The sequence below is a fragment of the Primulina tabacum genome, chromosome 1, assembly GCF_025594145.1.
Source record: "Primulina tabacum isolate GXHZ01 chromosome 1, ASM2559414v2, whole genome shotgun sequence".
Taxonomy (NCBI): domain Eukaryota; kingdom Viridiplantae; phylum Streptophyta; class Magnoliopsida; order Lamiales; family Gesneriaceae; genus Primulina; species Primulina tabacum.
The window spans coordinates 2,303,552-2,375,640 of record NC_134550.1 but is presented as its reverse complement, the minus strand read 5'-3'; the positions used below and the strand labels follow the sequence as shown (position 1 = coordinate 2,375,640).

Genomic DNA, 72,089 nt, shown 5'->3' with positions numbered 1-72,089 from the left:
AAGGGGTCAACAAAAATATATTCAGGAAAAAGTCCCAACTTCAAATTTCGGCATTCACCAACACCGGGAGTCAATTAAAAAGGGAAAAAAAGTTTGACTCCAGAATTCGAACCCCTAAATTTATCGGCAAACAGCGAACAGAAGTTCTTGAAATATAGACAGCAGGGTGAGATTGGGCTTGGGTATACCAATTTCGATTCCGTACCATTTAAAAGCCCATTTAGTTATTGAAAACAATAACCCAAAGCCCGAAATAAAAATATCCAGTTGCTTTATGTTATAGTGGCCCAATCGATGGCGAGCACAAATGTAATTGTGTTAATAATTAATGAAATCTACATTTAGAAAATTATAAAATATATTTAAATGAATGTTTTTACTTTAAATTTCGTCACTTTAATTTTTTATTTTCTTGGTAACTCGTGTGGTGATATTTTATTGGATTATTTTTCGTTACACTTCCAATTTTTTTCTCCACATGATCAATCATTCGATCGGATGAGTCCCTCTTATTTTCATGAGTAGCTCACAATGTGTTTGGCAAATTTTTTTTTTATAAGACTGAAAACATTTTTTAAAAAATTTAAAATCTCATCATGTGTCGAGTGTGTGATTTATTCATAAATTTGGAATTTATGTAATTTTTTAGAAGATATTATTCCAACTTTAGCGACGATTCTCTCTAGACGATGAGAAAGGCATTATAGCTTTTGAGGATACAATTTTCTCTTTTTCTCACTTTATTTTATTTGTATTTATTCCATACAATTTTGATTTTTTTATTACTATTATAAAATTGTTTTAAAATAAATTCCTTTGAAAATCGAATTGAGTTCAAACCCATGAAACTGCCAAAAAAATTAAGAAGGAATTCCGACAAATTCTAGAGACAGAATCTTTTGACAAGATGTGTCGAAAACTTAATTATTATAAAATTTCCAGAGCATCGATTTAAACTTAATTCTTTTGAAATTCTCTATCGATCTATTTTGTAAAATAAAATTCTTATTCCATTCATAAAAAAATAATATCAAAATAATATATTTTTCTCTACATAAAAATGACCCTGATAAAAATAATCGAAAAATAAAATATTAATTGCAATATTTCTCCTGAAATTTATTATCATTAAAAAAACACAATTAACATTAAAAATTACATAAATTTTTCTTCAAATTTGCATCAAACTTACATTTACTTTCCTTAACTTTAGAATATTTACAACCCTCCAGGTTTTTATAGACTTTGTAATTATCACCTCTAATTCATAATATTAAATAATATGAACATTAAAAATTTAATTTGATGAAGAACAACGTAAAAAAATAACATAAAAAATTAAACAAAAAATTTATTTTGATTTTAAATGTTAAAACTCAAAATTCGATGTATTTTATAACTAAAATAGATAGAACAAAAACAATACATATATATATATATGTAATTTTTAAATTTGGCATGTGTAAATATAAATTCGATGTATTTTGTAACTAACATAGATAGAACAAAAAAACTGTATGTAATTTTTAACTTTGGCATGTGTAAATATAAATTTGACACAAACATGTGAGATGTATATGTAATTTTCAAAGTTGATTGAGGTTTTTCTTTTTCATTTTTTTTTTTGTTAATTATGGTAAATCTTAAAAGAAATTTGGAGTTGATTTATAGGAATAATTTGATTTCGAAAATTATTTGAAAAGTTGATTAAAAAGACTCTTATTTTTGGACGTATTCAAAATTATCTCAATTATCATTACATTTAACTAAATCAATGAATTATGTATTAAAATCCCACCAAATACAGATTCATCCAAAGTCTAAATTAACGATCAAATATCTCTAAAAATGATCAAACACCTTTTAATTATAGAGTTATTTCACATAAATATTAACCGCAAAAAAGCACAATTTATATATAAAATTAAATTAACATACAAATTTAAAAACAATTTATTAATATATTTTTTATTTTCTTTATTAATATTTAGAATTAATAAAAAGGGAAACTTTTTAAAATAAACTGCACGTATCATGTGATGTCTCAAAACGAGGAGAATAAGGTCGCACAAATTAATAAAAAAGTAATATTTATGGAATTTTGATGACAACGGATTTGGGGCAAAACATGTGATGTTTAGAATTAAAGTAGATAGTCTCACGAATCTTTTATATGAGATGGATCAAGTCTATCGATATTCACAATAAGAAGTAATATTCTTAGCATAAAATATAATATTTTTAATGAATTACATAAATAAAAAATATGTCTCACAAAATTCACCGACATTCATCTCCTATAAATGAAAAATCTCAGATTGGGGGAAAAGGAATGTGGCCACAATTTGTCCACTGGGAGATGTTCCCAATTTTTTCTTTTTTGAAAAAAAATAAAGTAATTGCTTTTGATTTGACCAGTCAATAATTAACTGATTGACCACATTAAATTTTTTTTGCCAGGTGTCCAAGCTTTTCTCGATTAATCTTGGGAGTGTGGATCTTCTCCGTTGTTCATCCAAGATTTTCTATACATATATTCAGATACACGTTCAGTAATAATATAAATAGTACTATTTTACCATTTGTTACGTAGAATTATTATTTATCTCGATCAATCATATTATTAATTATTTATCTCACATCATCAATCATATTATTAATCATTTATCTCACATCAATTAAATTCGTAATTATTTATCTCACATCAATCAAATCAATAATATAAAAATACGATATTACCTTTAATAAATAATATTATTAATATTATATTAATAATTTCAACAAGTACAAAATGATAATATCATATTATCTCAAATTTAATCAAACAAATCAATCAAATCAAACTCTATGATACTCACGGTAAGTTTAGGATCCGATCCACGCAAGCGTCACTAATCCAGACACGGGCTTCAAAATTACCCTGGGCCTGAAATCACAAATAAGACCGTTAGGAGGGAGCCAGGAGGGTATCCTGGCGTAGTCCCTCCGACGCTCAAGTCAGAGATTGATGATATATGGGGGGAGCAGCTAAGGGCGCTGCTGAAAACAATATAGTGAATAGCTTAACTGAACAATCAAACCTGGTATTTATAGGAGGATATATGGGCCCTTGATGTGCTTGTCTTCCATTTGGGTTAGGGATGAGCCAAGAGTAGTGGGCCCATCCATGTCTTCCATCTGGGCTAGGCCCATCTATGGGGTATCACTCTATATTAACTATCATTTTCTATTTATTTTATTATCACAAAGTATTACTTATCTCTGTACTATATATCTCATACCATGAACCAAACGGTACTTTAAGGTAAAATCAACCACGACTCTTGTCTTGATGTTATTAAACTTTTTAATTTAATATATTTAATTGATATCTGTTTTTCATTATAAATTAATATTGCTCAAATTCTTTGAAGACTATACTACTTAAAAAATTCCCACGTAAATTATTTTCAGCTCGATTGACCCCTTATCACAAGTTTCTAATTCAATAACTGGAATAGTTCGGTTATAAAAAATATTTTAAAAAATTAAATTGTGGGAACTTGATCGTCAAAAAATTGGCACTTATCTTAAATATATTTTAAAATATTCACTGAATCGCGGATACTTATGAAAGTGCATGGGATAAAACAAATTAAAAACAAAAAACTATGATGTCAAATTATATAATCCAAAACACATCATAATTTAGTTTCCAATTAGCTACTTCAAGAAATATTAGATTAAATATATTATGTATATATTTGAACTTTTTATTCACTAAAAAAGGAAAAAAAAAGTCTAAATATCATCCCTGAAAAATATAAAATAGTCCAAAATGATTTTTATTGAGGGGTGACGTTCTTCTTACTTATCCAGTTATCCTTCACATCGTAACAAAGTATTCTCTTGTCGATGAATTTGATGTAAAAATTTAGCGTAAAATACAGATAGAGTTGGATGCAATTAATAGCAAAGTAGTTGAGGAAGTTGGATTGGTCCATTTTTCCTGCCAATTGTTCGTAAGAGTAATTGTTTTTGTATCTTTATGATTTATACTTTTGAAAATGTTTTTTTATATTATATTTTTTGATGAAGTAGAATAAATTTGCATTTCTATTTTAAGTAAAAAATCTTGTAAATCTTAAGTTCTACTCTTCTGATAAAGAATCTCGAGCTCTATATTAAAAACATGTTCTTTTCAAGAAAAGCATGATAAAAGGGAGCAAATAGTGTCAGCTTGGCGTGCCTCTCTGTATACCTTTGTTTTTATTTCATTCTTAATTCTGTTGATTGTAAAAAAGATTGAGATTTGAGGGGTCCCCTTTGTCTACAAGCGAAAAAGAACGCACTCACTTTTACAGTTGCAGCTGGAATACCAAAAAAAAAAAAATTTATACCGAAGTACAGCCAATTTTTGTTATAATTTTAGTAGTGTACCGAAGTACAGCCAATTTTTGTTATAATTTTAGTAGTGTACAGCACCTTTTGGTCAATGATATTATTTACATTTTCTTGGGAAATATAAAGTATTTGTGTTCTCATATACGGTATAGAGATAGAGAAGAAGCAGAGTATGGAGTGGAAAGGGGTATGGTGGTGGTGGGGACGGCGGTGCTGATTCTGAAGAGATAGATGAGGGTGTGAGAACATTCTGAGCTTGATTTTTGCGATAACAAGTGTCGCGGTAGTGACTGGCAAAGATTAGGGACAACTCATCTTTTTGGTGGCTTGGTTTTTTCTGTTTTTTGGTGGCTGATCCCTTTCTGATTTAGTGGTTGTGGGGTTTGTTTTCTTGTTTTTGTTCTTCAAAATATTGGTACTTGGTACTCCCCGTTGAGTAATTGATCTTTGATTCGGGCTTCCGTTGATTTGAAAGATTGGTTTGATTCCCACGGGAGTTAAGCTTCTTCTATCTTTGGTGAGTTTTAAATAACGAGCAAAAGTTGGTTTCTTTTTCTTCTTATTTTCCCTCCTGCTCTTTGTGATGGCAAATGCTTCTTTTTTTTCGTGTGTTGAAATGTTGATTGATTCTGGGATTTGTTTGGAAAATGCTATTTGATAGTAAACTTGTGATTTTTATGTTTTTTTTTGAGTAAATATGCTGAAATTGTGTTTTGGCCAAAGAAAGGGTGGATATGTGAGCAAGAATTGTATCTTTATTTGGTCTTTTACTGTTTGCCACTAGTTTTGTTTATTCTTTGTTATTGTACCTTTTTATCTTCTGGGGTATAGGCGTCGATGCTTTGTTTCTTTACACTCTCATTTCGGAGAACATATATTTTGATTCTAGCGTGGCTTGTTCATATGTGTACTTATGGTTTCAGTATCTTTCAAAACTAATTGATGCTTCTAGTCTGTGATTTTGATGGTGCTCTTTCACTCATTCCAAGATTATGTCGGACTTGACAGGTTTCTCCAACTTCATTGGTCGAAGAAAATTTTGTTGAGGAACGTGGATTCTTGTGTATGATTTCTGGAAAGGGAGCCTCAGATTTTATGCTATTCTTAAAATAAAGTTTGTAGTTTGGGGGATATACATACAAATAATAACAGCATTAGGGGAGTGTCTCTGTGTTTTCAAAATATATTTAGCCCCCTCTCTTTGTTTCGGTGCCGTTTAAGAGATCAAATTCTCTCATTAAGCTGTATTATACATACATCCATCACTATCTTTGTCAGTTTCACTATCGATTTCCTTCAATTCTATTTTTGTTTCTCTTGGACAGAAGAAAGGTGGTGTCGTTTAGGTTTTGTGCCCCAAGCCTTTTTCCATACTCTTATGTAATTTTCCGTTTCATCCTCTTTATATGTTTGGTGAATCATCAATTTTTGTGACTTATCGACAAGAAACCTAGTTAGGAGTTGAGATCTTGTTGAGAGAGTAATTGTCTGCCAAAATGAAGTTTATGAAGCTTGGATCCAAGCCCGACCAGTTTAAGTCTGATGGGGATAATGTCAGGTTAGCTATTTCTGCTGTCAAATCCTTTGTTCTTATTTTTCTTTCGGCCAAATATTTTGGATGAAGTATATGTTATAGCCATCAGATTACATTTCTGAGGAGTCTAGAATATGATATTGCTACAGAGCTATCACTAGAAAGCTCGTGTAACCATGTTTTGCGTTGTGAAACTTCAACTTGTAACAATGGGTTTATAAAGTTTATCATAAAGATGACAGTTAAAACTGGTGTATTCCAGATATGTAGCGACAGAGTTGGCAACTGACCTGGTCATCAGCGTCGGGGATACTAAATTCTATCTCCACAAGGTAAAAGTCCATTTATGCCATACATCAACGTATCCTAAAAATACAAAATTTCGCACCCTTGAAAACTTTAGTTATTTGTGACTGACTCCACTGTGGCCTATTTCTAGTTTCCCCTTCTCTCGAAAAGTTCACGCCTTCAGAGGCTCATTTATAGTAGAAGTGATGAATTTGACAATGAAATTTACATCCATGATATTCCTGGTGGACCTGCTGCATTTGAAATCTGTGCAAAGTTCTGTTACGGCATGATAGTGACACTCAATGCATATAATGTGGTCGCAGCAAGATGTGCTGCTGAGTATCTTGAAATGTATGAAACTATTGAGAAAGGAAATATCATTTACAAGATCGACGTGTTTCTTACTTCTACCATTTTCCGTAGCTGGAAAGACTCGATCATTGTGCTTAAGACAGCGCAATCTTTTCTTCCTTGGTCCGAGGAACTGAAGATCGTTAGCCACTGCTTAGATGCAATTGCAATCAAAGCTTCTATAGATCCTTCAAAAGTCGACTGGTCATACACTTATAACCGTAAAAAGATTTTATCTGAGAATGGAAATGACACACAGTGGAATGGTGTGAAAAAAACCACTGATTCCGAATGATTGGTGGGTAGAAGACCTCTGTGAACTTCAAATCGATTTGTATAAGCGAGTTATAACTACAATAAGAGCAAATGGAAGAATTACTGCAGACATTATTGGAGAATCGTTAAAATCATATGCTTTAAGAAGACTTCCAAGTTTTAGCAAAGGCACCACCACACAAGGAGGTGATCTCGAAAAGTACAAATATTTGACTGAAACCATTATATGGTTGCTGCCCACCGAAAAAAGTTGTGTCCCCTGTAGCTTTTTGCTCATGTTATTAGAAGCATCTATTATTTTGGAATGCGGAGAGACAGTAAGAAGGGAGCTCGTTCAAAGAATTGGACAGAAACTCGACGAGGCAACCGTCAGTGATATTCTGTGGCAATCTACAACTGGTGAAACAACATTGTACAGCATAGATTTAGTACTTGAGATGGTTGAACAGTTTGTGATGCAAGAACATAGTGCGCAGAATCACTCTGTCAAAGATCACGAATTCCAGGAGATGTGTGTAGGGTTTAATTCGGATGCTTCCAAGATTAAAGTGACCAAGTTGGTTGATGGATACCTGGCTGAAGCTGCTAAAGATTCGTCTTTGCCTCTATCCAAATTCGTCGAGCTAGCAGAAATGGTGTCTAGCTTTCCAAGATCGTCCCATGATGGAATATATCGCGCTATTGACATGTACCTCAAGGTTTATTCTGTTATCCTCTTTAATCTTTTTTCTTTTTTTGCGTCTGATTTGATTATTTGTCCTACTTGATGGGAAATTATAATTGGTTTATTATAGAAACCGATTTTCAGCAGTCAATGCTAGCTTCGGAGGTTGTTATTTTATCCTTTATCACTGTTTTATCCTCTTCATTGCTTTCAACCATCTTATAAATGCCTGCTACCAACTTTGATTTCCAGTACTAATTATCATCTTCTTTCACAGGAACGCTCGGGGTTGACCAAGAGCGAAAAAAAGAGAATTTGCTCCTTAATGGATTGCAGTAAGCTATCAGCCGATGCCTGTGCTCATGCCGTGCAAAACGACAGGCTACCTTTACGAGTTGTCATGCAGGTACTCTTCTTTGAACAAGCCAAGGCATCTGGTGCTGGTGGTGGCTCTTCTAGAGCTTTACTCCCTGGTACATCATATGGCAGCTCGAGTTCCACAACAACCAACACTTCCGACGACTGGGATGGCAACCAGACATCTGAGGAACTGAAGACCTTAAAAGGGGGGCTCGAATCTTTGAGCTTAAAAGGCAAGGGAGGTGGTGAAACTGATGACAAGGCGCACACAGAAAAAGTAGCTGATAAAAAAGCGAAAAAGATTTTCTGGAGACTCTGGTCGAACAAAGAGAGAAAAGGCGAATACAGCAGCTCGGATACATCTGAGAGCCCCGGTTCTACCAGTGTTGAAGAAACAAGATCCACCCCTTCAATAACGAAGATGCAATCCCCTTAAAACGTTTAAATTAGTCTCTAGATATTAGAACCAAAACCATTAATTGGAGGATTTAGAAGCTACTGAAAATTTTGGAGCTTCATGAGAAGCCTAAGAATGCGTCGGTAAGGGGGGCATATACGTTTTTTATGTAGCGAAGTTTGATATTGGTCGCCCCGGAATGGAACCGTAAGCTGATTTGTGTTCAGGGTAATGTTAATTTCCATTTTTAGGCCTCTTCTTACAAAGAGTTGATCTTCTTCCGCCGTTGTAGCGCAAAGTTCCCTTGGAAGAAATTATTTACAGCCATGTTTGGTGTGTGCTGCATTGAGCAGGGAGCTACCTTTAAAGCAGCAAATATTGAATATTCGTCTCGCTAGTTATATTTAATTAATGGAGTTATGAATTGGGATAACAATGGATCGTGTCGGGTCGGGTAGGACCTATACATGATCCGAACCCATACTATTTTATTGGTAAATTAAATATACATAAGCCGAGGTAATTAATATTGTTTTTTTTTTTTTTTTACCCAAACGGGTTTGGTCAGCAAGCAAATTTGTATAACCCAACCCGTTTAGCAAATATGTTAAGTTATATAATTTTTTAATAAATATATTAAATATGAGTAAATAAACTATACAAACCATTCTACTTACGACAATATATATTGAATTGTATCATTTGAAATTTTTACATAATTCTTTTGTTTAATTGTTTTAATTATTCAGATGTGATCGATTTATCAACTTATCCTATTATATTTGATGATGAAAATTGAAGAAGAATTTATGAAAAATATTTTCATTAAATGAGAGTTACTAGATAAAATAATTAGGAATCGAGTATGGCCTGTATTTTGATTTTAATAAAGTGATTTTGGGGGCATTACAATTTGCAAATGAGACTCGAGTTTCGATTACGAGATCTCGTCTCAAATTCGAAGACTGGAACATTGATGTAGATTAGTCTATAAGTCATCGGACATGTCGTTTGCTATTATATAATCATTTTGTAAATTTATTTATACAAAAACTTGTGTGAGACGGTCTCATGAGTCATATTTTGTGAGGCGGATCTCTTATTTGGGTCATCCATGAAAAATATTACTTTTTATTCTAAGAATATTACTTTTTCTTGTGAATATCGGTAGGGTTGACCCGTCTCACAGATAAAGATTCGTGAAACCGTCTCACAGGATAACTACTCATTTATTTAAGTCTATTGGACTTAATTATATCTTGTTTTTTATTTTTTATTTTTTAAAAAAATTTCTACCAGGTTGTTTAAAAGTTTAGGCCACTAATACGCTGCAAGCAAATATTTGTTGAATAACGTGGCCACTATGATACAGATATATTATCCAAGCACAGATTTATTTTCCCTTCAAAGGATATTGTCAACCACCTAGGGTTATTAAAGGAATTTTAATTTATTTCGGAGACCTAGAATATGTAAAAATTTATGTATGGTGAGTTAGAGATTAATCTCAAACTTCTGTTAACCTTTTCTTTCAAAAAAATTAAAAATAAAACCCACAAAAATAATGTAATTTAAAAATTTTTGAAACAAAAAATATATTCAAACAAATTAAATAAAAGTTAAAAACTAATTTATCAATTTCATTAGAAATAAATTGTAAATTCAATAATTCGTGTCATATATGCATGCGACATTTGATGAGATGCTAACATAAGGGTGAAATACCCTCAAACGACATCCAATAGTGAAATTGCTCTATGAGTCTATATGTATTTATGGACTTCATATGTCTAAATCAATCTCAGATTTGGATTTAACATTATGGTATTATTTTTATATTTGCATGAACTCAACCGTGTCAAACCATTAAATAAGATAAATTTCCAAATGTAGATAGAGAAATGGCAAATCACTATCCATTAATTTGGTAGGTGATAAAAAAATTAAAACTCTTTTCCAAATTCTATAAAGCTGAGGTTTAATTGGAATCCAATGTAAAGTATACTTAAAAACTGAGACTCGAACCAAAGTAAGCTCACCATATTGTAGATATAATGTTTTAAATTAAATGTAAAGTGCTCAACCACAATTCCTCCTATCCAAACCACCTATATGTCTATAAACGCTCTACGTAAGTGTGCATGCGTATATATTATTATGTGTGTACTCCATCTAATATCTATTTAAAAAGAATAAATTTTTAAAAGGATTAATTACTATAAACTCCTCGGATAAACCCCAAATGATGATTGTTACATATTAATTTCTATACGAGCTCATTGTGCAGTTACGGTGCACAGATCACCTGACCTCGAGGTGTGAAATAACTAGTGTCGTCTGGCATAAGATAAAATTTCATGAGCACAAGAATGAGTAGATGAGGGAGTAAAAAAAAAACATTTTATGGTTGATAACGTTCCCGACCATCTTGTTTTAGAATATTCTTTTCAGTCCATCCGAAATTGGGTTTTTTTTTTATATATAAAAAAATTGTATTCCAACCCATGTGTTTATAATTCCTCAAGAAACGCAAATTAGGCAAAGTTTGGCAAGAATCATTCACAATACCTAGGTCAAGAAATGCCTAATTAAAACTGAAATGGTTCCAAATTACAAGAAAACAAACGTGCTTACCGAGTTAAAACGATGCCCATTTGACGATAGTTTATGGTTCTGGTTGCCAATAATGCAGTTGATTTGCAGAATTAACGCGAAAAAGAATGACTTTTTTAGGGTTTGTGGCTTGCATAATTAATTGTAAAGGATAAAAAGTAATTAGATTAAAAGTGAAAGCACTTAGCTCTATGCACCATCATAAACTCTCTCTGACAAATTGTTGTGATTAGGCGGCGTACTTTATTTTTTCCTATAAAGTTTTTATAATTTTAAAAGAATTTCACACAAAATAACAGTGTTTAATTCTATTTTTTATTTTTACGACAGAACCCACCACGGTAGTCTTCGATGTGCACTATATAAACCTCCAGACTAACACAGTAGTCTACAAACAACGTTAATCAAATAAATAATCTACAATGTTTAATTTCGTTGATGAGACAGCCTCTCATAGTAAATTACTCTTGTCACGATCGTCCACTATATGCTTTAAGCAACTTGCATTAAAATCAATTTACAATCAAGTTTTCCTTTTTACGAAGTTCTTTCATTTCAGCTTAGGAGCTTTGCGTTGTGCCACTCTTATTGTTTATTGTCTATTGGATGCATATTATTTATATAATATTTACAACTCCAATTTATTTTTCTCTTAATTTTTTGACATGGAACCTGACATATCCCGCTCGTATATTATGATACATGTTCGATATAGCACGAGTCAATTTTTCGAATTTTCCATACAATATAGAGCATACTCATTTATATCAGCAATTCAAACATTGTTATCAAATACTATTACCAAATATCAAATACTTATTTCGATTTACATTATTAAATAATCAAGTCACATACAATATGAGGCATGCTAGGATCAAACATTTTTTGTTTTATAAAAAATTATTGCTATTTTTAACATTGTAACATCAATATTTTAAATCATATAATAACTCAAGCATTACATGTTGATCGGAGATCACTCACCTAGCAGGAACAATTATATATTACACTCCAACAATGCAAATTATTTTTAAAATATATATATTTTTAAATTAATAGCTTATTACTATGCCAAAATATATAGTTGTTAACCAAGACACAACTTTAATTTCTTATATTCGTGGCAAAGCAGATTGCACTTATTTGAGTGTTAATGAGTCGGTTTGTTAGGCCCATGAGCCCAGAGATGTGTATATTTATCTGCTAGCGTTATCTCGTATCTCATCAGTCTTATTTTTTCCTAACATCGACCCTATCACCAGCAAAGACAATATTACCACTTAAGATCTGACATAACTCTTTTATGATCCACCTAGCCAACTAGATCAAGCAGCGCAAAATCAGCAACTTGATGTACAAGAACTTCTCATGAGGTTACAAATCACGTTACTACTATCAGTCATGCACGTACGCTTAACCCATTAATTAAAATATATAAATATAATCTTTTAATAAATGAATTAAACAAACACAGCCGAGAGAGCACCGAGAGTGCAATACAAGTGATTGCCACAAACTAAAAGTACTTGCTTTGAAGAGTTGGCTTTTAAATGTCGCCACTTTCATTATTGATTATATTAAATAAAACTGGAAAACAACAATATTTACAGCAAAGGAAGTATTTAAATAAAAACTGGTGCTTTCTATTTACAAGTCTATGTGAACGATACCCAATCAACCAATAATAAGAAGCATATTTGGAGTGTGCAGTAGCTCAAAATATTAACCTGCTTTAAATTTGTCAGCTGACTCCACTGCCCAACTCAAAGCCAATGTTTGTTCCCATCAAATTATTATACATCTCTTTCTACACTATGAAATATAATATTTGGTACGATTAATTTTAATTCATCCCTTAGATTATTATATCCACTTCTCGATTCATGCATGCATGTCAAACATTTTATTTTATGACAAAGGGCCTGTGTCAATAATTTTTCTCGTATTTATTGAGTAAATCCTAGATATGTGTACGCAGTTGCAAACTACACACATCTGTAAATATGCATAATACTGCAGACAAACTTAAACAGATACGGTTTTTGTGGGATTTAAACTTGGGACTTTGATCAAAAACTTCACACTCAATCAACTCAATTTTCCAGCAGATTATGCATGTCATATATTATTCATGAGAGATCATGTTATTCTTTTTCAATTTGTATCGATTTAATTTTAGAGTAGATCTCCTGTGAGACGGTCTCACGAATCTTTATCTGTGAGACGGATTAACCCCTACCGATATTCATAATTAAAAGTACTAGTACTCTTAGCATAAAAATTAATATTTTTTCATGGATAACCCAAATAAGATATCCGTCTCACAAAATACAACCCGTAAAATCGTCTCACACAAGTTTTTGCCTTAATTTTATAGGATATTCTGAAGAAACTTAGATTATATACATATTAATTATTTCTTTTATTCGATAATCAAACCGATTAATTGAAAAAACGTGGATATAATATATATACATTTATTTATATTTATTTATCACACTTTTATGATGAGAATGTTTTAAAAATTTCTATTATAGAATGATAAGAACATTTTTTAGAATACATTTATTGTGAAATCAAATCCAGATTAGTATAAACTGCTAGTAAAATTATAGATTTCATAAATTTTAATTAATTTGTTATTTTTCATTTTAATTAAACGTAAGTTTTTTACTGACATACTTATAAATTTTATTATTACGTTATGATTACTCTTATGATCTATTGTTAAGAATATTTGATTATATTCATTACAATAAACATTTTAAAAATATTTAATAGTTTGTGTAATAAACAATTTGATGTGATAAATAAAGTGATGCAAATAAAAGGGGGACAAATCGATAATTTATTTTTTCAAGAAATACTTTTAAAACAATATAATTATTTTTTGAAGGAAAAAAAAATTATCAACCCTAATGTATTCTTAAAACATTCTTATTTTTTCAACATTTGGACCAGATTGGATATGACGCGCACATGAAGATATATATGGGATACGCTAAAAGTGACGTGACTTATAATTCACATGATTTTGTCTGTTCCAGTCAACAATCCCATCTCCCCATTAATTATTTAACACATAGCTAATCATCATCGTGAAACATATCGACAACTTTCCACCACTCACGATTGGCACAAAATTTTGATAAATTAGTGACACCTATTTTTAAAATAGTCTTATAAAAATAAAAGAAAGTTATATTTTAATTTGTTCATATATGTCTATATATTTATGATTTTGATTCTCTATATTATCATATGAAATTTTATTTTGAGAATTTAAATCCGTTTTTTATTTTGTGATTTTAACTATTTTTCTGACGTATCACTGATGTGGAGTCAACGTATATAATGTCATATCAATATTCTCGATTTCAAAATATATACATGCATTTGTAAATTGAAATTTGATAATATAAAGTATAATATTCATAAATAACACACATACATGACCAAAACAATTAATTTTCTTAAAAACATATAATAGTTAAAATTATTCAGGACTAGATTACGGTCTCTCGGATCTATATCTATAGAAGAGTCAAACCGATCCATATGTTTTATGAAAATCAATATTTTTGACATAAAAATTAATATATTTTCATAAGATAGATAAGTTCGAAGATCTCTCTCACAAATTTTACACAGACTGGCTTATAATAATTTTTATGACTAGTAAATAGTCTGTTAGGAATTTTAAAGTACTTTCGAAGGACAACCACTCATAAGGAGTTGTCCAAATAGTTGAGATTTATTCAAACCTTATGTAAAATTGAATAAGGAAAGTCGAGTGGTTAAAGTAATCCAAACCAGAATTTTTTGTTTGTTCTAACTGAAAATTAAATTGTTATTTATGTATATAATTTGAAATATAATTGAATATGAAATACGGAATAATAAATAACTAACTGATTGAATTTCTGAGAGCCACTAAATATGCTTGTACCTTCAGATATATAATCAACCATCGTCCACTCCACAAAAGAATACATGGCCAATAATGCTACATTTATTTCAAGTGGATGATTGCCTTGGCATATGCTAGATTATTATGAATTTTTTTTTAAAAAAAGTAAATCATATGCATTAATTCATAATATTTTGATTAACGATACTAATTAACCAAGCTGATATATCATCAGAACATCATACAACATAAAAAGAAATATCAAAAGCTTCACGAGCCATCTGATGAGCAATGCGGTAGGCCGGTCTTGGCATATGATTTATAGATAAGAAAGCATCTGACTTCAATATGTTGAGTATGTCAAATGTGAGCACTCAACTCGGACTCAGGTCAACTAGGGAGCTGTTAATGGTTTGTACAACATGTATCGAATCTGAGAAAATATTAACATCGTGAAAAATTAGATTCAAACAAAACTTCATACTAAACCTGATGGCACATAACTCTGCGCTTCTCACCGATACCGGATGACGAACAACGCGAGCCGGAGCACCCAAAACTCTACTTTTATTATGAATTAGTATTAGCTCATGCGAAGCAAAAAAATTTAAACTGGAAATAAGAATTTTCAAAAATAAACTCGCAGTTTAAAAATTATTACTACCCCAAATTTATCGATTAAAAAATAATACTTATTTAAAAAGATTTTTAAAATAAATATTTTATCAATAATTTATATAAATTGTGTTTCTAATTAAATTTCAGTTCAAATAAATATTGTCACTATAGTATTTTTACAATTTATTTTTTTCACGTTTTTATGAAGCTTGGATTAATTATAACATGACTAAACTTAGGGGATATATACCTTACTGCATCATACGAAAAAATGCATATCGTATGTATCGAAAATTTCGTTATGGTAAATTTATTATTATTGGATATATAACAACTAAACATTGAGACTTGGACCTAACTCAACCTCAAAAGTTAGCTCAAGAGAAAAAGATTATCCAAGTCTATATATGCAACTTCAAGAGATTTTATCTAACCGATGTGATACAACTAACACACCTCCCTCACACTTAGAAATGAATATTTGGAGCTTGAAGTTTACAAATAACCCAACTATGGACAGAATGAGTGGCTCAACTATGGAAAGTCCGACACACAACGTTGGAATCTGAGCTCTGATACCATGTTAAGATTAAAACTTAGACTTAACTCAAACTCAAAAGCTAGCTCAAAAAGAAAATATTGTCTAAGTCCATATATATAATTCTTAAGAATTTTATCTGACCGATGTTCGATAACTAACAATGCCCCACCATCAAACCTTGTTGGAAAGAAACTCGTTTTTGGCCACTCTTAAAAGTCCTTGGATGCGTTCCACATCTCTATGTGGATGAAGGATGAACGGAACAGCGAAGGCTTTGAGTTATTTGCAACGCGCACCTACGTGGTATGGAACGAGAGAGTCAAACTTGTGCAAAATCAAGATAAAAGGAGTATGAAGATTAAAGCACACTGAGCGACACATTGCTGCGTGACTTTCAGGATGCCCGAATCTCGTTCCTAAAATCATCAGGAAGTGGGAACCCCTCTTCTCCCCTGTGGATTTGGACTTTAACCATCTCAGATTGGATGTAGATAAGGCTTTTAACGAGAACAACAGCTATGCAATTGGACACAATCATGAGGATCAACCTGTGCTGACGTTTGGAAAGATCCAAAAACCCCCTTTGCTAGCTACGCTGAACTTGCTGCGATCCAGCTTACGATTCGACTAACGCGGGATTTTAGCTTTTAGATGGACTAAATTATGCCGGACTCTCTAGCCTACAGTGCAAACAATTACAAGATCGGAAGAGAATCTTATCTCTATAGCCACCATTGCCGCGGAAATCAAACGGCTCCTGGGTCATCATTGCACATCATAATAATACAAGTTTTACGGTTAAATAAAACATCTAAACAACGAAGCTGATTCATCAAATGCCTTCCATTCCTCTCCACTCCTTATCCTCACACCTCATCATAATAATATTACAATTACAATTACAAGAAACAAAGTACCTCAACTTTAATTAAAATACAATCAAAGGAAGTGAAGTTGATTTTATGATCTTTACATGGTCAAAAACGTGGTGTTTTATCACTTGACCAAACTCAACTCTAAAACTCTCTGGGGTCGACAAAAATGGACAAGGCAGGAGGTGACTTTGTCCAGTCACCCACGGCTCCGTCACTGTAGTCTTCTCCCAACCGTTTCATGCACCACAAGTCCTCCGGGCACGATAGACTTTTCCAATGTGGGATCCCGAACCTGAGCGGCTCCCGGCTAGCCACCTCCGTGGCCACCACTCCACAGTCATGTTCCTTCGCAAGATTGTGGGCCATCCCACATAAAGACTTTATAAGCTTAACAGCATCTGGGCCTTCACCTCCAAGTCCATACAAGAAATGGAACCCAAAAGGCCTAAAAACTTCGGGCACCGACGGCAAACCCAACCAGGGCAAAGCCCGGTCTACAGCACGAGTAGTCTTAGCCAATGCCTTCTTCACGCGCGACGCGCCGCGGACCTCGAGCCGGAACACGTCCTTACAGTTCCACACGCTGAGCACAGCCCACGACTCCGGTGGGCTGGCGAGAAACTCGGCGGTGCCCGACCATGACTCGGCGGAATACGACCCTCTCGGTACGGCGAGGAACGTCCCTAAGCTGAGTTTATTATTCAAGACAGAGTCGATATCCCGTGGGAAAAACTCGGTGGTTGAGAACCGGCGGCGGTAGAAGGCCTCGGCGTCGGCGCGGTCGAGCATGATGACCGTGACCCTCTTGTTGATCTTGACAAGATGGGCGAACACGGGCTGGACTAGAATGGAAGGTGTACGGAATCTTGAATAGCCACATTTTTCAGTGAAGAGTTTGACAGATGCTTCGTTGTCATTTTCAGTAGCCATATATGAATATTCAGCGCCGTTTTCTCCGAACCATCGCTCCATTTTCCGCACTAGCTTCAACCCAATTCCCATTCTCCTGCAAGCGTCCAAAAACATTAAACAAATATTAGAAAACCGATCGTCCCCACATGTAAAGAGAAGTAAACTTTTAGACAGCAAGCACTATTCTTTTCTCTTCTTTTTTTTGAGCGTGTGCGCGTAAATATATCATACGTGGTATGAACCAAGGAATATTTAAATAAGTCATCCTAACAATAATTAGTTGAGCCACCATCCATTTTTGGAATACCACTCGATGAATCGTGGTCTATTCTTGAATGAGACAATATTTATAACGTCAGACAAAATCGAGTGAGGAGCAAGAAATGGAAAAGTATGGGGGCTTTTTTATTTTATTTACCTGTTAGAGGGGGATACACGGAGGCCTAAAATATAGGCAAGTTTAGTGTACACAGGGTGGGGTTGATTAAGTTTCGTGGGGCAGTTATTGCCGTTTCGGGGGAGCTTCTTCCCGCAAGTAACTGTTTTGATGCAACCCCTGATCATTCCCACTATTTCTCTCCTCCCCTTATCTTCTTCTCCGCCGCCCACCACCACCATCTCCGCCACCTGAGATGTCCTCGAAATAAAGCCCACTGATGAGTTTCCAAAATAATGATGCTGAAAAGTTAGCAGAAAATAATGTAGGAAGTGATGTTACTGACCAGCATAAGGTAGGCGGGAGAGTGGCGGACCCTGCAAATGGGGTCTCCCAAGAGGTCGGTGAATAGGGAGAGCTTCCCACTGGGCCCGACCTCACACCTATTCTCCACTTCCTCCACTGCACCACAGTCTTTCTTCGCATCATATTCTCTCACCACCACCACAGCCGCCGCCGCCATGCCACCATCCGAAACCATTTTTTTCAAGAGGAAGGCTAAAGATAGCAGCTTTTTCTCAAGGTAAAGTGTGATTGAAGTTGGAAAAGCGACGGACGAAAATCTTATCGAAATATGGAAGATGCAAATGATTTTAAAGCAAAAGAAGCCTGGAGAAAGCACAGCCCGAGAAAAGGAACGAGAATCTGAATCTTAAAATTTCTATAAGGCTACTGTATCAGTGCGAGAGGAATCATCTAGCTTAATCATTCATTTAATTTCTCACTGAACTATAATTTTCAGAGCAATGCGACCATTTTATACTTGAATTTCGGAGTGCCCACACGGATCATGGACCCATACTATTTGTGATCATAAATTATATTTAAAAAAAACATCGTAAATTTTAAAAGTTTATTATAAAAACTCAAATTTTTTAATGCCAATCAATGGATATGCAAAACTTTAAATTATAGAAAAATCTTAATGAGGGACAAATTATAAAGATCGGGCTTTTTTGGTTGCTAGTAGATTCATTAAGTGCAGAATGATAAAAAGACAAGCATTAATCAAAAGAACAACAAAACAAAATTTGGAGTTTTGATGACTCCACTGTTATTGCATATATTCCAAAATTTGTGCGTGCACGAAATAGTAGCTTTCATCTGTATACTCTCCTTCAATACTTCTTCTACGACGGTTCATCGACGATATTATGTTTTATAGAACATAAATTTTTCGAACGTTAATGTGATACCAACAAAAAATTCTAAACACGACTCTTTAAAAGCTTCAAGTTTGGAATTTTTATCTAAATAAATGAAGAGTTGATGAAATATTAATATTTCTTATTGTGTGAATTTCAAATGTAACCTCGGGGATTTGGCATTAGGCATTGGCATTTGCTTTAGCTAAGACGTCGTTTTACTTGAAAACGGCACATTCACGTGAAGACTTTTGAGTTTAACTTATCACTTGAAAACCTTTTTGGAGAAGTCTCTGTCTATTCCTTTTCCGTGTCCCTTCGGCTCTCTGTTAAAATCCGACGACATACTAATATTAAATTAATCATTTCATTATTTTGAATTGACATATTTAAAATAATAAAAATATAAATATATTAATTGTTCGGAATTCAATAATACTATTTAAAAATATTTCAAAAGGACAACGTCGTTAAATATTTCAGATATAGTACTCATGACGCCATTTGGTCTAATGACATCGTCTTTCTCAAATTTAGAAGAGACTCGTTCTAAACCAAATAATCCAACCTTTTAATAAAGTAAAACAGGTATATATAAACTTATTTCCTGAAAATCAATTCAATTTTTTTAATTAATTGGGATGATTAATCATAACAAAGAGGGCCGGTTACGTAAAAATGGCGGCGGTGTCTGCGCGGTATTTACAACAAATGGCCGTTTTTTGTCTCACGGTGGCCCCAACAATTATTCATTTATTACAATTGCCATCGTGACCCGATCTATAATCATTACCCATCCTTTTAATTTTATTATATTCATATATTATTATATAAATAGATTCCACAAAAAATATAAAAATTTATAGTAAATTTAATTAGCGATGCATCTGAATTTAAACTATCCAATATAATAAGCATTTAGCTATATTATACATGCATGCATTATTCATTACGTACTATCCCCCTAAAAATAGGTATATTATTTGGTTTCAACTTTCACCCATAAATTATTTATTTTGCTATGTACATTCTCTTCTTCTTTTTTCTTTCTTTTTTTTTTCTGTGAACTACTCTCGTCGATATCAGATTGAGAAGATTAGTGGTGGGGGAAGTTAGAAGAGAAGAGTATGTCGACGGAAGCACACTTCTTCTTGCTATTCTTCTAGCAATTGCAGGTCTTCTGACTTATGTGAATCTCAAGCTAAGGAAGGCTATCGGATTGTTGCGATTTTCATCATTATACACTTGGGGTGTGTTTGGTTGATGTGATTAAATAAAGATAGATGAATAATCACATACTTATCTAATGTTTGGTTAAAATTTTAAGATATATTAATAATCATTTTGATCCGGTTTAAGACCTAATTTTATGATTAATTATTTGATTATTAATCTAACAAATTAAGTGGGATAAGTTATCAACACACCACAAATTACATTTTTATCCTCTTTTCAAAATTAATGTTAAATAAAGTTTAGTGATATTATAATATTGTTGTTTTTTTAAATAATTATAAATATTCTTAAAATAATTAAATAGATAATTAAATATTCAAAATATTATTAGTATTTTAATTATTAATTATATATATTTAATTATTTATCAAATTATTTTAAGAATATTTATAATTATTTTAAGAAAAAAAATAATATTGTAATTATTACTAAAATTTTATTTAACATTAACATTTAAAATATTATTGCTATTTTAATTATTAAAATAAATGCATATTTACAAATTTATTTCTAATAAATATATTTAAATTAATTTTAATAAAAGTAAATTATAATTATAAATATTTAATTATCTATCCAATTATTTTAAGAATATATATTTAATTAGCATTTGGGGCATTTTGGTCATTACAATAAAATTTACAAAATTAATCTATCATTTTAAAATCATACCAAACACCATGTTATTTATCTCACCATATTATTAATTCATATATCTCATTTTTTAATCACTCTAATTATTAATCATTTACTTGTCCTACCAAACGTAGCCTCGGAGAATATAATGTGAAAGCCACACGTTATTACGGACAAAATAAATGTATTAATCATCAAACAGTTTTGATAATGATTGGTTTTTTAGGAAGTGCGGAGGTTTGTCATAATTAAATTGTCATTCATTTTCATTTGGTAACTATATATAGCGAGTTAGTGGGGATATTAATTATATATAACGCCTAATTATTAATTAACTCAAGGGCAATATAGTTTGTATATTTGTCTCGTATGATTAAATTACTTATCTTCAAGTCTATGGGACTATCCATCGAACACCCCGACAAAAATGTAAGGAAATAGCTTAATTATTATTGAAATATACATTTCTATAACTCAGATGCCAAGGCTTCGTGTTATAAGTATTGAATAACTATATAAAAATATATTATTTGGAATATAAATGAAGTTTCGAATTAAATTAAGAAGAAATTAAAATAATCGATTTAAGAGATAAAAAAGATAGTTTTAAATGCTGTATAATTGCTACATGGACATACATTGAAAATGAAACCACTGGAAAAATGAAATGAGGTGACATTAAGATGTTGAAAGAATGAAATATTAACATTAATAATTGTACTCTTGACCAACAATCTTGTATGTTTGTGACAACATAAGAATTATGAATGTCGCTATCATTGATGTTGGTGGATTTTACTTGTCCTTCCATAAAAAAATATTCTGCATTATTATGATTTTGTCCTCAAATTTTTTAAAATATAAGGAGACATAAATTATTGGCCTTTATTTTATATATTTTTTCAAATGATTGAAGTCTTGTATCTAAAATTTTTGGAATATAAAAGTTATAAAATTAGTAAAGATCTACTCTTATTTTTTAAACATAAGGATAATAATGAGGTGGTGATGTAAATGGTATTGATGTAACTCTAATTTATTTTCATCCAAAACATGCCATCATCTCCGTCTTTTCTAATCAAAGATTTTTTATCCTTATATCAAAACTATATTTATAATTCGAGGGTTCGAGGACGGAGATCACGATCTCATCCCTACTCATACCCACTTCGGGGAATTTGAGTTTTTCCCTGAACCAGAGTCCGATAAATGTCTTTGTTGGAGACATCACTTGCGAGGTCTCAAATTCACGAGTGAGATTTTCATTCTTATTTTAAACCGTACAATACTAAAAATATGAAATGTCAATCGTTATAGTAAATAAGGCAATTATTGCACCTCTTGATAAATTTCTCTTTCACTTTATTTGTCTGGATTAAAAAAAAAAAAGACATAAATCATACATTCCCACAAATATTTTCTAATTATTATTTTTTATAATATTAATAACATACTATATGTATATGTCATATCGACATACTAATTTTTTTTTTAATTTATAAACTTTTTCACTGCGGTGCGTGGTCCAAAAATCTGAAACCCTTTAGATGCTCCTATTATCGAATTTAATTGTTCCTAAATTTAATAAAATAATGTTATTTATTAATATCATTTATTACGTGATTGGCATATTGCCCCACTTTAAAAAAAAAACCCATCTTTGGGACCATGCAACCTAAAATTATATTTATTGCACATTATTGTGCTTACTCAATGATATGAGAACATACCAACATATAAATACGTACATCTCGAACTTATATGTGTAAAAGCTCGACTCATTAGCGCTCAATTAGTTGTATTATACGTTATCAAGAGTATAAAGAAATAAAGTTATGTCTTGCCTAACAACTATAATTTTTGATTTAATGATAAATACTTAATTATAATATTATTTAAAAGCAAAATTTGTTGCAAACTTAATTTTATTTTATAATTTTTAAAATTCAGTCACTAGTAATTTTTTGCGCGTACAAAATATTCGATAAAATTTAATAATAAATAGTGAAGATATTGAATACAAAGTACATCAAACATGTGAAGGCCCAGACAGAATGAGATGAATGTGTCTAAATTATAATAATTTACTTATATGAAAATAAAATAAATTAATTCCAGATTTCTTCTAGGACAAATTAATTATTCAATTTTATTTTTAAAAAAATTATTGATCAATACAATATCTTCGATAATGCACCTATGTACACGCAAAAAACCGTGAATAGATATCTTGCGATACGGTCTCACAAATCTTTATCTGTGAGACGGGTCAATCCTACCGATATTCACAATAAAAAGTAATACTCTTATCATAAAAAATAATATTTTTTCAAGGATGATCCAAATAAAATACATGTCTCACAAAATACGATATGTGAGACCGTCTCACACAAATTTTTACCAAAACTTATTTAGCTTGTAACCATATATATATATATATATATTGAAAAAGATATATATACGATTAAAATTGAAATTTAATAAAACAAAATATCAGAATCACAAGATAAAATTGTAATTTTTTTTAATCTGATCAAAATTATGATTTCTATTGAATCTAATCAAAATTAAATTATTTAACTCGAATTGTAATTTTTCTTTGAATCTGATCAAAATTATAATTTTCCATTGAATCTAATTAAATTATTTAACTGAATCTAGTGGTGCATTAGACAAAAAAATCTATCTAATATAGTATTTTCTCTCATATTATGTCATTATATGCGTTTAGGGATCCGTGCTAATTACTCCAACTTGTTTACCCTAGTTAATTCTTAATATCCTTCAACTTACAAACATTTTATAACCCAATATTTGTTAAAAAAATGGTAAAAATTTATTACCTAAACATAAAAATAAAATATTTGACAGAAATGGGTAGACAAAATCCTAGGTTCATAATTACAGAAATCTTGTACCCTTTCTCGTTATTATATCGATTGTACTAACGTTTCATAAAATTTTACTCAAATCATATTCGAACATGAACAAAGGAAGACAAAAATTGTAGGCCTACTTCCGAACATTAATCCCTTGGAGCATGCCATGCCCACGTCTCTTCTTTTGTTTTCATGACTACTTAATTAGCACACATTTGTTACTTTGAAGAAAAAAATTGTAAATAGAGTTGGCAATTATTGTTAAATTTGCGTGCATAAATGACTAATAATAAGAGACTTAATTGTTTAGTTGACATTTTTCGTAAAAGGCAGAGCGATGGGAACGGATAAAGATCACAAAGTTCAACGAGCTTATTAGGGAAATTTTTATACGTTCGGGCAGAATAATGTGACTAGATCGACATGAATTTATTTAGAAAGAATCACAATTTGTTTGAGGAAAAGGGGATCGTGTCTTAATTAGATTCCTTGTAAATTAAGATTTGACCCAAAATCAGAAGTTCGACTGGCTCGAGGAATATGGCTTAAGTTTGGATCAAGGGACAAGAATTTGTAAACTAATGTTTCTATTTGTAATGATTCTTATTGCTTGAAGAAATTATTTTTTTAAAAAAAGTGAGAATGGTGTGTATTGTTGTGGGCAATTGTCCACCAAGTTAAGCATATGTGGTGTCACGAAGAATTTAAATTTCAACCGGCAAAAATTGATTCTTTATCTGGTCTGAGGGATTAGGAAATTGACCACACAAGGAGACCTCTGTTTCTGTCTCTTTGTTGTTTCTTTTGAAGTTTGACACTTTACCATCATGTATAAAACCTAGTTAAAATCAATCACCATACATTTCGGTTCCGGATGAGGTGTCAAGTCATTGAACATTATTTCATATTAATTTGTAAGATATGTGGTCGAAAGTCTCCAATATTTTAGGTTGTGTTTTGATTGATATATTCGAGAAGACGAGAGATTTCAAATCCATTCATTTCAAAGTCGAAATGAATTCTTCAAATTCACTTGATATACAATTTAAAAGCAACTGTAATATATTTCAGGTACACAAAGATGAGGTGTTTTGGATCGACTCCTCTAATGTTTCTCATAATTAACTTGATAAAATTCTCATTCATGCTCCAGACGCGAAAAAAAGACATGTAATTTATTTCACTAACAATATATAAAACTAAGCCGGCCTTGCCCGTAATATAACATTTTGGATGAATGGTTCATTGAATGTAAAACCCATTAACCATTATTTAGCAAACATTTACCAGGTGATTTTAAAATTAACCCAACGCATCACTAACAATCAAGCAACTGCATGTGTTAAGAAAGTACTAACTACTGAATAAAACATACATACACACACATGTGAGTGTGTGTGGGTACACGCGCGCGCGCGCGCACATATATATATATATATATATATATATATATGGCAATTAATATGTATTTTATTACTAAATTCACGTGTCTAGAATAAATGTTGGAAATATGCAGAAGATGGATGAAATTTAACCTCGGAAGAAAAGTAATTCTATATATATATATATGTATAGACGTAGAGCAGGGGAGACAAGATATATGTACATGGATCTAGTGTAGATTTGGTTTTGTGCTTGAGAAATGTGTTGGGGGGGACGTATTTGGGAAGGGCTGAGGAGCTGTCAATTCTGCGTTTTGTTTTTTATGTACATAGTTTTTGACATTTTCTACGCCAAGTGTCCGACTCCCCTGCATGAGTCAAATCCCTGTTTATATTCATAGTACGTATATAGATGTGATTGTGTGTGTATTTTTTTATTCCCAAAGTTCAGGTTCGTTTTTTGAAGTGAATTTTTTTGGTTGTTGTTTTTTACAATTTTGATTTTTTGTATTACGTTGTTAAATTTCAATTTTAGTATATTATATATATATATATATATTTGTAATTTTAGTCATTTATTTTTCGATTTGAACGTATAATGTGACGTTATGAAAACTGATTGAAGTTGTCAAACGTAAGAAAATACAAGATTTATCCAATTTTTTCGTTTCCCCATGTACATGATTTTAGGCCGTTGGTGTCAAAATCGGGCTTTGGCTCACGTATAACACTTGTGGAAAAGAGTGTTCATGATATATCAAGAAATTTTTGACATTTCACTCATGTTGAGCATTCAACGGTGCAACGTGAATTGCGATGTAAATTCAGAGGACTACCCAACTGGGAAATACATGTAAAATCCATGCAAACATTGCACAAATCAATGTCCATATATAACATGTCAACACATGTTCACAAGAAAAATCAAATTCTCGTATTGTCACAAAATAATAAAATTAAATGATATTTGATCAGTAGAGTTGAGATGTCTTTATATGAATGATCAAGAATATTTCGTATCCACCCGTGATTAAATAATTTACTTCTATAATTTTACCTCGAGTCACTCTCAAACACACACACACACACACACATGTGATGAATTAGAAAGTTAACATGTTATATTACTAGGAATTATATTTTTGCATAATTTTTAGTTTCGTATCATCACCAAATATATACCACATGTGTTCATACTTGGGGAAAATTTGTAAAAATGATTTTGGTTCTGTAAATTGACAAGTTTTAGATTTTAGTCATTTACTTATCAAAGTGTGATTTTCATCTAATAACTTGATTTTTGTGTGTGTGTGTGTTTGTCTTTTTTCTCTGGATTCACTAAATCCAACGAATATTATTTATTTGACATCAATACTTACCTACGTGGCTCATGTTACTATAATAACAAAATGAAAAATATGTTTCCTCATATTTTGAAACATTGAGTATCGTTATTTATTCTTTTCCTTAGCTTAGATGGATTTTAATTAATTTGTGTAATATGTACTTGTATCATATGAGTTACGTAAGAAAGAATCAATGTCAAATAAACAATATTAGTTGGATATAGTGCTTTTGAGCAAAAAAAAACAATCTAATTTACTGGATGATATCCAAACTTTGACAAGTTACATGACTAAAATCCAAAACATACCAACTTTCATTATCAAAATCATATTTTTAACTAAAAATAATTATGCAATTTGCTTTATTTTTATTCTTCTTCATGTAAATTGTCAAAGTTTGACATTTACATAATAACTTTGTTTTTATTTCACTTTTTGTATGTTTTCTTCGGAATTCAATGTAACGTTGAACGTTAATTGCTAGTGTGACACCAGGATATTGCTAGTATGATGTTGGATATTATTACTAATAAATCCGACGCCACATTATCAATCCAAAAAAAAGAACTAGACGTGAAAAACAACGTATATAATGGATCAAAATTAAAATTCGACAATTTATGAGTCTGAAAGGGAAAAAAATCTCATAGGATTATCTCATGCAGTTTTCTCGTTAGTACTCTACAACATGAATAGATAATGCATAGAATGCTCTTGCAGGGTTTCATGAATCAGAAAGGACATCTAATAAAATCAAAATTTTCAAGCCCTTTTGAGAATTCAACAATCAACTAGATCCGATATCACGTTAGCAAAAAAAAAAAAAAAAAAATAAAGTTAGTGGACTCATGTAAATTGATCGATAATATGATTAAAAATATGAAACATGTAAATTACTAGCTCAAAATTTCGCACACTTCACCGGGAACTTCGTAACACGTCCTTTGAGAATTCAGCAAACCCCAAGTATTAATTATTCTAAATGCAGGATCCGTTTTAATTAGTTTTTTGCGCATAATTACGTGCATGTGTCCATTTTGTTTTCATTAATCGAGTTCTCTTTTGTGGGGGTGGCGTTTATTTTTTCTTGATCATTTTATAATTATTCTGTAAACTAAACATTGATGATGTAAGTATGTTTCATGTCGGATTCGATTCATGACAATATATAAGTTATTACAACTGTTTTTGCGCATACGGTTGATTCACAGCTCGCCATGGTCATGCATGCAAAATATGTCGCCAACCTCCATCATCATCATCATATAATCATGTGTTTGTATGCATTTTACAATTTTAATTATGTAAGTAGATTTTTTTTAGTTATGTAATATGTCAAATTTTGATTTTTATCATTAATTTGATTTATTTGATTTTTAGTCTTTTTCCCTAACCAACTAAATTCACCGAATAATATTTATTTGACGACGATGTTCCTTATATGGGACGACTCAAGTGGAGAAAATAAAACATATATTACACACATCAAAACTTATTTAAACAAAAAATGAAAGGAAATGACAAGTCGTTTTTCTCTTGTTTCGAAATATCGATTGTTTTTTTTTCCTTTATTTTTTGTTTGGATTGAATTTAATATTCGTAACATTGACTTTATTTTTGGCATATGAATCATATTTGAGATTGTCGATGTAAATAAGCAATATTCAATTGGTTTTCTGACTTCCCGTGAAACAAAACCAGAAGAAAAAATGCAAGTTACTAGATCAAAATCAAACTTTAACAAATTATAAAATCAAAATACAAAACCTATCAAACTACGTAACTAAAATTACAATTTTACCATTTATTATATATATATATATATATATATATATATATATATATATATACACACACGCACACAAAAATTAAACATAAAAACTATTGTGAAATAATCTCATTAGTTAATTTTGTGAGACTGATATTTTATTTGGATCACATATGAAAAAATATTATTTTTTTTATTATAAATATGAACATAGTTGACCAATCTCACAAATAAAAATTCAATGAGACTGTTTAGCAAGAGACCTACTCAAAAATTAAATCACTAGCTAAAATTAATACCACACATGCACGAAGATCAATTTGCTGATAAGTGGAGTTCTCGAATGCTGAATTCTCATAGTAACAATTGATATGCTAAATCATTTTAAATTCACATATAAACCTTTTCCACTTTCTCTCCAAGTGCAAGCTGACTTTTGATCAACACCGATCCCAAAATATAAATTCGTTCAAAAAAATAAGAACCAAATATTGCACATCAGATCATAACATGATGCATCTCTTTCAAATTAATGCGAAGAAAATTTGTGACCTAAAATATACACGATCGATCGTGTATATTGATTTTTACACAGGAAATCTTTTCATTTTTGTGGGTAAAAAAACGATGCTTTACTATTGATTTTTGTAATAATTTTTTTCAATCAGATAATGGATAGATAGATACAGTAGTTGTACTTGCGGGAGCCTGATTCGCACTCAACAAAAAAATTATATTTGTATATAATCGAACACAATCCAACAAATGCTTCAGTTTTAGATTACGGCAGCAGTACCAGAGATCACATGCATGGCAAGATCAGGCCTTAAATTCTGCCTTTTTCAACCAAAAATCACAATGAACACGATTCAGTCTGTTGTAGCCACCTACTGTCATTTGTCTTTCACCCATTCATTTTATATATGTTTTTAGATTAAATATGTATTGATTTTTTAATTTTTTTGAAGTTTTTTAGGAGACTGTCTTCACCTCCGCTCAGCCACATGATGCGCCAAAGTTAAACTGGGCCGTCGTTCGTGTTTCTTCGGGCTGTTGGGCCCTTTGAGTTAAAGGGCGTACAAGTGAGGCTCGTGAAAGGGTAAATGGGCCGATCTAATCCTCGCTCTAAAGAATCTAAACATTAAACTTTTTTAATTTGGTTCTACACGGTTTTGGGTTTGGTTTTCTATTTAAAGAAATCGAACCGTAAGTATTTGGTTCACTTCTAATAAGTTTGAAAAATACAAAGACTAAACAAGAGCACTGTATAAAGATTTATACAAAGCCTGCATGATTTGATTGGTTGTGTTTCTTGTAAAAGAAGATAGATGGTTTTGGTCATGTTATTCATATGAGTGATGTCTTTATCTACTCACTACATGACATTTGTGCTGAGTGGATAAATCACGGTCACTCATTCAACTATGATGTATGAATGATTGTTAATGATTCATCACTCAACACACGTATCATGTGCTGAATGAATGAGAACATTATTCATATGGATAACATTTACCAATCCAATATGTAGATACTAAATCTTAATGGAGATGGGACAAGCACCAAAGAAAGATACATCTAGCTAATCTTTAGGTAATATTATAAAACACAAACAGTAAGATATGATCGTCTTTTGGAACTATCGACATTCAAAATAAGTACGACCCTTTGTGTCTACCGATTATCTAATATGGGGTGATGCATTGGTGCAGGAAAATAAAGTTATACTTCAGTACTTTAATTTCTATTTAGTGATAAACACTTTATCTAACAAATATTCTATAATTTTTTCCTGTTAAAATTTAGAAAAATAAATTTCAGTTCAAATCAATTTAAGATGTAAGTCATGACCATATTGGAATCAAAATTAAAAAAAAGAGTACCTTTACTTGGAATTGGAATATGAAAATTGGAATGAGAACTATCAATTATAGAATAATAATCAAGAATCGTGACCCGCGTACCTCTAAAGTTCATATTTAAGAAAAAGAAACCAAATCAAAGTAATCAAATGTTTTTGTAAACCTATTTCATGTCTTTGTCAATAATTTTTTACGATTATATATTAATTAAATAAATAAAAGTTCCCTGAAAAATTAAATAAATAAGTAATTTAATATTATGTCGGCGGAGTCAGTGGTCAACATCTTGGAAAAGCAAAGGCAGATGCATACAAAAACGAGAAACATCGAAGCAAATACGGCCTCGCAGCCAAATTCATGTTTTTTCCTTTAATGATAATACGACCATCAAATTCTAGGGTTGAATTTCACGCACACAACTACAATCTAATCCTCGAGGGTTCGAACATGGATGGGGTTAGGGCTACCTCTGCATGGGTCTCTTCTCAGTCTTCCCATGTCACCATCGACCCGGCAGGTGAGCTCTTTTCCTTTGTTTTCGTTCCAAGAATTATGGATTATGTCAAATGGGCTCCCGCTTAGTCGTGTAAAAGAGCTTTATTTGCTTTTTAGATTTTGTGTTTGTGGGCTAGTCGAAAGTGTGCTGTGTTTGATTGGAAGTTGGACGTTGTTTTAATAATAATGGAATTTGCAGGCATTGAGAAAGTGGCGGAAACGATTAAGGATTCTATACCGAAGGTGGAATGGGATTTTGAGGGGATTCATTATTTTGATAACGGTCCGCTCACTGTTCAGTATCTTTTTGTGTTGGACGCCTTGAATTTCTGTTTCTGGCCAGGTATTTTGAACTCAACTTATCATTATAGCTGCTCTTAAACAACTGTCTGTTTTGTTCTTGTCATGTGTTTGCTCGTCCAATGATGAATTTAGTGGTCTCCTTACACAGCCATTTCTGTTGTGTGTTGTTGTTCATCAACTAACAAGAAGAAAATAAAGAAAAACAATACTTTGATCATGCAACATCCAAATGGCTGTGACAGAAAACTTGTAAACACGAGGAGTGGTATTTAAATCGATATTTTCATCGCTCTTTGTATCCAAGACTGAATTGTTCAATTCAACTGTTGTTGTTTTGTCCATCTATATTTTTTCGATAACTGTACGTTTTTAACATATTTTATGTTATATGGCGTGATAGGTATATTTAAATCTGAAAAATTAGTTTCATTTTTCAATCCTTTCTTCGGCAGACAAGGAATTAACCTATGATCATTTGGCTGCCGGATTGAAGGAAGCTCTTCGGAATAACAAGTCCGTGTTCGATGCAGATCGGCTGCAAAAGTACACTGGTCTAATTCTGCCTACACCTTTCATTCTCAACCTAGTATTTACTAGATTGTCTCATGGTTGCGTCAGGAGTTCTCTTTCTCTAGAACGGATGTAGACAAGTAAAATCTACCTGATTATCTTCAAATTTGTAAGGCTTAATAGGTTGCTATAAGTCTCTGTGTTTTTTAAGTTATAATTTACCCGAGTAACCATTTATTTTGCCACACTTTCCAGGAATATTTACCCTTACATCATCTATCCTTCCACTGTTTCAATGTTTCCTCTTCATATAATTTTAGAGAAAACCATTTTCCTTAGGCCCTGAACTACGTAAAATGTTGAAATGGCCAAGGCCTTTACCTTTGGAGGATGAACGGGTGCGCTTACTGCATGAGGTGCAAATTTTTAAGTCACTCAACTTTAAATCTTTTAGTTCTGTTCCCTTTCGTTCTTCATGTTGCTTTAATTTTAAGGTTTTTTACCCTTAAAACACTATTTTGGTTAAGTTGCTTATTTTATCAAGCGGTTGCTTAGGTGGGATTTGAGCTTGAGAGATCTTTTGAGGGGAAAGCATCCAAACTTGTGGAATCTTGTCAGAAATCAGCCGCCAAGCTTGTGGCTCTCATCAGCCAACATTTTCCCGGTAATGATGGAATGTTGACTTGAATAAGGAGAACGCATACAGCTCTTAACTTACAGTCAAGTCTTTTTATTCTTGGGTGACAATAATTGCTAAAATGAAGTATATGATAAAGTTTTGGCAATGTTGCAGGATTTCGTGACCACACGGTGTACAAAGGTCACCAGGTTTTTCTGTATAAAAGGGCTCAGATATTTGCCGCAGATTTATGGGGATCTTTCAAGGGTCAACAATATGGTGAATTTAATGACATTGAATCTGTGACAATGTTTGCAGACTATATTGTCCCAGCAGTACTTCAACAGCTCGGAGTTTTAAAATTTAGCAACGCATTATCACATGCTATAATGGCTAATGTTGAGATCCATTCTGGAAGCGAGGAGGAGGTAGAGCTGCGAGCATGTTCAGTTCATGCTGTGGAGGAAATAAGGGAGTCGATCCACAGAAAATCAGGAAAGCATGTCAGTTTTTTCGATCATAGTACATTTTTCACTTCTTCCTTCTATTCTAATTACTATTTGGAGGTATATGTTCTCGTATCCATAGTTTCCATACCTTCAACATAATTTTTTTGGGGACAAATTTAACATACCTTTTGAGCAAGAAGAATTGCATAAAAAGCAGGGATTACTCTCTGTTAGCTCGAGAAGAAATTTATGCTTGACCCTTTTTCTTTGAAGCACAAATCTGAGTTAACTTTCTTCTCATGCAGGTCTTGAGTGTCGAGTTGGATCTCTGGTTATGGGCATTTGGGATCCAGTGTTCTTCTCTTCAACATCATCGAACACTCTCTATATATTATTGAGTGGACCATATGATTAGTCGAGATTATTGGCAGGATTTTCTTTAGGATTTTAGTTAATGTCGCCGGAATAATGGTGACGTTTTGGGTGATAATTTTAAGCATCTTATCAGAAGGATCATTTTCTCGCTATTTGCATGCAGATTAAATAGTTAAAAACTACTATTCATAGCATGCTCAAGTTGCTATATTACATGTTCTAGCATTTCTGGAGTATTAATGATCAACTCACCCGTATCTTGATTTATTATTGGACTCTATTTGTGCATGATAGTCTTTAATCAACACAAAAAACATTGGATTTGTTGGGTTATTTTTTTTCAGTCTCCTAATTAGCCAGCAAACATAACGTTTCAGCATGAACCATTCCAGCATATTTACCTACTGTTATCATCTTATTTCATACCCCAGCAGTTTCCTTGACGGTGGTCAAGCTGTAGCTCAGGGATTTTTGGTGGCGCGCAAGTTTCCATCATAAGGGCACTGTGGGAGGCCTGGATTCCTCACAAGTCTCGGTCCAGTAGGCACATTGCCTGTTTTTGGACGAATATCCTGCTCGGAAATAGTTTTACTTTCAGTATAAAGAAAAAGATGAAACTTTAAGTACCAAAGCTTTTCTTCTTTAGTTTGTGCTATATTATCTGATACTCTAGATGGTCGTCACATTAGTGTGGCGGATGATGGACGATTGTATGATGTTGTATTAGGACGGATTGGGGCAGGAGGCAGACCTTTTCTTTAGAGTATCCAAATCTGGAGATGTAGTCAATGGCGTTGAGCACAGCACGCTTGTAAGAAACACTGGCGTCCAGATAGTGTTGTCGCCCACTCTCATGGACACTAATGCCCTAAAAAACAAACCATTCTGAGAATCTTGGTTCAACTGGTCCTATCTCGAAGATTGGGTTGACATGCAAAGGAGTTGGCCCCATTGGACTGAGGTACTTTTTCATGCCGTCTCTGATGATTTCACATCTGATAGGAATTGAAGGAATGTCATGAAAATCTAATGAGATACAGGTGTATAAGCAAAGTTATGCGTGCTGCGCTGAAGAGATCAGTATCTTGAAATATACAAAATAATTTGTTCTATTTCTTTTAATGACTGGAAAAAGATCAGGCAATCGATTCGAAAAAATGATGAGAGGTATGCAGTAAACATACTTGAGCTCTGGGAAACCTCTCATCTCGATCGCTCCACAAAAAGCCACTTCACCGTCACCCTGTGAAAAGTGCATATCCCCGGTGCTAAGATTTGCTCCTTCAACAAATACTGGAAGGTATATTTTTGAACCTACCTCTGCTTAAATTTTTTGTCACAATTTTCTCCATTTTCTCTTCCAGGAATCGTCGTTGCAGCCTCTCTTGCAATTCTTTCCCGTTGAGGAGTTCCTTCCTCAATCTACAAACACCACAAGATATTCCAAAATGCCACAATTTCTCGAAAAAGCTTAAGCAATTGATAACACCACTTTTCTGAAATTAGAATCGTTCTATCAATATCAGTTTTCTTGTTTACTGCGAAATGTCGATATACTACCTTTCCAAGAAGACATCCCTCTGTCGACGGTAGGCTTGAACAGTTTTAGAGACTGAAGACCAGTTTCTTCAAGTTCTCCTTCCCGTTCGTTCCATACATTGAGCAGTTCATTACCTATTCCAGGGTGTGTTAATCCTGGAAATCTGACCCCTGTCAAGTTTTTTGTTTGCTTTATATTCTGAAAGTGGACGCAAAATCAGCTACAGGTCATCATTTATAATACAATTAAGTGTTTACCAGGGGAAAGGTCTGTGAGAAATCCACCACCATTTTCCCTGTTAAAAATCGCCGTAAAACCCCATTCGTCACCAGGTAGAGGGCCCAAATTGCATATCTCTACAGCTAGAAGATCACCTAGCTTGGCCGGATTCCCATTTGTGTCAACCACTCTTATAGGTCGACTCAGATAATGCGCCTGAGACAATACATACCTCTAATGCTACATATTTTGTGTAGTCATATTTTGTGTAGTTAAATCTTATTTTGGTGTGATTTTTCCAAATTTACCTGAATCCGCATGTGGTAGGACTTAAGATATCACAGCTTATAAGCTTTTAAAACAACTTATAAGATGTTAGAGCTTGTAAGTTGTTTTAAATAAGCTTAGTTAAATACTTTTAAAATTTTCACACTCAATTGATAAAAAAAAGTTTTTCTCTTTGTGGATTACCAGATCACTGCCTATAAATACTAGTCCAGTCTCTGCCTGGAGTGGTAGCCACTTGTACTTGCGCGATTTTGGGGTCACAAAAGCTATAATAATGGCGAATTGAGATGGACATTCTGTAACTTAGATAAAAGAAAATGCAAAAGAAATTCACAATTGACGTATCAGCAAACATAATGTCTAGAGCAGTTTCTTCTTTAGTTATGCCACCACCACTGAAATCCACCATCTTGACCCTGAAAAGTTCTCCGGTTCAAACCTTAGCGACCGGAGGTATTTCGGGTCCCACCGATTGTGAAGGGGAAGCTTTTGCTGCCACGGCTTCTTCTTCACGTCTATGCACCACCATGCCAGAACCACGAGTACCGTCGACTGGATTATGTTTATTTTTATTCTTCCCTATGTGTAACCTTTGGTTGATCTGTGTTCTAAAAGGCAAAAAGTGCACTCAAATTTACTTTTATTGACATCTTTTTGAGATGAAAATGACTCCCGTGATTCTTTCACAAGCCTAAGTATTTTTCTAAGGGTATTTAGATCCTCATACCCTAACTTAAAATTGCTTTATTATGTGTGTGTATTATCCTATCCATAACAAAATGTGACGTGCATTCCGCTCATGTCTTTCTTTGGTAAAAATCGGTACAAAACATAAAAAATATGATATTAATATATTATATTTGAGTACAAAATATTTCAGAACTGGAATTAATATACGATTTTGGTGTACCCAAACATGTATAAAAAATATTGATATTAATAACACATTTGTTTTTTTCGGATGAAAATTGATATCAAACATTGAAAATATGATATCTATCTATGATATTTGAGCACTAATTGTTTTAAATCTGGTACAAATATTATGATTTTTTTAGCACCAAAATTTGTTATACATGTTTAAGTACTCAAAAATCATATAATTGTATAAGACATTTTTAATGTATTTTCAACGATTTTCCTCCAAAAAATATATGTAGCTCAAAGAGTTCAAACAAGTTTTTCTGATACCGAGGAAATCAAATTTTTGCTTACTTTTGAAGGTTTTTTTTAGCGTTTTCCCCTATTTGTAAAGCAGAAATTGATTGATAAATGGATCATTTAGTGCTATCTTTTCACCATTGACGTAGTTTCGGTTCTTTCGATGCTACCTATGATGACAGTGCCCCCACAAGATCTGGGCCTTTGATTTTAAAAAATTTGATGGACCCCGCATATGAATTGGTGGACCCCGCATATATGTGGTTAAATTTGGGCCTTTGATCTTCTCATGGGGACAGTACCCCATGAGGTAGGGTGAAATATTCCCGTAGTTTCCATATCTTTCTTGGACAAGATATTCGATAATGATCTTTAATATTTAGATTTTTTTTTTTACACTTAAAACTGTTAGCATGGTAAAAAAAATTACCCTCTCAAATAAAAAGACCATAACTCCTAAAGATAAGAATTTTATCCTTCTAAACACTTCGAATCATTCCTTGAAACGATTCACAAGTTTCACATTGAAACTTTGAGAATTCAAAGAAAATGGCAATTTTAGTCATATATATTGATATATTTTGGATTTTAATTAATTTTATAATATGTCAAAATTGAGTTTTCATCAATTAACTAAGAAATTTTTTTTTTTTGGTTTTTTCGTTGGAAGTCAATAAATTCATTGAATATTGTTTATTTGACGCTAATTTTGATACTCATATGATAAGCATAAAGTTTGTGTTACACACATTAAAATCAATTTTAAAATGACAAAAAACTTGTATGAGACGGTCTCACGGGTCGTATTTTGTGAGACAGATCTTTTATTTGGGTCATCCATGAAAAATATTACTTTTACGCTAAGAGTATTACTTTTTATTGTGAATATCGGTAGGTTTGATCCGTCTCACAGATAAAGATTTGTGACCGTCTCACAAGAGACATATTCTTTTAAAATAAAGAAAAAATATAAAGCAAAACACCACTTAATATTTCAAACGAGGAAAAATTGTCTTTTTTTTTCGCAGGTAGATTTTAATATATGTGATATATGTTTTATTCTCACCACACGAAACAATATTTGGAAAAAATCAAAATTAGTATATGAGAACCAAATATTGACAATATACAAAACTATAATTTAAAAAAAACCAATTTAGTAAATCACAATTTAATCCGGATTAAAGTTTAAATGTCACGTCCCAATTGGAAAAATAAATAGGTAAAGTGTAATGGTGCCGGGTAAAGCTATATCCACAATGGACCCAATCCAATAAACAAGATTAATAACCACTAGTTCAGGAATAATGAACGAACTTTTAATAAATTATCAAATGAATTTTATCCCACAATCCCGGTTGATTTGATCATTCGATAGCTACTCGTACGATTAACTTAGTGCTCACCTGTAATTGTCAAGTGACTTTTTTCACCCCTTTTGTCTAAATCTTGGGTAGAATAAAATTTTTTTATCGATTTTATACATATCTTATAGAGTATAAAATAAAAGTAACAATTCAATTACTTTAAATTATAACTCCCTAGATCGAGCGGGTTTTTCTGATAAAAAAGGTTTTGAGTTAATTTTTATGTTTAATATTTTTTTTTCTAAAGCTCGTAAGTTAATGATCATATTAAAAATTGAGAAAATTGCAATGTCGATTTTTGTATATTTGTCTTTTTTTTTTTTTATTTCTTCACAACATTTGTTTGTTCCCTCTTGCCGTTGATAATTTTGGCCTTTCATCATATGAGTGTTGATTTGATGTTGATGTGACAATAATATATGTATTGGAATATAAAATTTCTAATAAAAATAATTAAAATAAAAAAAATGAAATATGTAAGATTAAAATTCAATTTTGATAATAGAGAGATATCTATGAAAATATTCACAGGTGGGGGCCAGCGGGTGTTCTGTCTTAAAACGAAATCTACGATAATATATGCGTAAATGAAATTATCAAGGGATTCAAAAAATAAAAATAATTAGGCCGTTGGATTAGGATGCCACGTCCTCAACATTTGAGAGAAAAAGTAAGTTTTTGTGGACTGATTTTACGGGAATATATTTGTGAGGTGTATTGATCTAAATCTAATTCATATTTATATAAAAAATAATATTTTTAACATAAAAAATAATAATTTTTTATGAGTTAAAACAGATCGAAAATTCATCTATTAATAAAACCGTCTGATTGAAGTTGTGTTCACAAAAAACGACATTGGAAATAAAACTGCATGCTTCAAAATAGGCAAGCGTGTGTTTTAAATATTTATTATATAAGAAGGTTTTATTCAAAGAATTAATATTGCTAATGCAAAATTTTTTTGTTTTTGTTTAATAATGCAATATTGCAATATTACACTTGGCTTAGGCTCAAGGTTCGTGTCATCTAATTCTCATTTTTTGTTTTCTATATTTCTTATACTTGAATCGAAAATTTTAGGTAACTAACATACATATCGTAAGTCTGAAGAACGAAACTAATGACCCCAACTGGAAATTGTTAGTTTGGACACCGCTGTCACTTTGTATGTTGCCTCCAGATATAAATATGTCCCTGATAATTATCATGTGATATAGGAATTACAATTTATTTCGAATTCGACTCAAATAAAGTAGAGCACGGAGGAGATTTTTTTCCCGATTGAATTTATATATAATTTTTCGACTATGATGTTAATTATAATATGATTTTGTTGAATGATATTAGTTTGATTAAATGAAAAGTTATTATTATAGAGTTGATGTTATTTTTGTATGATAATGATGTTAGGATAAATTGTTTCTATTTTTTTATTTATTTTATAATTTTTAATTTGATAATTTTTATATTTATTTTTTTCATTATTGTTCTCAACACGTAAATTTACATAGATTATTTGAAATAATTCAAATTTGAGAAAATACAATTATAAGTGGTAATAGAATATTTTAGTGTGAAGAGTATTCAATCTCCCAACGGGTATGAGAGCGAAGATGAAATTGGATACTCGATGAAGATAAAGATGAGTATAATAAATGGTGATAATGATGAAGATGAAGGATATTGAATCATACTCAAACCCGATCTATTAACATTCATGTTGTGATATGATAATTTTTTTACTTGGCCATGCCAAATTATTCATATTTTGTTATTTGATGGTGAATGTGTTGCTCTGAAATTTATAAATGAAGTTTCTCCGATCCACGAACAAGATAACAATATTTTTTTACTTAAAAAAAAGACATAAGATCAAGTTTAAAATGAGTATTTTTTTTTAAAAAATAAAATGGTTATATTAAAGGGAAAAATTTGTGTGAGATGATCTCACGGGTCGTATTTTGTGAGACATGTCTCTATTTGGGTGATCCATGAAAAAATATTATTTTTTATGCTAAGAGTATATTTTTTATTGTGAATATCTGTAGGGTTGACCCGTCTCACAGATAAAGATTCGTGAGATCGTCTCATAAGAGACCTACTCTATATTAAAATGTTAAAAAAGTATATAAAATGAAAATTTCATTAAATTTTGTAGTTAGTTTTTTTTTAAAAAAAACATTTAAAATTTTGTTTAAAGTTAACATTGTTTTTTTACTTAAGGGAAAATTACAAATTCGGGTCTTCATGTCTTCTTTTTTTTCGCCATTTAAAAAATTGTCGGATAAACGAATCCAAAGTTGACAGATCGAAAATATTTTCTTATCGACATTTGTGACTGTGATGATGAAAATTATTAAAAAAAGAAGAAGCAATAAGCTATCTAGATATGCACGATGTGATTGGTAATCCAACGGTTGAGGGATGTCCATCCGCGGAAACACGCAGCCGCTATCGCCCAATACTTTGGAATAATGGAATCTAACCCAACCCCACGAAAACCATATCCCCTCCCTTCAGGCTTCAACTAACCTAACTCTGGTTAAATCTACTCCAAAACTTCAACCCCACTCTTCCTCTTCTTCAATTCTCCACTTCTTATTTATATATCCACCACTTTTACTTCTTCCCACTCCCCAATTCTCCCATACCTCTCTCTCTCTCTGGTTTCTTCTTCTAGCTGTTTCTTGAAGCCGAGTCGCAGCTGGGTGGCAAGCCAATGTTAATTTGTTACCTCTTGTTTGAAATTATTTGATGCATGTTGGTTGGTTTTCTGCAAGATTTTATTTTCGGTAGAGATGAGTTGTAATGGATGCCGGATTCTGCGAAAGGGATGCAGTGAGACTTGTGTTTTGAGGCCCTGTTTACAGTGGATTGACAGCGCCGAAGCGCAAGGCCACGCCACGGTCTTCGTAGCCAAGTTCTTTGGCCGCGCCGGGCTTATGTCCTTCATCTCCAACGTCGCAGAAAATCAAAGGCCTGGTAAATGTTTTGACAATTTGTATAATCTAGGTTTTCTTGTTTTGGTGATGTAAAATAGGAGACATGAAACTAAAGGGGACGTGTGTTTTTGCGTGTTTTGTTTGTGTTTGTGTTTGCACAGCTCTTTTTCAGTCCCTCCTGTTCGAAGCAGCCGGACGAACAGTGAACCCCGTCAACGGCGCGGTGGGGCTTCTGTGGACCGGGAACTGGCATGTCTGCCAGGCCGCGGTGGAGACCGTCCTCCGGGGTGGCGCGTTGAAGCCAATCCAGCAGTTTTTCGGCAATGCATCGAACCCCGGCGCTTCCTCCGCGTGCCCAAACACGTTCAAGCTTCAAGTCCCTGGCATGATTCCGAGGTCCAAGGTGCATAAACGCCGCCGTTTCCCCGACGATCTGGCCAAGATCATGCAGCTATCCGATCTGGACCTCAGTCTATCGGCTGGTTTCCAGGGAAAGAAAGCAAACTCTTCACCCGAAAAGCGGCGACTTGGAAGCCCGTCGATGAACTCTGAAGAATCTATGACGACAACTTGTGGAGATCAAACAGCGAATGAAGCTAAACTTCTGAACCTCTTCACTTAGTTATATCCCAAAAGCTGCCACAACATTTTTCTATTAGCTTTTTGTCATCTTTTCTCACTTTGTTTCTCTTGTTTTTTCTTAGAACGACTTTTCCGGGAATTTTATTAATTCCGGCGAGAAACTATAGATTTCCAGGCGCGAGATTTCTCTCTTTTTCTTCTTAATTATTCTGCAGCTGTAAAAGAAAAGGAGGGGAAAATGAAGGTTTGCCTGTAATTTAATTATTTTGTGCCCAATGACTGTTGGACTCGAGCTATTGTTCTACTCTTTCATTTTTTTTATTCTTCCTCTCATTGATCTTAATCGCTGACACACATTGAGCTCATATATTCTCCAATTTTATCAGTAAGTGATCGTCATCGGTGGCTGAAAATTTTGAGAAAAAATAATGAAATTCTATATAATATATAGTTTGCTGCCAGATAATATCAATCGATGATCCTAAGGAATTATTGAAGAATCAAACCCAAAATCCCAATCCCATTGGAAAGATGCAATTAATCCTGGTTTCTTGGGGGTCAAATGCTGACTATACCACAACTCAGAATGGTCCAAGAATTACGTGGGGATGGGAAATTTAACTAGCCATTCGTACTTATCCAAAGAAAATTATTGGACATTTATTCAATATATTTTCTTTTCTCTTTATAATATATATAAACCCCAAAATATTAATTGGAAGAAAGTTGTGATAGGAACTGTGTCTAATTGGCTTTTATGAATGAATGAAATATTGTGTTTGGGGACCTTTCGGCGGACACAACAGCTTAATTCTTGGAGGGGCAACGAGAGATTATATATCGCAAGAAAGAGTGAGTTGGCTTTCGGAGCGTGCAAGAGACGTGCGTCAATGTTTATTCCACTGAGATTCGTATATATACCAAAAATTGTATTTTTTGTGTAATTTTATTTATTTTGATGATAAATAACATAACACCAATAATGTAAACTGGCGTAATAGCTGTGTACACTGTGTTACGTTAACATTTCGATAAAAAAAAAAAAAAAAAATCATGGCTAAGACCCAAAAGGATGGCCGTATACATACAAAGGAAAGTGGGGACAAAATAAAGTATACCCTAGATTTTCAATTCAAGTGGAAGCAAGTTGTACGGTCGACGTTGGCGTTTTGCCTAAAATTATTTGGATTGGGAATTAAGTTAAATCTATGGAGGCCCCCAACTTCCAGGCGTCTGCAATTCTGGATCCTGTGAACTATGGAGTCAATGGATAAGGTCATACTTACGTTAAAATTTATTTTTGAAAAAATAGTATAGTTTATTTTATTCAGGGTTGTGTGTGTGTGTGTGTTTTTTTTTTTTTGGTAGGAGTGAACGAGTCTAGATACTCAACTCCATCAAAATTCGAGCCCGTAATCGAGTTAGCTCGAGTAATTTTTGAGTCTCCTCGAGTAACTTGTGAGCTATTCGAGTGTATATTAATTATATCTAAAAATTAAAAAAATAGATATCAAGTTTTTCGAGATCGAGCTTAAAAATTACTATTTTTTTTTAGTCGAACTCGAGTAATAAGATATTCGAATTTGACTTAGCTCGACTCCACTGGAGCCCTAGATTTTTTGTAATCATAGTAGAAATTTTAAAGTATATTCTGGTAGGAGGTTTCCACGAATAGGCAGAAGGTCGCATATAATTGAAATTTTGGAATAGGCAGAAGGTCTCAAATCATGCTATGCTCGATCGGATCTTCTACTATGAAATTCTCAGTCGAGGTGCCATTTTTCATATCAGGAACAAAATTTCGAAAAGAATGCAGCCCACGAATAAATTTCGAGAACTTTTCACATAAGTTCAGATATCAAACCAAATTTCAAATAAAGATGTTGTAGAACCGACTAAAATTTAAGAATATTAATAGTATTACTCATTTTTATTTTAAAATTTTAAAATGTAAGAATCTAATTATCAAATATATAAAATACGCTTCAAAATATTTTTGTGAGCTTGCTGATGAAAAGATAGCCTGTCCTAGGTGGTGTATGGTCGCCCAACGCCTTAAATTTTAAATCAGTATACATATATATGCTCTCTCTCGCGCACATCTGTGTAGAGAGCGCAAATCAAGGGCCTTGATTAGCATTAGAAAAGGCTCGACTTGTGTGTGCAAGCATACAAACGCGATTCGAGTACTTCAAATGTCGGGCCAATCGAGGCGAAAATCGTGTATCTAGGCTATGTCACCCTTTCACATGCCTTGTGTATCCCTCCACATGCCTGAATGTTGCACTGAAAAAAAGCTTGATTTGTATACAAGCGTACGAGCACAACCCGCATGGGTCGAATGTCGGACCAATCAAGACAAAAATATCTAGCTAGGCTATGCCGTGATCTGTTGATAAAGTTCAGAAACTAATTTTGTTCGCCAGTGTGGTGACTTGTTCCACATCGCTACAAGTATGTCTGTTGTATCCTGGAAAATAATTGTCCACCTTAATCCTCGAAGATCATAAAAGGAGAAGACAAATCTGTTTTGAGGAAATTGTACCTGTTACAGACATCAGCTTCATTTATTGTTTTCTTGTTGTTCTTACATACACAATTTTTATACTTTCAATAATATACTTATTTCGTTTAGTACTTTGTCTTTACATACATGATATTGTTATCGTTCACTTTTATTAATAAAATAACAGTTTCAGTAACGATTTTTATATTTTCAATAATTTATGAACATGTCCATCCATAACCGATGATCTAAGGCAAAAACTTGTGTGAGACGGTCTCACGGATCGTATTTTATGAGACTGATATCTTATTTGGGTCATCAATGAAGAGTATTACTTTTTATTCTAAGAGTATTACTTTTTATTGTGAATATCGGTAGAGTTGACCCGTTTCCTAAAATAAAGAACTCAATTATGAATTGATATATAATTGATCATGAAATAAGTTTGAGTAGCTCAAATATTACGAAAGATTTATGAATGATTCAATATTATTAATTTTTTCATTTAATGATCTATATTTTAATATTTGAAAAATTAAAGTACCGTTATCATTGTTTATAAAAATCAATAATTAAACTGCAAAATTTCGTTATTTTGATTTGGTAGTTGAAAGTATATTTAAGTGAAGTATAGACATAAATTGGCATTTTAAATTTTTTATTTATTAATATTATATCATATGTGTTTTTTCTTTCTCATGTGAGACAAATATGAATAAAAAATTATTGATGAACATATATTGAATTCAAATACAATATTATCAGTATTTCGTGTAAAATAAATGTAAATTCAAATCTTCTGATTTTATTGTAACAATTAAAAATGAACTTACCCATATAACAATGAGCCTTAGAACTTGTTCATCAATTTCCTGACACTGAATCTACAGAGTGTATTCAATATAGGAAAAAAATTGAATTCATAACCAAATATTTTCTCTTACTTAATTTGATGTTAAGATTGATAAAATATTGGTAACTTCTAGCATTGTAATTTATACGTTTAGAATATTAAAACATATATTTTACAATGCTGCAAATCCGGTCGAAGGAGAATATATTACCTTAAGATTATTGCTTAATTATATCAGATAGCCTACTTCATTTAGTTATTTGCTAATTATTAATGGTTGTATTTCTTCCATTTTCAAAGATGATTTATAGAGAAGAGGTCTATTGGAATCAAATTAAAGTAATTTTTAATGTTTAATACATAAGACTTTTTGTACGAAGAAAGCTATTGTGCAATTTCAAAACGAAACGGTTTTACTGAGTTATTGCATGATATGAAATTGATTATATAGGATGAAAACCAATGACAAAATATTTAGCAGTTGAAGTCGTCGATAAAATCTTACACGAAGTAACTGAAATTCGAAACCATTTGATGAGAAGATTGTCTTACTTGCATGTGACTTCATTCAAGTTTAACTAATTATCTTGAAAACAAACATTCGAAAAAAAGTTAATACAAGTTTAGTGAATTCATTTTATTGTACCTTAAAACTTGAGAATCAAGTCCGAATCAAGGTGACTTGAAAAAAAATATTATTAATTATTTTTGTTAGAAGAACATTAACATATGTATACACTTTTAATTTATATTACATACATCGTTAGAAAAGTTTTATTGTAGAATATTTCTATAACTTGAAAAACAAAAAAAAATATCACAGTATATGAGGAGAGTGTCGTAGCAAATGGTCTGTTTAGTCATAAAAATAGTTAGATGGATGCAAGTTCTTGTAATCTTGTTCTAATTGGAAGACACCATAAATATAAATGATAGTATAACATATTTATGTTATATATTTTTTTAATTTCTTTACGTTCAATTAATTTTGGAAAAAACATTATAACATTGTTGGAGTTTAATAATCGTCCCTGCTAGGTAGAGCAATCAAACTATAACGCTTGGGCTGTTGTACGGTTTAGAAGATTTGAGTTCAATTATCACCACCAGCTACAACTTTGGTAAAACGACAATTGTTCGATTCTACAATTAGCATAAAAGCCAAGGTAATGGATTAGGTTCTCATTGATTGCAAGAAATACATTTATTGGAAAGATTATTGGAGTTCAATAATTGTTTCTGCTAGATAACGCAAGCGTTCACATATATTAGAAACTCTTTTATAGTCATCGAGTGATACAAAGTGATACACTAAAAAAGTGTTATGCTAACAGCTAAATCACTCGATGAATAAAAATACATAACCAATACATTAACATAAAAATGTCTTCCACGTGCAACGCACGTGATATTTATTAGTATATAAAAAAAATCTACATTTTTAAAATATTTTTATATTTATAAAGAAATAACATAACGATTATTTTGTTAAAATTATAAATACAAAATCAACCACAACAGAAGTTATTATATATTTGATAATCGTGATCATTTATAACTGCATTATAATTATCAATCTAAAACATAAATTAATAATAATAAAATAAAAATTTCCTTGAACACTTGCCAAATCTTATTTATTTCACGATGTTCTTGAAACAACACTGATCTTTATGTGCTTTACATTTCACAAATCAACAAAGTATGTTATTGAACCAACTTGTGTTGATGATCAACAAATCTCTCTAATTAAACCTTCCACAATCAAACCGGATATTTCCATTTCTTCCGGTCTTGACCCCGACCCGACCCAACTTAGTCATAGCTTGAACAAAAGAAGCATCAAAGAGCTGCGAATTGGAGGCCCAAGTATTGACAGTGGGCCTTGACCTCGAGTCCGTAAAGAGGCTTTGATCCGAGGTGAAGAGGCCCATTCCATTCTGAAGGTTCTTGAAGTATGCATTGTCAAATTGCCTGGGTGTTGTAGGGTCCATGTCGATGGCAATCTGAGGGTCCACATTTTTGGGGCACATTTGTTGTAATTGGGTCGCGTATTGCCTGTTCAGGGTTGGGTCCACCGGGTTGGATGAGCTGAAGTTGTAGATCCGGTTCGCGAATCTGCTGCAGTGGGAGAATCCAACGGTGTGGCATGCTGCACGAGGTATATGATCATAGGATGTAAATGGACTTGTTTGATTATCCATTTGTGAAAAAGTTGAAGCTAGCTAGACATGAAGCACTTGGTGTGGGCTTCAATCACTTTAGTTGAATCGATAGAATCACACTACTCGAAAAATCTCACATAAATTCTGCTTATTCATTTCAAAATTCCTTGTATATTTTTTATTACAATTTTATTTTTTATGACAAATATATATTTGGTTCAACCTGTCTTGGCAGATTATTTTTTGGGCCGGATTCCTAACCAACACCCATGCATATAATATATATATACATCTGCTTTTGTTTTACTTTCGGCCAGCTTTGGGTTTACACGTAAAAGGACAAGTTTAAGAAAATGTTGAGCACAAACATGGCGATGTACAGATTCAGAAATATAATATCGATGCGATCTTATTACGGCCCTCGAATTTGCGAAAAAAGAACTTAGAACATCAGCCTACGTTGAAAACAAAACATTGGATCAAAACGAAAAATTACCGGAGAGAGCAATCATATCTATCTGATTTAATCCGCTTCTAGCAAACATGGCATTAAGCTGATCCAAGTTGAAGGTCGGCTGAGGCAGATTTCCCTGCACACTTGCAGCCGTTGAAGTCATCCCATCTAATCTCCCTAATTCCACAGCATATGAGGGTCCACCCGCCTACACGAACACCATTAAAATGACCATATAAAAGATATTCAAACTTTATACATTAATATTATATTGCTTAGAAATATGATTCTCATCTCTAAAAAAAATCGACTACACAAACCAACGCAATGACGTCCCTCGCAGCCATCACAAGAATATCTGCACAAGAAACCTTGTTCTTGCATCTGGCAACCGCATCAACTGCTGCTTTGGCTTTAATCACAGTGTCAAATCCATCCCCAGCCAATGATAAATTATCCGGATGATCTTTTTCAGCCGTATTCCCTGGAGTTGATGCCACTATAACCGATGCATCGCAACCCTGTGGAAAAGTTTAGTTTTTTTTTTATAAAAAAACCGGAATCGAAATTTGTGAAAAAGATTGATCGAAATGGTACGTACCGACACGAAACAGTCGTGGAAGAGGAGACGGATGGTCGCGGGGACTGTAACGAAAGTTTGACTGAATTTCGTCTTGACAGCCTGTCGAACGATGTTTTCAACATCTGGGCAAATGTTTGCATAAAAATTTTGTCTGAGTTGTGCTGAAGCCGAGCTCGAGAACAGAATAATGATCAAAGAAAGTGGTAACAATAAAGTAGTTTGATGCTTATACGAACCCATTTAAAGTGGTATGTGTGCCAACCAAGTATTAGTTTGGTGCAAGAAGTGACTCAATTTATATGATGATATAAAGTTTGCAACTTGCACAAGATTCACGGGTACTATATGGCCATCTAATCAAACTAAAAATATGTTTTTCTACTAATAAATGCAAATTTTTGGAAAAAAAATTGCAAAAATAATCCCTTAAGTTAGCACAATTTGGCTGTAAGTTGTCAAAATTTTGTTCTTCTAGTCGTTTTTAGTTGGAAATCTCAAAAAATGACTAAAGTAAAAAAACATTTAATGAACTTATTGTATTATAATCAAATTTGGACAACTCATAGGACAAAAACAAACATCTTAAAAGAACGAGTTTGCTATAATTTTTCCAGATTTTCTAATTTAAAAAATTAAATGTTATATATACTTTGGTTTGTCCTGGAAATGATTGATGTTTCTAGTTAAATCCAAATGTGTAAACAATTAAAAGTAGTCAAATTTGCCAGTTGCCGTCGAATATTTCTACTTAGAAAAATAAAAACGATAATGCCGAAAAGTTATTAGTGTTCGGGTGCGCTTGTTCATTGATATGTGATTCGAAAGAGACATTTGAAGGTGAATTTTATTTATTTAATTCTGGCCGCCTTAATTTTTTTATTACTAACAGAAACATATATAAAAAAAATACTATAGTTGTTGCAATGTTATATTTTGCCTGCTTTCCTAGTTGACTAGTAATAGTGAATATATTCTTGAAATGATGAAAGCAAAAGGTGATGGAATCCCCCAAATGCATCAAAATTACAATGGGCTTTCTTGCGCAGTTTTACAATTCACCATGCATGCTACGTTAGAAAGGGAAAAATAAAATAAAAAAAATTCCCTTCGCTCTGTGGACATATTATCATGTTTGTATTATATATAGTAATAGACTAAGATCGAAGTATACGGAGAAATTCTTCCCTTGTAAGATAGAAAAAGTGATGTCATTACACCGTAATTTCTTCATACTTCTAGCGGTTGCCAAAGTTAGAAAAATCAATGAGTTTGACATATTTCTGAACATATGCATATACTTTTCTAATAATCAATAATTAAAAACAAAAGAAATGATCCCGAAACATGTCATAGACAAAGTTCTCCAAATAATTACTAGAGAAAACGAGTTGCAAATTTGACATATATATAATTTTAATTATTGATAATCTACTTTAGCTAGTGAAGTCTTTAAGATATGTAGATATTAATTAGGGAAACATTAAAGTTTTCATAGAACCCCGCCTTCACTCGAAGCAAATTATTAGTTTTTTTATAGTCTCATGAATGGTCAAACTCAAATCAAAATAATTTATATATTATTAGTAGTTACATATTTAATTCGAATTATTGGTAAATTAAAACATGTCATATTGCTCGATTTTATTGTATGAAAGTAAGAAACTTCTTGACAAAGAATGATGTATGGAAGAGTTTGAAGAAAAATAGGTGCCATGTATGCTTTCGTTTAATGGAACTCACCAGCAGAACACAAGTGGAAGAATTCTTTTGTCAAGCTTGGATGGTTTTGTGGGAAAGGTGTAGGACGGTACACAATGGTGAGGATCGCAGCGATTCCCATCTAACAGGGTGGCTGGCTACTTTGGATCCTATGCCTATATTCCCGAAACCAGGATCCATTGTCTATGGGGAGCTACTAGCAATTCAAGAAGGGCTCGAGATTGTTCGGGACAAAGGTTTCCATCGTGTGATTTTATCAACTGACCCACTCTTGGCAATACAAGCAGTTACAAAGCCAAAAAGTGATTTGAGTTATGTTGGTATATGCTTCAGAAGTAAAAGATTTATTATCTGACTTAGCAATAGACTGTTTTCCATGCTAGGAGGTCGACTACAACGGTGGCCTAATCTTCAGCAAAATTTGCCTGTTTTTCCCCATACCATGTTAATGAGTGTGAGAGAATTTTCCATATTGGCTGGTCTTCTTGTAACGAAAAGTATTAGCCCTCAGTTAATAAATGTCACGAGTTTTCCTTTTAAAAAAATATGTTCCATCTAAAAATCTATTAATCTTAAAAGAGAAAAACTTATGTGAGACGATAAAATATGTTGTATTTTGTAAGACAGGTCTCTTATTTGGGATCATCCATGAAAAAATATTACTTTTTATGCTAAGAGTATTACTTTTTATGCTAAGAGTATTACTTTTAATTATGAATATCGGTAGGGTTGACCCTTCTCACAGATAAAGATTCGTGAGACCGTCTCACAAAAAATCTACTCTAATATAAGAGATTCGGTTGCATGATGGAACGAGGGTTGTTACATAGGAATAGGACATTAATTAGTTCGTTTCAAATTATATTTTTTTAAACTTTATGTTAATTTTTTGTTATTGTATAATATTAGTTTTGTCTTGTATCTTTGTAAATCATGCACTGAATTTGGGACATTATAATTTAAAATTTTCTGAATTTATTCGTTGGTATTCACGAGGCTTCTGGCATCCAATATCATATTGAATAATATATTCTTCAGAATTGAGGATTGAAGCAGCCTAGCTGGTCAAATGATATTTAAGATTATCCACACACACAACACCTACGTGTGTATATATAGTTTTTGTCACGCTCCGAAACTCGAGATTGACACCGGCGTCGTTTAGCAATCACAAAATTGAAAACAACAAGCCTTTCGTAGCACAGTATAAACCGAAACCAGTTTATATATCATAATCTCAATGAAATAATAATTGTCTTTACAATACCGAATTAAATAAGACGACAGAGTTTTAATGCGGAAACGTAAATAATAACTTAAACATAATCGATTTCCTTGAGCATTCACCATCCCCAAAACTGCTCGGATTCTTCCTCAATCTGTTCTTCGGACTTATCTGGGAAGGGTTGTAAGTGGGGTGAGTATTTTGGGAATACTCAGTAAATGGAGGACTTTGAACACAACATAACCAATTTAATAACATTTTCAAAACATATCATAAACGTACATCATGCTTTTCATAAACGTAACGTAAATACCATAACGTAATAACACTGCGATTTTTCACCTTTAACGGTTTACTGACGTCAGTCCCTAAGTTTTAATCCTCTAAGGGGGCGAGGCCATAAAACAGTTATATCCCACTGTTAAGGGCCATATGTTGGAATTCCATCCATTTTCAGGGAATTCTCACAGTGTCAAACATAAACGTAATAACTTTCGTAAAAACGTATAGACAAAACGACGGTACTCGACCGTATTTTTAAACCACAAAACCGAAATTTTCACGTATGCATAACTCGAAATTTATAAATTTTAAAACAGCCCACTTACAGTGTTTGGATGTACTTAAAAAACGTGGAGTGAACGGCTTGGTTTGGATCACTTCGCGCTCCTCGTCCGGGTAGCGCTCCGGCTCGATTTTTTTGACGATTTTCGGGACGATTTTTGTGCAGTATTTTGGCTAGGGAGAGTTGAATTTTCGAGTTTTTCAGCTCTAGGATTTCGAAATTATGTGTGTTGAATGAGTGAGGTTGATGCACTATTTATAGGGGAGGAGGGTGGAGCTAAATTTGGCACTAAAGTCATACCAAAAATTCATGTCAAATCTCCTAATATTGACTCCAAATATCCTTTCCATTGCTGATGATTTCTCTTCCTAATTCGTGAGATATAAATCCTTGATTTATATGAATATCCGAGATTTTCTTTATCTTGTTTCCTTGCATCTTGTATGATATACTAATTTGTAATATTTCATACCCCAAAATTCGAAATTTGCTTGGCAATAAAGATTTCAACATGGCCATCTTATTCTAATACAATAAAAAGAATCTTATACTAATAAAATTTCCTTCCAAATTTTAATTACATTATTGCAAGATTTTCGGTTCTCACAGTTCTGATATGTTGCATATCTATCGTGTACATTTATGTGAGCATCGATGATGTAATATTCATATATTGAATATATAATTTTTTTATGTTTGATCACATCTATAAATGAGTGACACAGTGAGTTTGCAACATCATATCAAAATTGATATATTGGGGGTTTTTTTTTAAAAAAAAAACGAAAAAGAATTCTGGTTAGTATTTGATATAAAAAAAAGAAAAAGAATTCTGGTTAGTATTTGATATATGATCACACATAAAGAAGGCTGGAGTTGGTAAGGTGGGAAATCCACATCAAAACTAAATTGTTCACCAAGTTGTATAATAGATTATAGTTTTTTTTTTAATATAACCTATTTAATATTTTATTGATAATTAGCTTATACGTGCAAGAAATCGTAGTTTAAATTAATGACTAAAACTTGTGTGAGACGATCTCACGGATCGTATTTTGTGAGATTAATCTCTTAGTTGGGTCATCCATGAAAAAATATTATTTTTTATGCTAAGAGTGTTACTTTTTATTGTGAATATCGGTAGGGTTGACTCATCTCACAAATAAAAATTCGTGAAATCGTCTCATAAGAGACCTACTCTAAATTAATATACTTTGTTATATAACCATGAAGTATTATTTTATTGTGAAATTAATTTAAAACGATCGCAAAGTAAAAGTAGACTAGAAAGAATCTATTAATATATTGATTTCCTTTATCTTTTCATTATTGTTCAAAAAATTAATTCGTAGTGAAAAATTAGTAATGATCAAAGCACAAATGCAAAATTGAAATTACTATATAATAAATGAATTATCATGTTGAGTAAATAAATATGAACCATAAAACACCCGTTAGTTTATAGTATTTCTTTTAGTTGGGAGAGATCTCGTTTCGTTGTAAACTCATCTCAAATACGAAATCTCATCTCAAATTTGGGACTTCGCAACTTAGACTCGCCAAATTTTCTCGCTCTGTCACATAAAATCAGATGATGAATTGGTAATTTCTTGATCCGCCAAAATGATGGGCCGGACCAGAACATCTTGCCTAATCTGACGTAAAATAAGTTAGACAAATCATATAAAATAGTTAACTTGAGTTGATAATTTCCGTACCAGATTTCCGCTTTTCTTGTGTCTTTGTGGTTCTCCTCTTCCAATTGATAATTTCGTAGGTAAAAGCTGGGAATCCAGATTTCAAATAAAAGGTGATTTTAAATCATTCAAAATTTATACTTTTCCCCTTCTCAAAAAGATCACATGAGTGGTGTCTATTTACTCTTATTTTCCATGCTAACAAGGCTTGGGACACATATGCAAGAAAGGGCACCAGAAACATGACATCTATGGCCAAATTATCATTACTTTCGTAGTAGCCTTTAATGTTTATGTATATTGTACAGTAATAAATATATTTTTTCAATTCTGCCATTTAAATTATTTATTATCTGGAGGTGAAGGCACATATATATCTTCTGATCTATGAAATCTTGATTTCCAAGCTTTAAAATGTGTTTATATTCTGCACAATGGAGAAGCTGCTGAATCCATGCGACAAAGACATCTTGAGAATTTTCATGCTGAAGCACGAAGAATATAAACACATTTTAAAGCTTGGAAATCAAAATTTTTATTTTCAATCAAAATGTGCTTGCACTAAGAATTTTATACAGACATCACACAGAAGCTTTTGCTAAGCAAAAACATGGAAAAGGGACTACAACAAAGCAGATGGAATCGCATTTGAACCTGTTAATGGAGTTAAATGTGCTAAAAACACTTATAGAGAAGGCAACTAAAAGATGAAAATACAGTTCCCACCTCAATCAATATGCCAAAATATCCAAAGGTTGGGTGTTTTCAGTTGTATTTTTAAATCACAAGTAGATTTGAACTTGTATTAATTTTTTAAATGGTTTTTTTTAGCACATTAAAGCTTATACATGAATCTCAAATACATGAATCTCAAATGCAATTTTTACCCAACAATAATGGCCAAGATCTCTTTTTCGAGGTTTAAACAATGTGTCACGAAATAGAGTGCCGCCTGTCTTTCCCTGATTTAACTCTGCCTTTGAAACCCGGTGTGTTCCCCTCAGGCCGAACAAACCTGCCACGTTTCCTCGACACGGAGCTTAATAATGATTTCCGGGCCGAAAAAGGCTCATCCGCAATGGACATTGTGCGCGAGATAACCGAAGGATTGGCATGATCACCTGGTATTTTAATTGAAGGATTTTCTCTGTCTTTCAATCTCATTTTCATCTTCAATAGCTCCAGTTTCAGGTCCTCATTTTCCCTCTGTAGATTTGTGATCGAGTCTTCATCTGGAATCGAGTGAATTTCCATTGATTCTGGGGTTTTAGGTGGATTAAGAGCAGGGGACGATTCGTGGAGTCCACCATCCACGACCTCCCCATGGCGTTGCTGCTCGTGGAAAAGAACTTGAACAACTGTTTGAACCGGAAGCCCGTCGTTTTGAGCTGCATGTGCTCAAGCTTCACGAGATAGCTTTTGACAGTCCATTAAACTGCAAATCTTCTTCCTCTCCCTGTCGCATACGCGGGATGTGCCTATACAACGGAATGGTTTAGATTAAAAAAAAAAAACATTGTGCATAAGACCTCACAATTTTTGAATTTCTATATAATCAACATACCTTCAATATACTAGCAAAAAAGCACGTGCATCCGCACGTGAACCCATATTCTGAATAACTAAAAAATAAATTAATATTAAAAATATTTTTAATCTTTGCATAACGTGATCAAATCCATGAAACAACATTTCGTTAGGAAAAAGATAGATCAAAACAAATTATAAGAATTTGGAGTAATGATTTATCAGATTAAGTACTAAATTGAACTAAAATAACAATACAAATACAATGATGTGAAAGGATTTGAATTGATTAAGCAATATAAGAGTGTAAACAGAATTATATGAATATATTTTAATTAATTAAGCAATATAAGAGTGGAAGAAAATATTTTAGTATATGATGTTGATATTTATCTACTCATTACATCAATTAATTGATAAATATTTTCCTAAAATATAAAAATTACATCTTGAAAATCTAAAATAGTACTTACTTATAATTTGGAATAATTAAGAACATATGACAACAATTTTTTATTTTAAGTTTTATTCTAAGAGTATTAATTTTTATTGTGAATATCGGTAGGGTTGACTTGTGTCACATATAAAAATCGTGAGACATTCTCACAAGAGACTTACTCTACACCAACATAACTTCCAATTTAGTTATGTTAACGTTATACTAATAATTATTTGTAGGAACATCTTGCTCTTACTCTTTTTGACTCATTTGTGTCATTTTTTAAAACAATTTTATAATAAATTTATCTATGTACCATTTGACTCTACTTTTTTTTCTACATATAATAGATACCGTCATTGATTTTTTTTTTTAAAGAAAAATAAGTTGAAAAAGTATCAATTGTGATAACATTTGTGAATAAGCTCAAATTTTTATTTTTATTTTTTCAAATTAAGTGTTTATTGATTTTTTTTATTTAATGTGTGCTTACCTTTTTGTCAATATAATTGTCATTATATACTTGTATGTAAATAACTCTACAAATACAAATAAAATGTCATGACATTATTGTTATGATTGAGTACTATTTGAATATGTAATTCATGAAAAGAGATTTAATGAGTAAAAAGACACTAAGTTATTTTATACTGTAAAACAATATATGATATAATCCTTATAATAAATATAATTATAATGATCATTTATTAACATTTGTCAAAGTATCAGAATTTTTATATATGATATAATTTAATATATTTATTTAATTATTTTTAAATCAAACTAATTAATTCAATAGATACAAAAATAACATTTTTTTATGAAAGTTTATTTCTTTTGTTATATTTCAAATTTTAATGGTGAAAATCATACCAGTAGTTTAAAATCTATATTTAATAATTATTATATGAGTTTATTTGATATTTACCATATAATCTTATTTGAATGTGCATTTCTTTACATATGTTGATTTATTTATTATTTTAAAACTTATTTAACAAGAAATTAATAGTCATCAATGTTAGTCTACGAAAGATCGATATATAGAATTTATTATCCATGATATAGAATTATAAAAATAAAAAGTAAAAAAATTCTTTAGGATGTTAAATTAAATATTATGAGTTATATTTTATTATCAATATTACTATTTCATTTGTTTTAATATTGTTTTTATGAGTTAGTCACAGTGATTTTAAATTGAAAATTATTTGTCTTTAGTATGCTTCGCTTTTGTAGATTATGATTTATATATAGATAAAATCCATAATTTGGTTGATTTTTAGGTTATTATGCTTTATACGTGCTGTTTGAATATATATATTTTTTAGCAATTTGTTTCAGTTCATTTTGTTCTATATATTATATTCATTATAATTTATTATATAATATAGAATTAATTTGTTGAATTTTAATTTGGGAAACAATTTTGAAACTAAGTTATATAAGTTCTTATAAATCATCTAATATGATAAGAAATTAAACCCAAATAAATAAAAAAATGATTTAAATTGTTTTTTAGAAAATCAATTTTTTTTTTAATTTTTATAATATAATTGATATTACGTGCTAACGCACGTGCATCATGCTAGTAATCTATAAATCTATAAAAGTGTGGATACTTAAAATGCTTTCCAATTGTGAAAGGACGTAATTGTCCTTCACTTTTTTACTTATTTTAATTATCAAGTAACATATGTAGTAATTTCACACTTATTCTATTAATTAATAATTAATACTAATTAACCATATTTTATGGTTATGATTTTGTATTTTTGAATTTTATGGTTATGATTTTGTAATTTTTGAATTTTTTGCATTTAAAAATTAATAGTTTGACAAAATAAATTTAAAATTTTGATTAAATATAATTTTATTTTCAATTCAATTCATTTTATTTAGTTTAAAATAATACTGATTATTTTAATTTTTTTGTTTCTTCATTTTATTTAGTTTAAAAATAATACTGATTATTTAAATTTTTTTGTTTCTTCATTTATCAATATTAAATTTAGAACGAAAATTATTAAAATAAAAAAAATAATTGATATTAATATTAAGTAAATTTAATAGTTTGTTTATTTAAAATTAGCTCAAACATTTAAGAACATGGAGAAGAAAGTCAAAAGCACAAAATAATAACCATAAAATATGGTTAGTTAATATTAATTATTAATTAATGGAATAAATATGAAATTACCACATATGTTACCTAATAATGAAAATAAGTAAACATGTGAAGGGTAATAATGTCCGTTCACAATGAGAAAACTTTTCTACTGTCCACACTTTTATAGGTATATATATAGATGTCAATGGCTCTATACATTCCATCATCAGTTATTCTATACTGTTCAGGGATAAGTTCTGCGAAGTCAAGGAACCTGGGAACGGATAAGTTAGGATCAGAAGCAATTTCTGCAAGGTAATTCTCAATTGATCTTGTCACATTCTCCATCTCATTTGATGAATGGGAAATGTAACATTGGTCTGCATCATATCCCACTCTGTTTATCTCCATTCTACTTTCGAAAAAATTCATTGTGATTCGCTGTATGGTCTCGACATCGAACAATGTGTCTCCTCTTGAAGAATAAGAAGGAATTAATAAATCATCTATCACAGCTTGTCCCAGTTGAGAAGCAATCATCTTCTCCAAGTCAAGCCGGCAAGCAAATGTTGTGGCTAAACATATCGCAGCTTGAAGAAGCACAGACAGGAAGCTAACAGGCATTGAGTTCTTCTCTCTTGGAAGAAGACCAACCATCACTTCTAAGACGACCCTTTTTTCGTGCTGTTGTTTTGTATCGATCTTCTTTCGGCCCTTTCCAAATAACTCCTGGAATGTTCAGAAAAATGTGTCACATGAGCAAGTCTGTATACTGTATAATAAGCAAATTCATGGAGCTCCTCACCAAACCTCGAAGAGATTTCTGAGCATAAAGCATTAGTATTGGACCAAGTGCATATTTCTTGAATCCCCTAGATATCATCTTAACAATAACCCGTTGAAACAGATCGATTCGAAGCGGTGTCAAATCTTCAGCCCACCAATCCACAACAGGCTTCGAGACAGGAAAATTATACGAAACCGAGTCATGTAACTCTCCACTTTTGGGCTCCACCGGCGCAGCAAATTGGCTATCTCTCTACACGCAATAGAGACTATTGTATCAATGCATCGACTCGCCAGTTTAACATTTTCTGCCACGGGAAAAATTTTTTCACAAGAACGTAATATGAACACTGCCCCTGCAAGACTTGTTAATGCTACTTCATTTATGTACGCTTCGGTTCTTCCGATTAAGTTTCCGACCGCGTAATTCTCAGTCATTTCAAGAAACTCGGCCACGCATCTTAGAATCGATATGTTTTCTGTACTGATTTCGAAGTTAACTCCATAGCAAAATTTTGCTGCAAGTTCGAATGCGTCCGCCCCTCCAGGGATATCGGAGAGTTCGATGATGGAAAGATCAGCATCTATGGATTCTGAAACCAGCTTCCTCATGTATCCACTTTTTGACACCAAATGAAACTGTACGTTTCAACATATATCAAATTTATGTCGGCAATATGCATTATTGTGGTAGGGACAAATACATGCATCAAAGAATTCAACGAAATGCAGCGTAGAATTCTGATTTGGTTTGCTTTGTTGAAAAATGAAGAGAACGTGTTGTTTGAAAACGCGTTCCAGGAGCTCTATAAATAGAGCTCCCATCCCTCATTTCAATCCATCCCATTCTGAGTTCCTTTCTCAGTATACACATATTTGAGTGTGTTTTATAATATTTATGAGGTGTTTTGTTCTCCTGTATTAAGAGAGTGTGTGTTCTCTTTGGAAACACAGTGAGTGAGTTGTACACCACAAAATATTATAGTGAAATCTTTTCATCTTGCCCGTGGTTTTTACCCTAATAATTTTTAGGGGTTTTCCAAGTAAATCTCGGTGTCCATTTTATTCTTTATTTTCGGGTTTTATTATCTCAAATTCCGCACGTGGGACCAACAAGTGGTATCAGAGCCTTGGTTTAAAATTTCTTAAAATTCTGAGTATGCTCTGTGGTTGCAGCCTAGACTGATCTTCCACATCAGAAAAGAATTTTTGAGATTTTTTATTTAAGGCGGGATTATTTTGTCCAGTCTACTAAAATTGTTGTAGACATAATGACGGGAAGGTACGAGATAGCAAAGTTCAATGGAAGCAATTTTATGCTGTGGAAAATAAAGATACAAGCAGTTTTAAGAAAGGAAAATTGCTTGGCGGCTATTAGAGATAGACCGGTGGAGATTACAGATGATGGAAAGTGGAATGAGATGAATGATAATGCTGTTGCCAATTTACACTTGGCTATAGCAGACGAAGTTTTTTCAAGTATCTCTGAGATAAAAACAGCCAAAGTTATCTGGGATACTCTGACAAAGATGTACGAGGTCAAGTCGCTACACAACATGATTTTCCTAAAGAGAAGGCTTTATACTCTTCGGATGGCGGAATCTTCATCGATGACCGACCATATCAACACACTAAATACTCTATTTGCCCAACTCACTTCCATGGGGCATAAAATAGGGGAAAATGAACGTGCGGAGCTTCTACTTCAAAGTCTATCAGATTCATATGATCAACTTATCATCAACATTACCAACAATATTCTTATGGGCTTTCTAAGATTCGACGATGTCTTAACTGCGGTTCTCGGAGAATAAATTCGGCGCAAGAATAAGGAAGATAGATTGGTAACATCGAAGCAGGCAGATGCTTTGCCGATGATAAGAGGAAGGTTTATGGAACGTGACTCCAGTGGGAGCCAAAGGCGAGGTAGATCAAAGTCGAGAAGTAAGAAGAAAAATATTTACTGCTTTAAATGTGGCGGTAAAGGGCACTTCAAGAAAGAGTGTACGAGTATCGATAAAAACTCTCAAGGAAATGTGGCCAGTACTTCAGGCAGTGGTGAAATATTATTCAGCGAAGCAGCAACTGTTGCAGAAGGCATACACAAATTTTGTGACACATGGATTATGGATTCAGGAGCGACGTGGCACATGACGTCTCAGAGAGAATGGTTTGATCATTATGAACCAGTCTCTGGAGGATCTGTATTCATGAAAAATGATCATGCCTTGGAAATCGCTGGGGTCGGTACTATCAAAATTAAAATGTTTGATGGAACCATTCGCACCATACAGGAGGTACGACATGTGAAGGGACTGACGAAAAATCTTTTGTCCTTGGGGCAATTGGATGATATCGGGTGCAAAACTCGGATCGAGAACGGGATCATGAAAATTGTGAAGGGAGCGCTTGTGGTTATGAAGGCGGAAAAGGTTGCTGCAAATCTGTATGTACTTTTGGGGAAAACACACAAAGAGGCAGAACTAGCTGTTGCATCAATTGGTTCAGGAGAAGAATTAACAGTAATATGACATAGAAAGCTCGGGCATATGTCATAACGAGGGTTGAAAATTCTCTCAGAACGGAAGCTGCTGCCGGGACTTACAAAAGTGTCACTATCCTTTTGTGAGCACTGTGTTATCAGTAAACAACACAGATTAAAGTTTGGCACTTCTACTGCCAGGAGTAAAAGCATATTGGAGCTGATTCATTCGGATGTTTGGCAAGCACCGGTTGTATCCCTAGGAGGAGCGAGATACTTTGTCTCGTTCATTGATGATTTCTCTAGGAGATGTTGTGTGTATCCAATCAAGAAGAAATCAGATGTTCTTCAAGTCTTCAAAGATTTCAAAGCGCGGGTTGAACTTGATTCTGAAAAGAAAATCAAGTGTCTGAGGACTGACAATGGAGGAGAATATACCAGTGACGAGTTTGATGCATTTTGTCAACTATGAGGGCATCAAGAGACAGTTCACGGCGGCTTACACACCTCAACAAATGGAGTGGCGGAGCGGATGAACAGGACCTTGTTGGACAGAACAAGAGCTATATTGAGGACTGCGGGTCTAGAAAAGTCATTTTAGACGGAAGCAGTCAAAACCGCTTGTTATATTATCAATCGTTCTCCTTCAGTGGCGATTGATCTGAAGACTCCGATGGAGATGTGGACTGGGAAGCCGAGTGATTATTCTCATTTACATACATTTGGAAGTCCTGTGTATGTTCTGTACAATGAGCAAGAAAGATCGAAGTTGGATTCGAAATCCAGAAAATGTATCTTCTTGGGTTATGCTGATGGAGTAAAGGGGTTTCGCTTGTGGGATCCTACTGTCCACAAGCTTGTCATCAGCAGGGATGTTATCTTCGAGGAAGATAAATTAAAGGGAGACAAAGGCACATTGAATTCAGAAACTACTATATTTCAGGTGGAAAATATGACGGATGAGGGTCAGGTTTCTTGTGAACCAGTACCAGAGCACGAAGAATAAGAGCATGTTGAGTCTGAGGTTTCCAATGTGAGGCAGTCAACTCGAGATAGAAGACCACCAGGTTGGCTTTCAGATTATGTCACTGAAAGCAACATTGCATATTGTCTATTATCAGAGGATGGTGAGCCATCGAGTTTCCACGAGGCTACTCAAAGCTAGGATGCATCTTTGTGGATGATAGCAATGCAAGAAGAATTGGAGGCATTAGACATGAATAAAACTTGGGATCTTGTTACACTACCACGAGGGAGGAAAGCCATCGGTAACAGATGGGTCTATAAGATCAAGCGAGATGGCAATAACCAAGTGGAGCGGTATCGTGCTAGATTGGTGGTAAAAGGGTATGCTCAGAAAGAAGGCATTGACTTCAATGAGATATTTTCTCCTGTGGTTCGGCTTACAACAGTCAGAGTGGTGCTGGCATTGTGTGCGGTGTTTGACCTACATCTAGAACAGCTAGATGTGAAAACGACATTTCTTCATGGAGATCTTGAAGAAGAAATCTATATGCTCCAGCCAGAAGGTTTTGCGGAAAAAGGCAAAGAGAACTTGATTTGCAGGTTGAACAAATCTCTGTACGGTCTCAAATAGGCGCCGAGATGTTGGTATAAGAGATTTGATTCCTATATCATGAGCCTTGGATACAACAGATTGAATGCAGACCCTTGTACGTATTTCAAGATATCTGGAGATGATTATATTATTTTGCTGTTGTATGTGGACGACATGTTGGTAGCAGGCCGCAACAAAGATCATGTCCAAGGATTGAAGGCACAGTTGGCTAGGGAATTTGATATGAAGGACTTGGGACCAGCAAACAAGATTCTAGGGATGCAAGTTCACCGAGATAGAAGTAACATGCAGATTTGGCTTTCCCAGAAAAATTATTTGAAGAAAATCTTGCAACGCTTCAACATGCAAGATAGTAAGTCAATTTCGACCCCTCTTCCTGTTAACTTCAGGTTATCCTCCGAAATGTGTCCTAGCAGTGAAGCAAAGAGGATGGAGATGTCTCGAGTACCGTATGCATCAGCAGTGGGAAGTTTGATGTTCGCTATGATCTGTACAAGACCGGACATTGCTCAAGCAGTGGGAGCAGTTAGTCGGTATATGACGAATCCTGGACGAGAGCATTGGAGTACTGTTAAGAGAATCCTTAGATACATTAAGGGTACCTCGAATGCTGCATTATGTTATGGAGGCTCGGATTTTACACTCAGGGGCTTTGTCGATTCAGATTATGCAGGTGATCCTGATAAGAGGAAATCTACTACTGATTATGTGTTTACACTTGCGAGGGGAGCAGTAAGCTGGGTTTCAAAATTGCAAACAGTTGTGGCGTTATCTACAACGGAGGCAGAATATATGGCAGCTACTCAAGCTTGCAAGGAGGCAATATGGATCAAAAGGTTCTTGGAGGAGATCGGGCACAAACAAGAAAATGTTTCTTTGTTTTGTGACAGTCAGAGTGACCTTGCACATCGCAAGGAATCCAGCCTTTCATTCAAGGACGAAACACATTGGAGTCCAATTTCACTTTGTACGGGAAGTAGTAGAAGAAGGAAGCGTGGATATGCAAAAGATCCATACCAAAGAAAACATAGCTGATTTTCTGACCAAGCCAGTGAACACTGATAAGTTTGAGTTGTGTAGATTCTCAAGTGGCCTAGCAGAGACGTAAGCAGCATGTAATGGCAAGATTGAAAGGATGTGTGGAGATGTGTTTGATTCTCAATCAAATCTCCAAGTGGGAGAAATGTCGGCAATATGCATTATTGTGGTAGGGACAAATGCATGCATCAAAGAATTCAACAAAATGCAGCGGAGAATTCTGATTTGGTTTGCTTTGTTGAAAAATGAAGAGAAGGTGTTGTTTGAAAACGCGTTCCACAGTGATCAGGGAGCTCTATAATAGAGCTCCCATCCCTCATTTCAATCCATCCCATTCTGAGTTCCTTTCTCAGTATACACATATTTGAGTGTGTTTTATAATATTTGTGAGGTGTTTTGTTCTCTTGTATTAAGAGAGTGTGTGTTCTCTTTAGAAACACAGTGAGTGAGTTGTACAACACAAAATATTATAGTGAAATCTTTTCATCTTGCCCGTGGTTTTTACCCTAATAATTTTTAGGGGTTTTCCACGTAAATCTCGGTGTCCATTTTATTCTTTATTTTCGGGTTTTATTATCTCAAATTCGCACGTGGGACCAACAATTTACTCAATTCTTATCTATGAAATTTAACAAAAATGACGTTGAATAACAAAACCCAACTGACATAAATCAAGAAATTGGTGAATTATTAGTGTTAATGTGCAAAGAAAGACATGAAGCTAAGCTCAATTCATTTCTTAACTTCTGGAAAAATTAAATGTTCTCGTACAGATCCAACAAATATATACAGTCAGTGTGTGTGGTTAACAAAATCGTGTATCAAAAATGTAGAACAAATGTAAAAGCGTGTTCCATATATCTAACACTCCCCCTCAAGATTGGTGTAGATTCAACACACCAAGCTTGGACATCAAGTAGGAATGTTGTTCACGACTCAAGCCTTTAGTAAAGATATCCGCAAGTTGTTCATTTGTAGAAATGTGGGCAGTTTGGATCACACCATTTTTGACTTTTTCTCGTATCAAATGACAGTCAATTTCTATGTGTTTGGTATGCTCATGATACAACGGGTTGGCAGCAATATGTAATGCCGCCTGATTATCACAGAACAGGGTCGGAGGCGCAAGCAGTATCACTCCCATATCACTAAGCAACCCAAGGATCCAAGTAACTTCACATGTGGTGCTTGCCATGGCTCTATATTCTGCTTCTGCCGAAGAACGTGACACGGTGCTTTGCTTCTTAGACTTCCAAGAGATCAAGGAACTCCCCAACTTGATGCAATAGCCCGTGACTGAGCGACGAGTCATTGGACATGCGGCCCAGTCGGAATCACAATAAGCTTGAAGAGAAAAGGAACAACTGGCAGACAACAAAATTCCTAAGCCTGGTGCAGACTTCAAATAACGCAGCACACGGAACGCAGCATCAAAATGGGATTTTTTAGGTGCATGCATAAACTGACTAAGGACTTGTACAGCATAAGAAATATCCGGTCTTGTGACTGTTAGATAGATAAGCCTTCCAACTAACCTCTTATAAGCATCAGAGTTGGATAACAAAGGATCTGTGAGACCAGAGATAGAGTTCTTTCGATTAAAGTCATCAAGTTCATGACTAGTCAATTTGAGATGTTGTACAACAGGAGTATCACAAGGTTTAGCACCAATTAAACCAGAATCACCGAGCAATTCCAGCACATACTTTCGTTGATTGAGGTAAATTCCCAACTTGGATCTAGCGACCTCTATGCCAAGGAAATAACGCAAAGGGCCAAGGTCTTTGATGTGAATTTGTGAATGAAAGAAAACCTTTAAATCTGAAATAGCTTTCTCACTACTCCCTGTGACAATGATATCATCTACGTACACGAGCAACAAAGTGATATGAGCAGAATTATGTTGAATAAAAAGAGAGTGATCGTTGGCCGATTGTGTAAAGCCAGCAAGCTTCATAATACAAGCAAATTTAGTGTTCCATTGTCTAGAGGCTTGCTTAAGGCCATAGAGGGACTTAAGCAACCGACAAACACGCTGCTCCCCCTGAGGAGAACACCCCTGTGGCACACACATATATACCTCTTCATCCAAATCACCTTGGAGAAATGCATTAGTGACATCCATTTGGTGAAGAGGCCACTGTTTTGCAGCTGCTATACTCAACAAACATCTTAGAGTGACGGTTTTAGCAGTAGGTGAAAAAGTGTCATGATAATCTATCCCTTCTTGTTGTGTGTAACCTTTGGCTACGAGACGGGCTTTAAAACGATCAACGGTCCCATCCGGATGTCGTTTAATTTTATACACCCACCGGCAACCAATTGGCTTCTTTCCAACTGGTAACGGAACTAAATCCCAAGTATGGTTGGATTCTAAGGCTGCGAGTTCTAGGTCCATGGCTGCCTTCCATCTAGGATCTAAAATAGCTTCATGATAAGAACTAGGCTCCCCGTCTAAAGAAATGGATGCTAAAAAACTTTGGTATGGTTGGGAAAACTTGGAATAAGTAAGATATTGGGTAAGAGGATAAGAAGAAGAAGCTAGATTACTGTGAGACAAAGTAGGACAAGAATAATCCTTAGTCCAGATAGGAGGCTTGGGAGTGCGCAAGGATTTTCTTGGTGGCTGGGAAACAGTGACTGAATTTGGGACTTCATGTAGGGCTGGACCATCTAAAGGAGAAGATGGGGCAGAGGAAGTAACCTCAACAGGGTCTGATGGAGTTGAAGAAAAATCAGGAGAAGGAAAAATAGGTTGAGGATGACTAGGAGAAGTAAAGGGAAAAATGCTCTCATGAAAAACATCTCGGGAGACAAAAAACTTTTGTGCATCAAGACTCATTACTTTGTATCCTTTTTGATTGGTGGAATAACCCAAGAACACACATGCACTTGCTCTAGCAGAAAATTTATCTTTATGAGTCAAGGATGTGACGTAACATAAACAACCAAAAACACGAAGATGACTAAATGACGGAGGTCTATGGAGTAAGACTTCATGTGGTGTCCTGTTTTGCAACAATGGAGTAGGGGTGCGGTTAATGATATAGCAAGCAGTCAAGACACATTCCCCCCAGAATTTCAAAGGTAAAGAAGATTGGAAACGCAAGGCTCGTGCAACATCAAGTAGATGCCTATGTTTACGTTCAACAACTCCATTTTGTTGTGGAGTGTATGGACAAGAACTTTGGTGCACGATACCTAAGGAATCAAATAACAAAGTGCATTCATTTTTGAAAAAATCAAGCGCATTGTCGGTTCGAATGACTTTCACAAGGGCAGAAAATTGAGTCTTAACAAGCTGAAAGAAGTTTTTGAGAAGTTGCAATACATCAACTTTAAAATGCATAAGGTAAACCCATGTTGCTTTTGAAAAACCATCCACTATAGTGAGAAAGTATTTCTCACCATGATGCGTAGGAGTATGAAAAGGCCCCCATATGTCAACATGAACCAGCGCAAAGCAACAAGAAGATTTAGACAAGCTCATTGATGGAAACTGAACTCTAGTCTGTTTAGATAGTGGGCACACAGGGCAATGAGGAAACTTTACAGATTTTGGTATAAACGGAAGTAATTGCATTCGAGACATAGACATATGTCCTAAACGCTTATGCCAAACAAAAGAATCATCAGAAACGATAGGCAAAGAGCTGCAACTATGCACAGAATTATTACAAAGAGAATCAAGAGAGGGGATAGAAGATACTGAGCTGTGATTTGAACTTGAAAAGAATCTTGTGTTAAGGTGATATAGGCCATTGCACTCCTTACCAATCCCCATTAATCTCCCAGTCTTGAGGTCCTGAAATAAACAAAAATGGGGATAAATGGTAACAAAGCAATTATTATCTTTCGCAAAAGACTAGAATCACCAACCATATGTTCATTTGCTCCACTGTCAATGATCCAATGAGAAAACATACTTGGTTTAGTTGAAGTACCTGCCATATTGACTACCGGTTCAGCTGGAGATTGAACTTTGCAAGTACCCAACAACTTCAAGATTTCGGCATACTGAGCAGGCGTAAAAATGGAAGGGACAACAGTGTTTTTGTCATCTGTGTTGGTCAAGGTGGAAGCCTCTGTCTGTGCACCTTCAGATAAATTTGCAGATGGCCTCGGAGTTCGAGGATTATCCCTATAAATCCGTCCATGCTGGCCCTTCTTAGCATGAGGAGCTTTGTACAGTTTATGGCCCGGGGGATAACCAACAAGCTTATAACAAAATTCCCGAGTGTGACCATTCCAGTTACAATAGTCACATGTCAAAACATCCTTTTTTTGATAATTTTGCTTGCTTTGTGCAGAGAAAAACGCTGCTGATGGGGGTTCCACCGTGGACAAGGATCTGTGTGATTCTTCTTGAGAGATGATCGAAAACGCTTGACCAACAGAGGGCAGAGGACTCATCATCAAGATTTGGCTTCGAATTGAGATATAACTTTCGTTTAATCCCATCAAAAACTGCAATAGCTTTTGTTGTTGATCGTGCACAATGTATTGCCTCGCTGTTGCACATTCACAGGAAGGAAGCACAACCAACGACGAGTACTCATCCCACAATTGTTTCGGTCGACAATAGTAACTTGACACAGTGTTACCAGCTTGTGTCAACCTGCCGATTTCCCGGTGCAAAGAGAAAATTCTTGAACCATTAACTTTGTCATACTGCTCCTTAAGATCGGTCCAAACGGTTGATGCATCAATAGCATAGACGATGCCCCCAAAAATTTCTTTCGAAACAGAATTCATAATCCAAGACAACACTAAAGCATTACATCTCTCCCATTGATGTAATGTAGGTTGGTCACACGGAGGTCGTTTACATGTGCCATCGATGAAGCCGGTCTTATTCTTAGCACGTAAAGCAATGAGCATTGCCCTACTCCATATTCCATAATTATCAGTACCTACTAATTGATCAGTGATAAGGCTCATACCAGGTGTATCCTGAAGGATGTATGTAGAGAGGATCGTTGAATCCGATGTTAATCGCCATGGGAGCTTGCAGAAAACCAGATCGTAGCCAAAATATCTCACAAACAAATGACAAAATGTACGTACAGATTCTCAAATCTGCACTACAGAGGAGCTAAGATCTTGGAAAAAAAAAATCGGAGAAGAAATCAGAGTGAAGTCGCCAGTAACCGCTCTGATACCATGTTAATGTGCAAAGAAAGACATGAAGCTAAGCTCAATTCATTTCTTAATTTCTGGAAAAATTAAATGTTCTCGTACAGATCCAACATATATATACAGAAGGGTAGTCAGTGTGTGTGGTTAACAAAATCGTGTATCAAAAATGTAGAAGAAATGTAAAAGCGTGTTCCATATATCTAACAATTAACATTTTATATCTTGATAACAAAATCTACCTTGTGCAGTGAGAAGGAGGTTCCTCCAGCAATAACAGTAACATCAGTAGGAATCTCATGGGAAAAAACCCTGTTAAATTTCAAAAGAAAAAGCTCAGATTCTACCTCCACTCCCAAAATCAAGAACTTACATATCTTGCACACACACGCCCGCGCGAAAGATTATTAAAGAAGAAATCAAGTTGACCATTCGCTAGTCCTCTTCATGGTAGCAGAAAGGCGATGTTTTTTCTTGGAATAAATATTTGCATCATTGGATTGTGCAGTGTGCTGCTTGTGGTCAAGATCCACCATTTTGATATTTAATTATTTTTATTTTATGGCGACTCAGCTTCGCTGCATTAAACTGAAGTGAACGTACAGCGAATCAGTTCCCCTTCGTTTCTGGATATCGATAAAAAAAAAAAAAAAAACCGATAACCGTATCTTTATCGTTCTCAACAGTTATCTCACTTGTATTCGACATATGATAAATAATTCTAAAATATTAAATTATATATTCTAAAGTATATTTTTATTAAAAAGATGATGGAAAATAAATGCATTAAAATACTGATCTAATTAATCTATATTTTTAAATAAACTTAAATCTTAAGGAATATCTAACTTTTGACGTACTTTTTTTAAAATTCCAAAAATATCAGTTATATATATATATATATATATATGTATATATATATCGATATAATATTATGCAATCGCAACATATGTGTTCGGTTGTTAGTACTTATGATCTGTAAGCTCCAATTTCTTCATGTTGATTGAGTGGTCATTCATTTTGAAGAAATTCAATTTTCCTGCTTTGTTTTAATTAAAAAATTGGATTTGGATTATATTTGAATGCATACTATCCATAATAAAAAAAATTGGATTTGGATTAGATTCGAATGCATACAATCCAATCTTTACAAAACCACTCCTCTTTGAAAACAAAAAAAAAGTTAAAATATCTCAAACTATTGGCCCGTAATCGAGAAACGACTTCCAAATAGTGACATTTTCCAGATTGTACAAATCTGCAATGGTTTCATTCTACGTATCTATTTATTATTACATGGTTTTTTTAGATATGAGAATTTGTGAACTAATTTCTTTTTTCTTTTTTTGGCAATCCTTAAAAAATATCGAGTAGGTATATAGGATTTGAATGTTCGATTTCACTTATGGGCATCTCCAACCGTCCGTCATAATAAAAGAATCCTCTGTTATGGAAGATGAAATCTTCTCCAATCGTGCTCTATTTGTTTCTTCCATTTAAGAGTATGCAATAGTAATCCTCTATTTATGGAGTATCACTGTTCATATAGAGGATTGAAAAGGAGTGAGAAATAATTACAAAATAGATACTTTAATTTTATGTATTGTTTTAAATATATCTAATCGAATACACATGTAGTTGTCATGTTTAGCGAATTAATTAAGTTTAGTGAAATAATATATTATGAAATTAATTAATTATATGTGTGTGTATTCGAAAATGAAATAAATTAAAAAAAGAAAGTATTTTGTAATATTTAGAGGATATGAGTTGAAAATGAAATAAATTAAATAAATAGAGTATTTAGTAATATTAGAGGATATGAGTTGGATAATGTTTTTGAAAATAGAGATCATGGATCTCTATTTTGGAGGATAGTAGATGAAAAATAGAGGATATGGATTGCAGATGGCCTAAAAGCAACTTCTCAATTCGTGTTCTTCTTTAAATTGACCATCAAAAAAATTTATATTTGATGTTTGGTTGCACTTATAAATAACTGACGGCGCTCGGCATCTCATTTTGATATTACTAAGAAATGTATTTTATATTCAACCACCCGATTCAAAACTACTACGATGATTGACACAACCTATCCAGTAACGGTGGTTCACCTTTAAATTTCTAGAAGAGAGGTATATTTATACTTGTTTTCTTCAGATAACATATATGTACACAGAGACGGAGCCAAAAGGCGGATGGGTGCGACCACCTTCTCAATTTTTTATTTTATTGAATGACAAAAACTTGTGTGAGACGGTCTAACGAGTCAAATTTTGTGAGACAGATATCTTATTATGTTACGCACGCGACACATTTGTATATCGGTTGGCCATAAAAAAATTATATTTTGGCTCAATATATTATACATTTCATATAATTTAAGATATATATTTTTTTTTCAGAAAAAGTATATTTTCAAAAAAACAAATACTAAAAAAATGATGTATATGAATTCACACAAACAAATTTAAGAGGGGATCTTTAATTGGGTTGGGTTATTAATGTAATCAAATGTGGGGTTTCTTTACATCAAAAAACCGTTGGGCCATGGCAAAATTCAATTAGGTTTCCCGCACGGATTCCAGAGAACAGTCCACACTTCTCAAATCAAACCATAAAAGTGGTAAAATCTGCAATCACGCCTGGAATAAATCATTTGGTGTAATTCTAGCATGATTCTCATATGGGCTTTCAAGGATCCGAACTATTTCCATTGAAGTGCAATATGTGCTTTTGATTTTGCTGGTGCTACCATGATTGTCGCCGGTGTTTTGAAGGATCAGGACAATATCAGTTAAAAGTGAAATATTTGATCGTACTTTGTTATTTTTCAGCGTGATCACCGTCTGGGTTTTTAACCATCTGAACAATTACAATTAAAGCTGCAATCTTTGCTCTCCCTCACTAATGGGAGTTGTAATCGAGTCCGAAATCTGGGAGCCAAACAAAGCAGTATACATATTTTTATTCATTTCCAGTTTCTTCTCAATAATCCTTTATCCGGCGCGAAGTGCGGCAAATGTCTTCGATCACGCGCCTACCGTTTCCTTTCTTCGTTTTCAGCGAGACTTTCTTCTGCTCTACCCACTTTCCTCTGGTATTTTAATTTTGTATCTTTTATGATTTTATTTTTGTGGATTTAGAATCTAAGTCCTTTCTCGCTGGCTGATTTTGGATTTTGCTTAATAGTGATGGAGGGCTTGTGGGATGTGTTTGGAGAGTACGAATTGACCTATTATGGATTGAATAAAGAGCAAATGCTGGTTTTATTATGCGTCGGATGTGCGGTCTCTCTGTTTATCGGGAGTTTTCTTGGAGTTCTTTCTGATTTAGTGTAAGTGTACTTCTTTAGTAATTGATTGTGTCATTTTAGTTTAGTACCTGTTATAATGTGGAAACATGTGGTTTTGATCCATCTCTATAATCTGTTGGGTGATTAATTTAGTTGAAGCTAATCAAAAGAAATTGGGTGTTGTCCTTGGCGCCTTGCTCCCCCAGCTGGTTCCCTATATTATTGGAAGATTTTTAAATGTGTACCTTGAATTGCAAAAAAAAGAATTTTTTTTTCGAGTAGCTGATATTGTTCTACACCTGGCGCTTGCAGTACTACACGAAATTCTTGTAGATCGAGATTTTGATGTTATTAAGATCTTTACGTGCAGGGGTCATAAGAAACTATGCTTATTGTTTTACATGCTGCACCTTTTTGTGAACATATTGAAGATGGTCAATAGTACTCCAGCTATTTGGTTGGCAAGCATTTGTCTTTCGATGTCCTCTTCAATATTTTCCTTTTCTTTTGAAACATGGATAGTAATCGAGCATGACAAGGTTAGCATAAAGATTTTGTCTTGATAAACAAATACGGGTGATTGGATTAGCAACGCCAGTTATCTTTTACATTGTATGCTTTGCAGCTCGGCCAGAGGCAAGATTCGTTGAATCATATGTTTT

At 33.3% G+C, this 72,089-nt stretch overlaps 5 protein-coding genes and 3 pseudogenes across 5 annotated transcripts in view; 4 read left to right on the top strand and 4 right to left on the bottom strand.

Moving 5' to 3' along the window:
• The first annotated feature begins 4,129 nt into the window (after positions 1-4,129).
• LOC142505101 (phototropic-responsive NPH3 family protein NPY5-like) lies at positions 4,130-8,692 on the top strand (annotated as a pseudogene).
• Positions 8,693-16,951: 8,259 nt separating this feature from the next.
• On the bottom strand, positions 16,952-18,903 carry LOC142505028 (putative N-acetyltransferase HLS1). Its single transcript, XM_075617876.1, has 3 exons — positions 18,448-18,903; positions 18,144-18,352; positions 16,952-17,819 (listed from the first exon to the last, which is right to left on the bottom strand). Exons 1-3 carry the CDS (start codon positions 18,640-18,642, stop codon positions 16,955-16,957), a joined length of 1,269 nt encoding a protein of 422 aa, XP_075473991.1. The 5' UTR covers positions 18,643-18,903; the 3' UTR covers positions 16,952-16,954.
• An 11,800-nt stretch (positions 18,904-30,703) lies between these two features.
• LOC142504920 (uncharacterized) lies at positions 30,704-33,360 on the top strand. Its single transcript, XM_075617772.1, has 7 exons — positions 30,704-30,932; positions 31,110-31,253; positions 31,666-31,764; positions 32,063-32,139; positions 32,279-32,387; positions 32,517-32,845; positions 33,097-33,360. The coding sequence occupies exons 1-7, from the start codon at positions 30,773-30,775 to the stop codon at positions 33,187-33,189; spliced, it is 1,011 nt and encodes a 336-aa protein (XP_075473887.1). The 5' UTR covers positions 30,704-30,772; the 3' UTR covers positions 33,190-33,360.
• A 133-nt stretch (positions 33,361-33,493) lies between these two features.
• Positions 33,494-35,838, bottom strand: LOC142504975 (putative formamidase C869.04; annotated as a pseudogene).
• Positions 35,839-40,330: 4,492 nt separating this feature from the next.
• Positions 40,331-41,560, top strand: LOC142504863 (LOB domain-containing protein 37-like). Its single transcript, XM_075617732.1, has 2 exons — positions 40,331-40,726; positions 40,848-41,560. The coding sequence occupies exons 1-2, from the start codon at positions 40,543-40,545 to the stop codon at positions 41,306-41,308; spliced, it is 645 nt and encodes a 214-aa protein (XP_075473847.1). The 5' UTR covers positions 40,331-40,542; the 3' UTR covers positions 41,309-41,560.
• Positions 41,561-46,231: 4,671 nt separating this feature from the next.
• On the bottom strand, positions 46,232-48,167 carry LOC142504791 (peroxidase 51-like). The gene is made up of 4 exons (XM_075617633.1): positions 47,848-48,167; positions 47,567-47,767; positions 47,289-47,454; positions 46,232-46,779 (listed from the first exon to the last, which is right to left on the bottom strand). The coding sequence occupies exons 1-4, from the start codon at positions 48,067-48,069 to the stop codon at positions 46,373-46,375; spliced, it is 996 nt and encodes a 331-aa protein (XP_075473748.1). The 5' UTR covers positions 48,070-48,167; the 3' UTR covers positions 46,232-46,372.
• A 5,615-nt stretch (positions 48,168-53,782) lies between these two features.
• On the bottom strand, positions 53,783-68,784 carry LOC142504693 (BTB/POZ domain-containing protein SR1IP1-like; annotated as a pseudogene).
• Positions 68,785-70,653: 1,869 nt separating this feature from the next.
• Positions 70,654-72,089, top strand: part of LOC142504585 (uncharacterized) — a 3,482-nt gene continuing 2,046 nt past the window's right edge. Inside the window, exons 1-4 of the mRNA XM_075617482.1 lie at positions 70,654-71,232; positions 71,325-71,469; positions 71,798-71,966; positions 72,053-72,089. The exon at positions 72,053-72,089 is cut by the window's right edge and continues 222 nt beyond it. Of these exons, the coding sequence (XP_075473597.1) occupies positions 71,043-71,232; positions 71,325-71,469; positions 71,798-71,966; positions 72,053-72,089 (541 nt within the window). The 5' untranslated portion in view covers positions 70,654-71,042. The remainder of the gene's footprint in view (positions 71,233-71,324; positions 71,470-71,797; positions 71,967-72,052) is intronic.

Bases quoted from the DNA above. Each gene is read 5' to 3' on its own strand.
- LOC142504791 (XM_075617633.1), bottom strand. From the start codon at position 48,069: ATGGGTTCGTATAAGCATCAAACTACTTTATTGTTACCACTTTCTTTG. The intron at 47,768-47,847 runs GTACGTACCATT...ACTTTTCCACAG, and splicing joins TCCACGACTGTTTCGTGTCG to GGTTGCGATGCATCGGTTAT. The intron at 46,780-47,288 runs GTAATTTTTCGT...TACCTCGTGCAG, and splicing joins AGATATGATTGCTCTCTCCG to CATGCCACACCGTTGGATTC.
- LOC142504863 (XM_075617732.1), top strand. From the start codon at position 40,543: ATGAGTTGTAATGGATGCCGGATTCTGCGAAAGGGATGCAGTGAGACT. The intron at 40,727-40,847 runs GTAAATGTTTTG...GTGTTTGCACAG, and splicing joins CGCAGAAAATCAAAGGCCTG to CTCTTTTTCAGTCCCTCCTG.
- LOC142504920 (XM_075617772.1), top strand. From the start codon at position 30,773: ATGTTTTTTCCTTTAATGATAATACGACCATCAAATTCTAGGGTTGAA. The intron at 31,254-31,665 runs GTATTTTGAACT...TTTCTTCGGCAG, and splicing joins GAATTTCTGTTTCTGGCCAG to ACAAGGAATTAACCTATGAT. The intron at 31,765-32,062 runs GTCTAATTCTGC...CATTTTCCTTAG, and splicing joins TCGGCTGCAAAAGTACACTG to GCCCTGAACTACGTAAAATG.
- LOC142505028 (XM_075617876.1), bottom strand. From the start codon at position 18,642: ATGGTTTCGGATGGTGGCATGGCGGCGGCGGCTGTGGTGGTGGTGAGA. The intron at 18,353-18,447 runs GTCAGTAACATC...AGGACATCTCAG, and splicing joins CTCCCGCCTACCTTATGCTG to GTGGCGGAGATGGTGGTGGT. The intron at 17,820-18,143 runs GTAAATAAAATA...GGACGCTTGCAG, and splicing joins CGTGTATCCCCCTCTAACAG to GAGAATGGGAATTGGGTTGA.